This window comes from Pleurodeles waltl, chromosome 5, assembly GCF_031143425.1.
Source record: "Pleurodeles waltl isolate 20211129_DDA chromosome 5, aPleWal1.hap1.20221129, whole genome shotgun sequence".
NCBI lineage: Eukaryota > Metazoa > Chordata > Amphibia > Caudata > Salamandridae > Pleurodeles > Pleurodeles waltl.
The window spans coordinates 1607729606-1607801694 of record NC_090444.1 but is presented as its reverse complement, the minus strand read 5'-3'; the positions used below and the strand labels follow the sequence as shown (position 1 = coordinate 1607801694).

The following is a 72089-nucleotide window of genomic DNA, read 5'->3' as shown; positions in this document are numbered from 1 at the left end:
TTCCACTGGTGGCCTTTCCGGACCCGCAGGAATACTGTCTCTTCTGGTGCTCTGGAACATCAGGTCTGCCGGAGCACAGTTGGTGGAACTGTTTGGGGTCTGCCTGTATGCCCTTAAGGATCTATGTAGGCAGCACTCCACATCTTCTCCCTGATCAAAGCCAATCCGCAAGAGTCAGTTGAGGGTCCTCATAAATAGTTTGAACCCCCCGTTGGCTAGGGACCACTGAGGGGTAATATTTCTGTGGTGGATGGCTAGCGACACCAGGTACTCTTGGAATTCATGTCCCTCGAATTGCGGACCATTGTCTAACTTTATTTCTTCAGGTAGGCCCATCAGCACATCTGTTTTATCCATAACGGTTTTTACCTTTGAAAAGGTAGTTGACTGCACTATCTGGACAATGGGGAACTTGGTGTGAGAGTTCAGGAGGACAAGTTACTCACCCATCAGAGAAACTGCCAAATCCATACTTTTCTTGGACAAGGGCTGTAATCTGGGTTCTTTCGCGAGTATGGGAGCTGGAGGTGGGTCTCCCATGGTGAAAGGACACAAGAATTGCAGCTCCCTACCCTTTCTTCCTCTTGAGCATCAGTGCCTGGAAACCACACTTTACTCCGTAATCTGGTCTTTGTTTTTACCACACTCTGGTTTCCCTCATGGCCAGATCTATCACTCTTACCCATAGACTATAGGGCATCACTATGAATGTTCCTCGTAGCAGCATACCTTCTCTGCTTTTACTTAGCTCACTATGCATTCTCTGCAAGTGTTGTCTCGCAATTTGCTCATCAGGTGTGAGTGATTTGGATCCGTCCAGGAATCTTTGTCACAGCCTTCATGCAAGAGCCTCTTTCACCAGGGTCATGCCTTCATCTCTCTTATTTGCCTCCCTGATCTACGGAAGGGAGAGTGCTTTTGGAAATGACCCATGCAGAATCATTTGCCCAAAATATTCAACTCCATCATCTTCTTCCATGAACTGGTGATCCTCTCGAATCCGGGGGTGCCTTGATAGATAATCAGCAGGACTGTTGACCCCGGTAGATACAGACCCTCAAAAGAATATGGCTGCAGTGGCATGGCCCACCTCTCAATCCTTGGGGGTGCCAAATGGGTTGATCTGGTGAACAGCGATATGAGTGGCTTGTGGTCGGTAATCACCCAGAACAGAGCTGTCCACACAGATACAGATGAAAGTGGCAACCCGCACATCTGAAGGTCAAGACTTCCCACTCAATCTGAGCACACTGGGGCTCGGTTGCTGAGAGCGCTCGGCTGGTGAATACAACTGGGACCCAGACTTTGTCCATCCATTATTGCAGAAGCACTGCTCTGAGCCCCCCTGGGCTGATGTCAACCACTACTTCCATTTTTCACTGCGGGTCAAACAAGCCATGGTGGCCTCTCCAAGGAGGGCTTCTTTGATGTCTCTGAAGACCTACAAGTGCTGCTCTTGGTTAAGGCTTGTAGTGGCTCAGATAGTGTGGCCAGATTGGGGATTTCCTTCCTGCGATATGTTGCCATCCTCAGGAAGCTCCTAATTTCTGTTGGGTTCTGCGGTACTGCCATTCCTAATGGGTACGTATTTTTAGGCCTTCACAGGAGAATATGTATCTGATAAACTCAACAGAGTTTTGATAGAAAGAAGACTTCCTTCCATTCAGGGTCAATCCACAGTCTGACAATCGTCGGACAGTGGCCCTCAGCCTCACGTGGTTTTCATCGAGGCTCTTGGAAAATATCAGGATATCATCGCTTATGTTCAGTACTTCAATTAGTCTGGAGAGGGTCTCTCTGATGGTTTTTTAGAACATCTCTGTGGCTGAAGAAATGTCAAGATTTAGCTGCCAGTACCTTCTGGGGCCTATGTGTGTGAAAAACATCATGATCTAACGGCTGGCTGGGTTGAGCTCTAATTGGTGATATCCTGCATTTAGATCTAGCTTGGAGAAACATTTTGCACCATGTAGATCTGCCATGATGGTTTTGGAGTCTCAAGTCCATACAAAGCTGGAATATCCCTGGCTGCTTCGGTTTTGGTGCAATGACTAAAGGTGATACCCATGGCGTGGGGCCTGTCACCTTCTTAATTACGCCCTTCTGTTGACCTTACTGACTCATCAATGTGAAGTCTAAGTTGCTTCCCTTTCAGCTTGCCCAGACCTGTGAACAACTAGGTGTGAGAAAGTAGTCTCTTTCTAGCATGGTTAACCCCATTTTTGGCCTGGTTTGTCAGTGTGTTTGTACTGTGTCACTGGGATCCTGATAGTCAGGACCCCAGTGCTTATAGTTTGTGCCCTACATGTCAGTCTGTTTCACTATTTTTGTCAGGATGCTTGACTGTGTCACTGGAGTCCTGCTAATCAGAGCTCCAGTGCTTATGCTCTCTCTGGTTTTAAATTTGTTCTTACATACTGGTAGCCAAGTATTCCACTCCAAATTGGTATAATGGACCGCCCTTAAAAGTCCCTAGTATATGGTACCTAGGTACCCAGGGCATTGGGGTTTTAGGAGATCCTTATGGGTTGCAGCATTTCTTTTGCCACCCATAAGGAGCTCATGCAAACAATTCTTCAGGACTGTCATTGCAGCCTGAGTGAAATAGTGTAAGCAGCATTTTCACTGCACCAGGGCACTTATACGTCACATATATGTCTAACCTTCAGACCCTGAAGGCTAGGTGCATAGTATCTGTGTGTGAGGGCACCCCTTCACTAGCAGAGGTGCCCCCACGTAGTCCAGGCCTATTTTCCCGGACTTTGTGAGTGCGGAAACGCCATTATAAGTGTGCACTATATATAGGTCAATCCCTATATATAGCTTCACAGTGGTAACTCCGAATATGGCCTTGTAAGGTGTCTAACAACCAGGAATTGTACACCAATACTGATTTCAGTATTGGCTGTACAATTCCATGACTCTGGGGTTCCACCATGACCCCCCAGTACTGCCATTCCAGCCTTTTGAAGTTTTCACTGCAGCCCCAGCTGCTGCCACCTCACAGACGGGCTTCTGTCCTCCTGGGGGTTCAGCAGCTCAATCCCAGGAAGGCAGAACAATACATTTCCTTTAGGAGAGGGGTGTTACACCCTCTCCCTTTGGAAATAGGTGTTACAGGCATGGGAGGAGTATCCTCCCAGAGGCTCTGGAAGTGCTTTGAAGGGCACTGATGGTGCCCTCCTTGCAGAATCCAGTCTACACTGATTCAGGGACCCCAATCCCTGCTCTGGCCTGAATCTGGACAAAGGAAAGGGGAGTGACCACTCCCCTGTCTGTCACCACCCCAGTGGTGGTGCCCAGAGTTCCTCCAGAGTGTCCCTGGGTTTTGCCATCTTGGATTCCAAGGTGGTGGGGCACTCTGGGACCATATGAGTGGCCAGTGCCAGCAGGTGACGTCAGAGACCCCTCCTGATAGGCCCATACCTGGTTAGGTGACCAATCCCCCTCTGAGGGCTATTAAGGGTCTCTCCTGTGGGTGTTTCCTCAGATTCAGATTGCAAGACTCCAGCAGGACTCTTCTGCATCCTTTACTTCACCTTCTACCATTGGATCAACTGCAGAACTGCTCCAAGAACTCTACACATTGCTACAAAGTATCCAAGATGACTTCTGCAACTCTGTAACTCCAGCTCCTGCCAGCAACTGCAACAGTTTCCAGGTTGTGCATCCACAGAGGACTGCCTGTCTTCAGCCTGCACCAGAAGAATTGAAGGAATCTCCTGTGGAGTGATGGAGTCACTTCCCTGCTTCAGCAGGCACCCCTCTGCAGCGACGACCGGTACTCTGGGTCCCCTCTCCTGAGAACGACCGTAGATCCTGGAACGCAGGTGGTAGACTAAAGTGACCCTGACTGTCCAAAGGTCCAGCTGTCTAAATTTGGTGGGGGTAAGAGCTTGCCTCCCCATGCCAGACATTACCCCTGTGCAGTGCATGTTTTGCAGCTCTTGGGGCTGCTGTGCGCTCTTCCAAGAATTGCTTTATGCACAGCCTAGCCCAGGTCCCCAGCACCGTATCCTGCAATGCTCAGCTCCCTGAGTTGTTCTCCGGCGGCATGGGATCTCTTTGTGTAGTGCTGCAATGGCTACCATTTGCAACTCCTTCGTCCCTGTGTTGTGAGACTCCTGTGGGTGCTGCCTGGTCTTCTGAGGGCTCTCAGAGTTGCTGCTGAGAGCCCTCTCTGTCTCCCCCTCCTGGGTAGAGGCCACCAGGTCCCTCCTGGTCCCGGGCAGTGCAATTTTTTGCCAACCGCATATTTTGCGTGAGCCAAGGCTTGTTGGCAGAACCCAGCAACGCAAATCAGACTGCATTCATCCATTCGGCGTGGGACATCTTCTGCACCAACCAGGAACCCGTACCTGTCTTCTTTGGTGCAATACTGACTTTGGCCCTCATTATGATATTGGCACTAAGTCCCGCTTACCGCCATGCCAACTGCCGCCAACATACCGCGACCGGAGCTATGGCGGAGAATCGTGGACAGGGTCAACGCCATGGGACAGCACCCCAGAACAAGAGATGACATCAGGAAGAGGTGGAACGACCTACGGGGGAAGATGCGTTCCGTGGTTGGAAGACACCAGATAGCTGTACAGAGGACTGGCAGTGGACCCCCACCTACTCCCCCACAACTAACAACATGGGAAGAGCAAGTCTTGGTAATACTGCATCCTGAGGGCCTGCCAGGAGTAGCAGGAGGACTGGACTCTGGTAAGTCAAATCTCTATTACTAGGGGGCAAAATGGTGAGCAACTGGTCAGTTTCTGACATTTCCTCAATGTACAATGCAGTGCATGTTGTGACAAAAACAGTATGTTGATGTTTAGTCCCAAAATGTGCTTATGTCTGCTGTGACACAGTTAGGTACCATGGCCTGCCCCCCCTGAAATGGCGGATGCCTGTCCTGTGTGGAGAGACAGGTGGAAATGAGATAATGACGTTGATGTTTTGCGCCGTTACGGGAGGCGGTCGACTACCGCCGTGCAACTCCTCATTGGTTATCATTCGGCCCTATGAGTTTCAGTAGCCAATGGTGATGTACGCCGGTGGTGATGGTACGAACCGCCGCGGACGTGACTGCCATTTCCTATCTGTTCACTCACTTGCTACCTGACCTTTAACAGGAGAGGACATACACTGCAAGTGTTGCTGTGATCTGTGTCTGGAAGCGACCATGGTCACTGGGGAAAGGGCCCTGCCTTCACCGCTGCGGGCTGGTGGATGGGGTCCTACCCCAGTACCAATTGCTTTATGGGCCTCCAGACCAACAGGTGAGTACACTGTGTGCACGATGCATGGGGCCCTGCCTTCACCGCTGCAGACTGGTGGATGGGGTCCTACCCCAGTACCGATTGCTTTATGGGCCTTCAGACCAACAGGTGAGTACACTGTGTGCACGATGCATGGGGCATAAATGCATGGAGTGCTGTGTGTGAAGGCCTCGTGTAAGGGAGGTGTGGTTGAGGGGTCCTCGACAGCATGCTGCATGTATGGGGGGCAATGTATGTGCGTAAGGGGATGGGAGGGATATGGTGGGCCATGAGTGTAACAGGCCGGGCAGTATGACTGCTACCATTTTCTATTTTTATTTTTCTGCAAGTCAGCGCCCATCAGAAAAAGGGTGTATGGTATGCCATCGCCAAGGACGTGCGGACCCTGGGGGTCTACGGCAGATGGAGCACCCACTGTCGCAAACAGAGGGAGGACCTGAGGCGCTGGGCAAGGAAGACAGCAGAGGCCCAGCTGGGGATGGCCTCCCAAGGAGGAAGGGGTGCCCGTCGAACCCTGACCCCCCTGATGTTCCGCCTACTGGCGGTGGCCTATCTTGAGCTGGATGAGCACTTGGGGGCATCACAGCAGCCATAAAGGGGTGAGTACAGTTTCTAATATACTACTTGCATGTGCAGGGGTGGTCTCTGGGTGGAGGATGTGCAACTGTTGGTGCCCCTAGGCCAGGCCGGACATTGCAGGGTAGGTTCCATGTTGGGCAGGGACTAATGTACTCCACCCCCAAACAAGCTAGTGGGCATCCACTACTAGGAAGCGATCTGTGGGTCTCAGGTATGCTGCAACTGGCGTTTGGTATTACTGTCCATGGCCTGGTGACTAGCATTGTAACTGGTAGTGCATCGCCTAGTGCGTAGGGCTGTCCCCTGTGTGTTGTGTACGCCAACTGTGGTGTTGTTGCTGCCATAGACCAAATGTATCCTCTGTCTCCCCACTTTTTGTTTTGTCACCCTGTCCTTCTGTGCATTAGCATCATCTGGCGGAGGAAAAGAGGCACCGACGACAGAGGGAGCTGCATCCCACAGGGTCCAGGAAGCCGAATCCACTGACGGTGAGGGCACCAGTGGGACAGAGGGTGCGGGGAGCACCACGGCGGAGACTGGAGGGGACAGTTCTGAAAGTGATACCTCCTCCGATGGAAGCTCCCTGGTGGTGGCGGACACCTCTGTGGCCACCCCAACTACAAGTACAGCCGCCACCCCGTACCAGCACTGCCCTCCCAGCAGCCCCTCAGCGAGTTTCCTGTGCCCACTCACCCAGGAGGGTGGGCATCTCCTTCGCCCCAGGCACCTCAGGCCCTGCCCCAGTTAGCCCTGCTGCCCTGAGTGAGGAGGCTATTGACTTGTGATCCATCTCTGTTGGGCAGTCAACCATTGTGAATGCCATCCAGGGGCTGGCAGGGAATTTGCAACATACAAATGCATTCCTTGAGGGCATTCACTCTGACGTGGCAGCCCAACAGAGATCATTCCAGGCTCTGGCCTCCTCCCTGATGGCAGCCATTGTCCCTGTCTCTAGCCTCTTCCCTCCAACTTCCTCTACCCAGTCCCATTCCCCTGAAACCCAACCTACCCCAAGCACACATTCAGACCAGCATGCAGCCAGGACAACACACAGGAGTGGTTCAGGCAAACACAAGCACCACACATCATCCCACAGGCACTCACACAAACACCATCCAGACATACGAACATCCACTGCCTCCACTGTGTCCCCCTCCTCCTCGTCATCCACCTCCCTCCCAGTAGTGTCTACACTCACACTTTCATGCACTACATTCTCATCCACTACCACCATCACGCCTATCAGTACACGCCCCTCACTGGCAGTCACCACCCCCACATCCATGCACACGTCCCCTGTGTCCTCTCCCACTGTGTCTGTGCCCCCTCCTCCCAAAGTACCCAAACGTAAGCACTCAGGCACCCAACAGCCATCCACCTCACAACAGCATCCAGCCCATGCACCTGCACCCAAACACACCAGACAGACACCTCCTACAACCACTCCCTCTTCCTCCACTCCCAAACCTTCACCCTCTTCCCACCCCAGTGTCCCTAAGAAGCTTTTCTTCTCCACCCTTGACCTCTTCCCTACCCCTCCCCCCGTCCTTCACTTCAGGCCAGAATGGGACGAACCCAGGCCAGCACCTCAGCCACCCAGTCCACAGCCACTGTAGTTTCGGCAGCTACTGCAGGTGTGAGATGCTCCAAGGAGACACCCATCAGCACTGGCAGTGTGCCTGCACCAGCTGCCAAGGGGAAGGGCAAGGAGGCACCACCAGCTGCCAAGTCAAGGAGGCGCCACCAGCTGCCATGGGCAAAGGGCCTGCCCCTGCAGGCAGGAGGGACAGGAGGCCTGGTGCTGTGACATGATCTGAGCCCCCACCACCAACCATGGCGCTTCAGCCGTCTGAGGCTGCGGGGGAAGGGCTGGAGCCTCCCCTACCACTGACAGCACCACCACCAGCACTGTCACCAGCACCGCCACATGCACCACCACCAGCACCACTGGCAGCAGCCCCAGTGGGCAGCCATCTAAGGCTGCAGGGGAAGGCAAGAGCCTCGACGCACCACTGGCAGCACCACCACCAATACCGCCACCAGCACCACCACCTGCACTGCCACCAGCACCACTGGCAGCAGCAGCAGCCCCATTGGGCAGCCGTCTGAGGCTGCAGGGGAAGGGCTGGAGGCTCCCGCCACCACTGGCAGCACCAACACCAGCACCAGCACTGCCACCACTGTGAAGGCATCGCCGCTGGCAGATGGACCTTAGTCCTACCTCCGTGGAGTGTTATGCATCCTGCCCACTGCAAATCTTGTGGGTATGACACACAGGTGAGAGACTGTGACCTTGCACTCCCCATTTTTGTCAGTTTGTATATGTGCAACATTGTTGATATTGTGTTGTACTTTTTTCTGCAACTTTTAAAAAACTTTAGAGGGATAATTGATGTTTCCTTAGGTTGTTTGTGGTTGGAGAATTTTTCAAAAGTATTCAGTTTTCTTTTCGGACATTGCTGATTTACTGGTAGTGGGTAAATGACAGCACTGTGTGTGGGCCCAGACACATTTTGGGTAAATAATATGTATGTGCACTCCTTTCTCTGCAAATCTGCAAAATTTGTTTGGGGAGGGTGTGCTCCAGGAAGGATAGAGCAACTACGTTCTTTGTTCTCCATGTGTCCTTCTTTGCTGGCCATGCAGTGTCAGCCCTGTTGTGCAACATCAGCCATGTTGTGTAGCCAGTGTGCGTCTATCACATCCCACAAGTGATTATATGTTCTCAAGATAGGGCTTGTGCTGTCATATTACTGTTTTAACCATCTGCGCTGTTACAGAAGTAGACATTATAATCAGTGGCTAAGACAAATGCAAGCATTACACCTATCAGTTTTGGCTTTCATAGACAAAAGAACTAGTACACAAACTTGTTAATAAACATGTTGAGAACCGCCATGGTGGCAATAATAATTTGCACTGGACACAGTTACTACATTTAAAGCATACACAAATGTTGCATAAGAGGCTTTTTTAAGTGGTGATATAAGTAAAGTAAGCATGCAGTAACTTTTGTGTGGCTACTATGGCCCTGCAATGGATTGGTTCAGTGTTGCTTGACTGAGAGCAAATACGTAAAAATCAGTTTCAGACAACTGAGAACTGCTCAGCAAAGATATTGATATTTGTGAACAAAACAGTGTGGCATTTTTGGGTTTACTAAATAAACATATGCATATCTGAGAAGTGTTTCTCTCATTCAGTGTCATGAGCCTTCCTTCTTGCAGTGAAGGGGATAAACATCCCTGGAATGTTTGAGCATCTCTTCATTAATCTTATTGTTAGCTATTGTTTATAAATTGAGCAGGGTGGAAATGACACTGTGGCCCAGATTTACTAATTTTTCACAGAAGACAGGACCAAATCTGCTACGCTGCATTGCACAAGGGGGGGAACACACAGCAGATCTATATCTAGTATATGACGGCCTAATACTGGTGTTCAAAGAAGGCTGCCTTGCATGACAAACATCCTCAGATCACAGTGCAGGTATGAGTGAGTGCTGTCTGGCATAGGAACTGTACTGGGGGGTTAAACTTCTGGTATTAATTGTTATACATAGATGTTTGACCTGGCCCTTTTTGCAGGGTCATCCCCAATCCTTTTACCTCCTGCCTCCTATTTCTTCTGACCAGTTTTTGATAGCTTTAGAACTCTGAGCACTTTACCACTGCTAACCAGTGCTAAAGTGCGTATGCTCTCTGTATAAATTGTATTGTTGATTGGTTTATCCACGATTGGCATATTTGATTTACTAGTAAGTCCATAGTACAGTGCACTAGAGGTGCCCAGGGCCTGTAAATCAAATGCTACTAGTGGGCCTGCAGCACTGGTTGTGCCACCCACACGAGTAGCCCTGTAAACATGGCTCAGATCTGCCACTGCAGTGGCTGTGTGTGCAGATTTAAACTGCCAATTCGACTTGGCAAGTGTACCCACTTGCCAGGCCTAAACCTTCCCTTTTCTTTCATGTTAGACACCCCTAAGGTAGGCCCTAGGTAGACCCATGGGCAGGGTGCAGTGTATGTTTAAGGTAGGACATATACTAATGTGTTTTATAAGTGCCCACAGTGAAATACTGCCAAATTCATTTTTCACTGTTGCAAGGCCTATCCCTCTCATAGGTTAACATGTGGACTGCCTTTAAATATGATTAAAACGTAAATTCCCTTTCAGAGCGGATAGACATGTGGAATTTGGGGTCTCTAAATTCGCAATTTAAAAATACATCTTTTAGTAAAGTCGGTTTTAATATTGTGTGTTTGAAAATGACACTTTTAGAAAGTGGGGATCTTGCTTAAACCATTCGGTGACTCTGTCGGTTTGTGGATTCCCTGTCTGGGTCAGTTTGACAGTTGGGCTGTTTGCACCTATCTCTACACAGTGACATAAAGGGAGCTGGGGTGTAGCCTACATGTCCTGGTGAGCCATCTGTGTTAGGAGGGTGGGGAGGAGTGGTCACTCACACCTGAAAGGGCTGTGCATGCCCTCACACAATGCAGTCTCCAACCCCCTGATGTGTGTCTGGGGCCTGGCCTGGGCAAGGCAGGTTTCACAAACAAGAGAGACTTTCATTTGAAGTAAGCCTACTTCGAAAGGTCAAAATAGGTATAAGAAGGCCACCCAAAACCGCAGACTTTAGATCACTTCTGGAAATCAAGAGGAACCTCTGGCTGGAGAAGAGCTGTAGAGATGAGGAGAAGTGCTGCCCTGCCTGTGACTGTGCTTTTTGGATCTATCCTGCAGTTGCTGCGTCTGCCTGGTGAAAGGGGACAAAGACTGGACTTTGTTGTGCATTCCTGCTTGTGAAGAAATCTTCAAGGGCTTGTCCTGAGCTTCCCTCCTGTTGCTGAAGTCTCAGGGCCATTAAAGACTTCCCCTGCCAGCACCTGGACTCTCTGCTGAGACTCCTGCCTTGCCATATGGTGCCCTATCCAGTTCCTGGGCCCTTGAAAGGTGAAGCTGGCAGACCAAGATTGAAAATCCACGCACAGACCGCCGTGCAGGTAAATTTCTGACACAACCTCCGAAGCGCAGTTGAAAAAACGTTGCGCCGCTGGCTTTGAGACTGAAATCGACGATCCGCCTGCAGCGGAAGATCGACGGACGCGGCTGGAGAAACTACGCTCCACACCGCTAACGGAGGCTGGTAACATCGCAACCCACACAGCGTGGTTTTGCTGGTACCGTGCAGCATGATTTTCGATGCAAACCTTGCTGGGCATGGAAAAACAACGCAATGCCTGCACAGACCCGAGTGCTTGCCCGGATCAATGCATCGCTCTCCTGCGGAGAGAAAAAATGACACACGCCAACCCGACCGGAGAAGGTGAAACGACGCATGGTCTTGCTTGCAGGTGAGAAATCGTCACATTGCAAGCCTTTTCCGTTATTTTGACGATACCCAGGTACTTTTCAACGCTAACATTGTTTTTACTGTTTACAAAAGGATTTAAGGCTCTTTTGCTTTTAAAATTAATAACTTTGCTTGTGCATGTTGGATTTTTGTTGTTTTGGTCTTGTTTTGTTTAGATGAATTTTCCTATTTTTCTAAACCTGTGTTGTGTAATTTTATAGTGTTTTAACTGAAATTAGTGTGTGTGTTGGTGCAAATACTTCACACCTAGACTCTAAAGTTAAGCCTGCCTGTTCGTGCCAAACTACCAAGGGGGTCAGCAGGGTTAGCTGAGAGTGATTCTCCTTTACCCTGACTAGAGTGAGGGTCCTTGCTTGGACAGGGGGTAACCTGACTGCCAACTAAAGACCCAATTTCTAACATTGGTGATCAGCGGTATGGGATTGGACTTGTATTTGTACTTGACATATAGTGATTAAGTGTACACTACTGTTTTCAATGCAGACCACTACGTGACCACATACTACTTGTCTTGTGATATTTGCTTTTTGTCTTGTGGACTTCTTTTTGTTCTACTTCCATGTTTTTGCTGATCCCTGGATTGACTTTTCTTTGAACTTCATTTGGAACTTGCTTTCTGCCTTTGGAACTTTGCACTTGTTTGCCATCATGTCTCAACCTGGAGTTGCACCAGCTAGAGCTGTTTTTGAATTAGGGAAACTGGAAAGGTACTCAGTTGCTCAACTGAAACAGTTCTGTAAAGATCTTGCCTATCCCGTTAAGAGCTCCACCAGGAAGGGTGACTTGACTTGTGTATGTTGGATTTTTGTAGTTTTGGTCATGTTTTGTTTAGGTAAATATTTCCTATTTTTCTAAACCTGTGTTGTGTCATTTTGTAGTGTTTTCACTGAGTTACTATGTGTGTTGGTACAAATACTTCACATCTAGACTCTCAAGTTAAACCTGCCTGCTCGTGCCAAGCTACCAAGGGCGTAAGCGGGGGTTAGCTGAGGGTGATTCTCCTTTACCCTGACTAGAGTGTGGGTCCTTGCTTGGACACGGTGTAACCTGACTGCCAACCAAAGACCCCATTTCTGACAATAGATACATTCAGAAGGTTCTCACACACTGCAAAAGTGCTTTGCACTGCAGTACATATGCAATGTATTGTTTTCCCCATGTTTATGCTTCCTTCAGGTAAGGGTTTTTGTGTTGATCTGCCCCAGCAATGTCTCTTTGACACACAGTGTTTTTTTCTCTGTGAAAATCAAACCTTTCCATCACAAAACACCTGTTACATCATGCACCATTTTGCACTGCTTTGGCCACACTAGCACCAGAACAAAGCTTTACTAAATCTGGCAATATGAGCTCTGAGTGAGTAGATCATTTGTTCATTGTGTACCTCTTTTGTCAATTAGCCTACTTTAATAAAAAGCCATGTTATCAGGCGCCACCTCCACGTAGAGTTCCTGAAATAAATGAGCACAACCACATTATATTATTTGAGTCTTAATTGGAATACTTTGTGCCCCTCATATCTGTTATGTTTAGGTTCTTTGTCAAAGGCACCATGAAGTTATGTTATGTTGTTTTGCCTTATCTTATTACTGGACCTGGCCCTTTATGCATGGTCACTCCCGAACATTTTTGCATTTACCCATCCTGTTTTGCTGAATTCCTTTTTGTTGGCTTTAGAACTTTGTGCACTTTACCTCTGCTAACCAGTGCTAAAGTGCTTGTGCTCTTCCCTTCTAGGATGGTAAAATAGGCTTACAGCCAATTGGCATGTTTAATTTACTTGTAAGTTGGTACTACATGTACCAGGGGCTTGTAATTTAAATGCTATTGGTAGGCCTGGGTCACTTATTGTGTCACCCACTAAAGTAGCCTTTTGAAACATGTCTCAGGCCTGCCATCACAGCCTGTGTGTGCACTTTTAACCTGCCTTATCGACCATATAAAATAGTCTTCTTGCCAGAACTAAAGTCCCGTTTTAATACATATGTCAAACCTAAGGTAGGCACTGGACAGCCCAAAGGGCAGGGTGCATTGTAATTAAAAAGTTTAAGTTTTACAAGTCAACAAATTTGTTTTTCACAACTGGGAGGCCTACCCCCCTGTAGGATAGCATTGGGTTACCTTATTAAATTAAGTGTTAATGTTTGATTGGGAGCAGGTAGGAAAGCCATGTTTGGTATCTAAGGAATTCTAATTTAAAATTCTCTTTAATGGTAAAGTCAGATTTTAGGCCACAAAGTTGCCATTTTCTTATCTTAACCATTTGGTGCTTTTAGCCTGTATCCTGGGTCATATGACTAGGTAGAGTTGGCAGTTGGACTTTGTATATTCCTCCTAGACACTGTCAAAATAGAGGGTCTGGGTGGTCCATTCTGACTTAAGTGGGTGGGGGGCTGTAATCTACTACCCTTACACTTCAAAGGCAATGGTTCAGCACACTCTAAAAAAAACTTCAAGGTATCCTATTATACCCACAGGCAGACTGGGACAACAGCAGATAGGCAGGAAATAACAGCCACCTCATTAGGAGGAAACTCTATAAGCGTATCCTGTTTCAAAGTGGGAAACGTTGTATAAAAAAGGGAACTCTCTGACCTACTCCTCAGTATACTCCTGGAGCTCTTGGCACTACAGAAGAAGGATGCTCTCCTGCCCTGCTGCTTGAGGTCTGTCCTGTTTGCTGATAAGGAAGACTGAACCTGCACCCTTCATCCCAGGCTGAACTGACTCCAAGGGTCAGCTGACTGATCTCCTGTTTTGAGCTAGAGGGACACAAAAAGCTCCAGAGGTCCATCTGCAACTGCCCAGCTGACCTGCCGCAACTGGACCTGCCTGGATTTGTAACTGGACCTCCCTGAGCCCTGCTGGCCTCTGAAAGAGTGAGTTCCTGATCCTAAAGAGATTCCTCCCAGAACCTAGACCCTTGATGTTTCAACAACTGAGCTCCTCCTTGAAAGAAAGTTGAAATCTAGGAGTTTTGGGCTTTTCGCGACCACGAACGAGCCAGTTTGCACCACGTTCCTGCCAAGCACCAACATGAAGTTATGGTGGACCCAACTCCTCCACCACAAACGTAACTCTTAGCGCTGGAGTTATAAGATATCTTTTTCAGTGGTACTAACCTGGTCCCTGTATCTGGCCCATGCTCCATCATGGTGACCTGAATTTGTGACTTTCACCTAGTCGTGCACTACCAGATAACCACAAGTAGCACTTTGTACTTTTAGGAGCTGTACTTACATGAAAAGTTTTAAATTGCATATCTCTGGTTCTACTGACTAGATTTTTTCATTCTGGTGTCAAACCATTTATTACATTTTGCTTTATTTTTCTGTTTTTGTGGTGAATGTTTCTTGTCTTGTGTTTTCACTTTATTACGTTTGAGTATTGCATACATACTTTACACATTGCCTCTAAGTTAAGCCTGACTGTTTTTGTGTCAAGCTACCAGAGGTTTAAGCAAAAGGTTATTTTAGTGACTTTAGTGGTTCATCCTGACGGGGACTGTGACTGTTGCTTGAGATGGGTCCACACCCCCCCACCCAAAAACCCAATTTCTCACACTTATGTTATGTGTATTTGTATAGTGCACAACTCGCTTGGGAGTGTATCCTGGTGCTGATGCTAAACTCATATTGGCTATATTTGTATGTTCATGCCAAATTCTCAAAGCAATTCTTCCAGCCCAATTCTCAAGCTTTATTTTTTCAAGTGATGCATACTTTAGATGATATTACTGGTCTATCAGTAATCTCTTTAGTGGCGCAATTCTATTGCCTCAATTGTGCACGCGTTGCTTTTTCCATTGCAGCTACATTACTAGCCCTCAAGTATTTTTGTTGTCCATGAGGTTTATTGAGTAGATGGTGCAGAGTCATTAGACATGCATTTCTTCTGCAATTCTCCAGATTGTTTCTATACACGTCTGAATATTGGCCAAGATGTGGTTCATAAGTGTTTGGTTAGTCCATCGGTCTGGCTTTGCTGAGCCGGGACTGGGACTGTTGCTGATAATTTTTGGACTGATATCAATGTGAATGTTGAAATCATCTGACAGATATCAGGGTAAAGTGGGGTCAAACATGTATGAGGTAGAACATCAGGGATAGCAAAAAAAAACAGTACATTTGGAATATTTCTTGTTTGCTGAGATGAACCATGCAAATGGCTTTTCAAGGGACGTTGTTATGGTTGCCAAACGTTTACTAGAGAATGGGCTTGCTTGACCGAGAAAATTGTGCATGTTCTGTCCACTCACTGTCTTTTCCTATCTTCTTCAGTCTGTTCAAGGAAGTAAGATGGCATCAAAATTCCCAGTCCATAATACTCTTTTCACAAATACCTACTTCTCATGCCAGATATAGCCAAACCAACATATTAACGTTGTTGGGCCCCTATGGTGATCAGATTACACAATCCCCTCATACGTTCTTGAAATGTAAATATAACTATTTTGAATCAGAATGGAAGAAACATCATGCTGCATTCTCACCTTTGACCAAAGACCTACTCATGTTAAATTTGGCCTTAAAGACTTTCATTTCCTTGTAGGCCAGGTGTGATTTTGATACATGCAACTCCTGCTTCCATTTTTTGGATATGATCTGCCACTGTCAGCCTATAGAATAAACTGAGCTGACAGTAGTCATGCTCAGGAGATGGCTGTGCATGTGGTGTGTCCCTGTTGACCACAGTGCCTACTTCTGGATTGTATTCTATGCCTCAGTCAGTCATCAGCCCTCAGCCCACAAATGTGATTTTAGTATACGTTGAAGCCAAAAATCAGAAAAATGCCCACAAACTCACTAATCAAGGCATTAGTGTACCCTCTCTGAAGTCATGCAGGGACCTTTCTCCTCCTAACTGGGAGTGAAAACTAACATAGTCGCCCAACTTCATTCCTCCAACTTCAAACATTTCACACTGCCCCAGAGACAGAGGAACTGAGGAGAGCAAGAAATAAATGTCCTCTGATTCCAACGTTCTGGCAGATACACACTGAATCTCAAATATTTTGAAACACTTGTCTTAGTCACAGCTGTGGGAAAGTAGGTTAAGACTTGAGGTGGATGGTAGTCACACTTCTTGTTAGGGCCGGTAACGTTTTCAGTAATTTAAACCTGAGCTCAACCCTGGGTAGCTATGTTACAGAGCAGACAGGTTTAAATTAAAACAATGTGTATAAAGCATTTAGAAGTACCAAAACAATGAAAAGTTTGAAAGCACAACACAATAAAAAACACTTTTAATGAACAAAATTACACCAAGACTACAATAATCCATCAATGGGAACCAGCAATATGGATGTTCAAAGGTTTAAATAAAAATTGCATCAAAAAGCACAACATGCCAACAAATGGCAGCTGCATTACTAGCCCTCAAGTTTTTGTTCCGTGAGGTTTATTGAGTTCATGGTCCACAGCCATCAGACATGCATTTCTTCTGCAATTCTCCAGATTGTTTCTACACATGTCTAAATATTCGCCAAGATGTGACTCATAAATGTTTGGTTGGTCCATCGGTCTGGCTTTGCTGAGCTGGGACTGGGACTGTTGCTGAGACTCTTTGGACTGTTATCAATGAGAACAATGACATCATCTAATAAATACCAGGGTCAGGCAACTGATTGTGTTTGAATGGGACAAGGGTATGATTTAAGGCAAACCACGATGGAACGTGGGTTGAATTCACAAATCTAATTGGTCCCGTAGGACAGTTACCTTCACATTTATATAATTTCTAAGAAGAAAGAGTCCTCAGAGAAGCAAGGCAGCAGGCTAAGATGATGGGTTGATGAAGGACTTGGGTCTCGGTGAAGCCGTCGACGAAGACTTGCAAAGCTCCAAGTGGGGAAAACCTAGAGTTCACACACAAGAAGTTGTCAGCAACAACTAAATGCTGTTCGACGTCGGTCTCATGGGTTTCTACCTTGGACTAACTTTTCTGAAAAGTTGATTTCCTCAGCTGGGCAAGGCTGTAGTCCAGGAGTGTTCAATGTCATCAGGTGCCAGTTGGTGTCAGGGCCCCTCAATCGGATTTGCTGCTGCAGAGAAAAACTTAACGAGGCTGCAACAAAGTCAGGCCTACTGGTGATGCACTCTCTACGCATCAGCTAGCAGGTTGGTCCTAGTCTTGTGATGGTTCTTGAGGAAACAAGTTAGCTAAAAGTTTCTGTGTCCCAAGTTTTCAGGTTTAGGCAGGAGAAGTACACTCTGACACCAGACAAGGGTTCCAGGACTTCAGGAATAGCACTTTAGAATCAGAACTCACTTCAATGCGCACCATCCTCTGGGCCCAGGCAAGGCCCTTTTGAAACCAGTCAGCTGGGATCTTCCAGGAAAGTGGACTTCTTGCAGGTCTTGTGTCCTTGTAGCTCAAAAGACAATAAACCCATGAAGTTCACTTCTTTGTGCTGGGTACTAGTGGGAGCAGGTCAAGCCCTTAAGGGTCTTCTCCCATGTCTCAACAGCAAGTGCAGTCCAGTAGTGTTCTGAAGAGTGTGCCCAGGGTGTCACATTTATGCCTGGCACTAGCTGGAATGTGAGAGTTACTCCTGGATATTCCCTAACCAATAGGGAAAAAATTCCTAGGAGTAACACTACCTACATTTGCAGCAGTTCATGTGTGCCCTACTGCAAACAATCCCACAGTGCCCCTTTCTACCTAAAACCAAGGTAGCAGAACATTTCTTCCCCTGTGCAGTGCTCCTGTACCCAACCTAGAGGTTTGGCAGGGAAATGAGCAACCCTTCATCTGTGGCCACTCAACCCCAGTCCTGGGGCAGCTCCTTGCCCGCTGGGATTGGTGCCTGGCTGGCTAGCAGGAGAAAAGAAGGGGCAGGTCCAGGTGTTAGGTACATCTGCCTTTGACAGGGTAGACCTCTTTGAAGATAATAAAGTTCCTGGGCACTGTCCATATACACATCCTGTCAGAGAAGCTGAACACCTCCCCACACTTAGGCCCTTTGTCTATGCTCTGGAACAAGTTCACACCACATCAAGGACCTATTCAGCTCCTGGTTCTCAGTGGAGACCATGCAAATGGGCTTCTACAGGCCTTAGGCAGGTTAAGGGTGACTTTTTAACAGTACATTTTGTGAAATATTTATAAGACATCCAATGTTACCACTGGATTGAGATTGTAATAGACATTTTAAACATATTTTCTGGTTTCTAGGCTGAAATAGCTTTACTAAATTTAATAATGTACCCCAATGCTTTCCTATGTAACAGCTGACCCAGCTACAGTGAAAATTGTGTTTGGGGAATTGTCACTATAAGGATATGTTTTACATTAATCTTTTACATGCCCTGACTTTAAATATCATTCACCCTGCCTTATTGAACGTTAAAGACCTACTTCGGAGTGACTTAATAATATTTAGAAGGGGGTTAGGCCTGTCAAAAGGGTTTTTTTCACAGGCTTATTTAGCTGTTTAAATCTGCACAGTCTGGTTACTGATGTCATGCCTCCAGTCATATTTTGCACTGTTAATCTAGTGGTGGCACAATAAGTGCTGTTGTCCATTAATTACTGTGTACTGTATACTAGGTAAGTTAAATATGCCAGCTAGGAGTCTAGCCAATTTCAACATGTTTTAGGGGTAATGGCACATACACTAAGGCATGCTTAACAGAGTTCCAGTGCACCGAGTGAAACAGCCAGCAGCATCAGTCCAAAAAATGGAGATGATCATGAAAAGAGGCATTTTCTTACACCATATCTAGAATTTTTCTACAGGGACTAGTTTGATGACAACCTGGCGTTAACAGTAATATCAATTCCTTAGCAAAAAGAGTGCTGATTATATTTTTATAGCACAATTTTGGGATTGAATGGCAATTGAAATGTATCTGATAAATGTGCCAAACTGTGACAGAGAAAATCGGGCAGGATGAAATGAAGATGTGTGCTACATGATGTCTCTGTTTGAAGATTGTTCAAGTGGGAAGCTTGGTGTCACCAAATTCTGGAATAATATTTGGGCAATTGCAGCATGGCTATGAAAATTATATTCACCAGTGGATTATGGTAATTCTTTGTAGTTGTCTTCCATAGTCTCCAGAGACAGAACCCAGAGAGTCCGCCTCCCTCCCTTCCGCTCCAAAGCCACCAAAATCATCTGCGGCGTACCCCAGGGCTCATCCCTCAGCCCAACATTATTCAACATCTACATGGCACCCCTCGCTCAAGTAGCCCGCCAATACAACCTCAACATCATCTCCTACGCCGACGACACCCAGCTCATCCTCTCCTTCACCAAGGACCCGCACACCGCCAAGTCCAACCTCCACGAGGGAATGCAGGCCGTTGCCGAATGGATGAGAAACAGCTGCCTGAAACTGAACTCGGACAAGACGGAGGTCCTCATCGTCACACCCAACCCCTCCGCCTGGGACGACTCCTGGTTGCCAACATCTCTAGGAACCCCACCAACACCGACCGACCACGCACGCAATCTAGGCTTCATCCTCGACTCCTCCCTCTCCATGTCAAAACAGGTCAACGCAGTCTCCTCCTCCTGCTACAACACTCTCCGCATGCTCCGCAGGATCTACAAGTGGATCCCAACAGACACAAGAAAAACAGTGACACAGGCCCTCGTCAGCAGCAGGCTAGACTACGGCAACGCACTCTACACAGGCATCCCGACAAAACACCTGCGGCGCCTCCAACGCATCCAAAACGCCTCCGCCCGACTGATCCTCAACGTACCCCGCCACAACCACATCACACCCCACCTGAGAGACATCCACTGGCTCCCCGTTGACAAAAGATGATTACTCCACTTGCTATGCAGCATGGGGGCTGAGGGAGGTGTGTTAAAGTGAATTGAGGAATTCTCTTAACTTTCGGTTTACAGTTGCATTTTAGAGTTACATGCTCTGGTACTTAGTAAATATTTTAGTCTACATTACCCCCATTCCAATTTTCCCTCCCAAAACATGAACCTGAAGCCTCTAGCATAGTAAGTGGGTAGATTACTTTTTATTACTTTCACATAATCTACAAATGTTTCATTCTTTAGATTCATATTGTTTGTTGTCTGGGCATGGCCTACCACTGCATCCTCCATGATTTGTCCTATCATGTATCATGCAACTATTGCTCTTAGAGGTGAGTCATCATGATTCATAATCTGAATAAAGCCTCTGCAAATTTAGACTTAGCTCATTTGAGAGTCTTCAGTTCATATATCATGCATCAGCACAAATACCTAAGAGTGTACATTTTATGTTGAAAATATGGTAATAGTAAATATCACTTGGGACTTCCACTGAGAAGCTGATGTTTAGAATCCACAACCAAATTAAAATGCAGTTCTACTAAAGGCAGACTGAAAAATAAGCCAGGCAAACATACATCACATTTTTTTGGTATACTCTTTATTGTGTTTCACATATACAATGGTAACTGCCATATTAATCCAAGTATTCCTAGAATGTGCAATCAAAAGTTCCAATGACTATAAAAAAAGTCCCCAAATCCCTTCCACCCTCCCCTTCTGCTCTCGTATCCATTCTTTTCTCCAGGATATTATGCACTCAACAAGCCCTGTAGTCAGGCAATCTGTTCCATAAAGCTCCCTTAAGTGTTTTGGTCTTCCCTGTAGTTAGTGTTATAATAGTGCCTCGTTTCACACCCAACAGGCCTCTACTTGGTAAACCAACACCTCTGGGCCCACTCACATCCACTATATTCATCCTTGGGATACAGTAGGAGTACATATAAGCCGTGATTTATTCACTGACGGTGCTTTAAAGTCACACCAAGACTATACACAAATGCATGGATTACCAGGATCCCTCCTTCTCTTACATGCTGGAATATTACTCTATGTTTGCAAAACATGGGTGGTGCGAGAGAAATGAAGCACAAACACATTCACTGGTACAGGTGATATATGAGATGGGAACAGGCAGACACCTGGTCAAGTGGCTGTGTAAGGGCATGCGAGTACACTCATATATACAGCTGGCAACCCTTAGGACTCACTGGGAGGTGGACATAGCTCAGGCCTTGAATGACAGGAAATGGTGTTTCATGCTTGAATACCTCAGCAAAATATCACGCAACCCCCTCGTTAAATGTATACAGTTCTCTTTATTATATAGGGCAAATTATGTGTGACAAATATTACGTATATTATTTCCTGCAGCATCCTCAGACTGTCCCAGATGCCCTAACGGTCCGCTGATCTCATACATATGCTGTGGTCCTGCCCTTCTCTACGAACCTACTGGGCAGGCGTTCATACCGCCCTGGCGGATCTGGTGGGAGCTCTGCACTGACACACACTAGAACGCTGCATATTGGACCTCTATATTCGCCGCAAGTCCTCTAAGACCCTCTCTCGCTTTGTGAATCCGCTTCACTCTTCGCCAAGAGACACAAAACGAGACAGTGGAAATTTCCGGTGGCCCCCACTGTAGACAGTTGGCATAAAGAGGAGGATCCCTGGGGATAAAAAAAATGTCTAGCTTACGGGTCAAGAATTTTCAATTCTATTAAGGACACGGAGGCGAGGATTATGCTATCTCTTTCTTTACTGTCTTAAATAGCAGCCAATCAAATACAAGTAAACAAAAAACTATACATCCCATGATGCCTCACATAATGTCACATGGCCCAATCACCAAGCATGACCTCTGTCCATAAGACTCTTGACCCTTGACGTCACTTCCTCTTTCTTTGGTCAAATCAGATACAGTTCAAATTGAAACAAAACTTCTTAGATCAGACTAGAAATTCAGGAGTCAGGAACGTCCACTCCCGCCGGATAACAAGAACTTGAAGAATCCAACTCGAAGGGAAGAACAGTCCCAGGAAGTAACTTATGCACAACACTTTTCATGAAGTCGAGAGAATTCAGGAGTTCTTCTGATCAGAACCTATAAATAATAAAACAGGTAGATAATATCCAAAATAAATTGAATACATTCAATAAAATTTATATCCATATAAATGACCTTAAATAGCGTGGGTAAAACAATAAATCATCAATTCTAACAGTTAATTTTTTACTCAAAAGCAATTGTTCCTAAGGGTGGGATAATCCTTGCCTCCGTGTCCTTAATAGAATTGAAAATTCTTGATGCGTAAGCTAGAATTTTTTTTTTTATTCTATGTCAGGACCGGAGGCTCCGATTATGCTAGTTTAAAGCTGCTCCATTACTACAGATGCTACATCTGACACAGGTTTATGATAAAATTTACAAAAGTTATTTTCTGAAGACCAATCCGCAGCCTTCATAATGTCTTCCAAGCGGAAACCCAGAGCATATGATTTAGAGGCCATGGCTCCTCTATCAGAATGAGCTCCAAAATAATTGGTATCTATACCCGCTTCATTCATTAACCATCTCATCCATCTAGTTATAGTAGCTGAAGTAACTGGTTTAAAAGGCTTTTGTAAAGAAATTAACAACTGACCTTTAACATCATGTCTAAACTCTTCTGTAACAGCTTCATATTCCTTTAAACATTGAACTACACATAACTTAGAATTGACAGGATACACTGGATATGATACTGACCTGTAATTCGTTTTAGTCCTTGTCACCGTAAAGGTAACCCCCTCTGGGGAATATACTCTACCAGCTAAGTCTAGTGCCCTGAAATCTGACACTCTCTTACAAGAGATGAGACATAAAAGCATGGTCAATTTAGCCAAAAGCTGTTGCAGGCCAAGAATCTAAGAATTTTAGAATAACATTTACATCCCATAACACTGAATATTTTGCTTGAGGAGGTTTAGAGAGACGTATACCCCTCAGCAATTTACAAATAAAAAGGGTGTTCTCCTACGGGTTTACCTTAAAAAAGTAAATGCCCCGCTGAAATGGCTGATCTAAAATTATTGATTGTCCAATATGCTAAACCTGAACTTGCTAATTCCGCTAGGAAGTTAATGATCAAAGCAATATGTGCTTCCACCGGATTGGCACCTTTTCCATCACACCCACTATTCCATCTGCGCCAGGCTGATTCATATCTTTTATGGGTACTACTGGCCCAGGCCTGTTTGATGTAATCCGCTGCTTGTTGCAAAATACCTGGGGTACTCCATCTTGACCTGAAATCAACCAAGCTAACAGAGTCAACTTCCCTGACGAGATCATTGGATGTTAAAGGCCCTCCTGATTCAGAACAAGATTCCGACGAGGAGGGATGAGAAGAGGAGAGGCACAAGCTAAATGCAGAGCTATAGGGAACCAAGGTTGTGCTCTCCAGAAGGGTGTCACCAGAACAATCTCTGTCTCCTGTCTCCGAACCTGAGACAACACCCTGGCAATCATCAGAAATGGTGGAAAGGAATAACCCCGAAACTGAGACCAGTCCTGGAGAAATGCATCCGTCTTCATCGCACAGGAATCTGTGCGACAACTATAAAATTTTGGAATCTGAAAGTTGAGGCGAGAAGCAAACAGATCTACATCGCAACTGCCCCATTCCTTGATTATCTGAGAGAAAATCATTGGATCCAATTTCCAGTCACTGGAATCTGTCAGATATCTGGAATTCCAGTCCGCTATAATGTTCTGGTCTCCCGGCAGATATTCCGCTATAACCTCTAGGCGCTGTGTCAAAAATCCTTGGCAATCTCTGCCAAGATTCTGGATTTCGTCCCCCCCAGTTTGTTGACATACCTCACTGCTGAAACATTGTCCATCCGCAATAGTATGCAACAATCTGTCTTCTGAGGGGAAAGAGTCTTTATGGCAAAGGAACCCGCAAGAAGTTCCAGGCAATTGATATGTAAAGTTTGTTCCCATTCCGACCATCTGCCTCCTGTCACTAGAGAGTTGCAACGGGCTCCCCAACCCCAACGCCTGGCATCAGATTCGATCACCACCTCTGGGTGAGATCCGAAGATCGCCCTGCCGTTCTAGGCTTCCATTTGATGAAGCCACCATTGAATCTCTGATCTTACCTCAACAGTCAATGGGATCTGTTCCGAGTAACTCAGACCCTGTTGCAGGTGTCTGATTTTGAGTCTCTTTAGAGCCCGGTAATGTAAAGGGGCTGGAAAGATCACCTGAATAGATGAGGCTAGCAATCCCACTACCCTGGCTATGTTCCTTAAAGAAACTGTCGGGCTGGTCAGAATCAACCTCAATTCCCTCTTGATGTTGCAAATTTTTTGCGAGGGAAGAAGAAGCTGACATAGGATTGAATCTATCTGAAAACCGAGGAATTCTATCACCTGAGTCGGTTTCAACAATGACTTCTGCACATTGATAAGGAAACTTAAATCTTGCAGAAGACTGATGGTCCAGTTCAAATGAGACAGAAGGCCCTGGGAGACTGAGCCATCAGTAAAATATCGTCCAGGTATATGATCAGTCGGACTCCCTTGGCTCTTAGCCATTCCATCACAGGTCTCAGTAGCTTCATGAAGCACCAAGGGGCTGATGACAGACCGAACGGGAGAGCAAGAAACTCTAGACACTGGCCTTTCTACTGGAATTGGAGAAATCTCCTGTGAGGAGGAAAAATTGGAATCGACAGATAAGCATCTTTTAGTTCCAGAAGGACCATCCAATCTCCTTCTAACAGAATATCTCTCAACATGTGAATGCCCTTCATCTTGAAATGCCTGTACAGAATCCAATGATTGAAATCCTTTAAGTTCAAGACTAATCGGTGTCCTCCCCCTTTTTTGTCTACTACAAAAATAGGGCTGAGAAAACCGTAAGGGTGAGGGAGGAAAACTGTACGGCACCTTTTTCTAATAAGGTCTGTACCTCTTTGTCCATAAAAACTTGATTTGCTAGGGAAAACACATCTGAAGAGGGGGATTGTGTTGTTTGGTCGTACTGATAAATTCTAGGTGAAAACCCATCACCGTTTGGAGAATCCATGGATCTCTGGTGATCTCTCTCCAATTTCTTAAAAATAATGCCACTCTGCCCCCAAGTGTGACCTGAGAGAAATGAATAATGCTCACCTGCGAAACTTGTGTCCTGCATGGCTCCTTGTTGCCCTCTGCGAGGACCTCTGCGGAAGCGAGAGCGCCCACCTCTGGGACGAGTGGGGTAGAAGGTGGAGTCCTGTTCACCATACCAACCTCCTCTACCCCTGGGGTAATCGTTCTGAGGACTATTGAATGTTCCTCGGCCGGGCATGCGTCCTCCGTAACGACCGGCCCTAACAAAAAGGCCCCATCTAAAAACTTTTTGGAGAGACATCTGGGCTTTGTCTAGTGATGAAAAGGTGGAACAGAACTTGGCTAGATCCTTAATAAAAGAAGACCCAAAAAGAAGTCCCTCGGCCGAAGGACCCGCTTCAGAAGATGCTTGATCTGACAGCTTAGGATCGATGCGCATCAGGATAGATTTCCTGCGCTCGGAAGATATGGCGCAATTAGTGGTTCCTAGTTGACAAACGGCCCAACCGATAAGGACATCTGTGTCTACCGGAGATCCTGATTCTTTAGCCAGGTAAGCCATCTCAAGAATCTTAGTCAATGGACCAGAGAGGTCCAAAAGCTTGTCCTGGCAACTACGCCATGATCTATCTAAACCTTCTTAGGATCTTTAGCAAATTTCTTCATACATGTAACCATAGTGGGGTCTATTTCAGGGGTCTCAGAGACTTTACCCTCTAAATCTGGTCTGGGGCACTCAGCTCTTAATCGAGACCGGACCTCTTTATCGAAACTTTTCCTAATGTTAGACTGCACATATTGGGCCACCTCAGGAGGGGGAACCCAATTGGAAGCTCTGGGGTGCATAATTTCTGTGGGGTCAAAGTCTAAAACCTGACAAGACGGCAAACTCTTCTTTGCTTTCTTACTGGGAACTGGAGGTTCTGAGTCGTCCGAAGCCTCGGAAGATGAATCTTTATCAGAGGAGGAAGGGGAAAAGGAAATATCCTTCTTTGAATTATAGTTATGTTCTCCACTATGCTTCTTGTGCAGTTTATCAAAGGCGTTGGCGTAAAGTCCACTAATATCTGTGGTGGCCTCTTCCAAATTTTTTGCTTTTGCCTTTTTTCCTTCGGGCTGAGGTTGTTGACCTTGTACCCAACCTTTGGAGCGAGCATAGTCAAAAAGCTGTCCTGAAAAGGGTCCCAAGGCTCGCACTAGAGCATCATTCATGGATTGCTGGACCCTAATATCAAGGGCTTCCACTAAATTAACTTCTAATTGGTTCCCCAATTCTTCTGTGTAATATTCAGCCTCTTGATTATCTCACTAAGCCATGTTATAAAGTAGCAAGGGAAATATATATTCAATAACATAATGTTAAAGTAGATGACAATATCTGTCTTAAATCTTTTAATATCGTTTTAATATCCTTTTAAATGAAAAGGGGGAGTGCAAAAACCCCAACTCAGGCAAATTAATATAGGCATACCATAAAACGTGGAGGGAGCTGCCTGATGGCACTCTAGGCAGAAGCCTGATACAGATTTTACAACCCACGTTTTGTTAAAACAAACGGGGCATCTGGGAGCACTTATCAGATTAAATTCTCGTGTGCCCTTGCACACGCGCGTAGCAACTCGATGAGCCGATCACTCGAAAGTGAAACTGAGGATCGGCTCGGAGACTATGTGCGCTCGCGCACGAATGCCAACAATAAAGAAAAGACTGCGTGGAGCACACGCAGTAAAGCTCCCGCTCCACTAAAAATCGGGCAAAAAAGAAACATCGGAAAATACCAATAAAATCAACAGCGCGAGATGCGCTTGCATAAACATATAAAGCGCGCTAGATCGCGACGCTGCACAAACATAAAACAGACATAAAATCACATTTAAATCATGTACAATCAAGTATAAGTAAAGTTCGAGGCACTTATCTGCTGCAAAGCAGCAAAGAAAGAGGAAGTGACGTTGAGGGTCAAGAGTCTTATGGACAGAGGTCATGCTTGGTGATTGGGCCATGTGACATTATGTGAGGCATCATGGGATGTATAGTTTTTTGTTTACTTGTATTTGAGAGGCTGCTATATAAGACAGTAAAGAAAGAGATAGCATAATCGGAGCCTCTGGTCCTGACATAGAATTGGCTGAAAGAGATGCATTTCGGAGAGAATACTGTGGCTGGGTAAAAGACGTATCTCTTTGCAATAGGAAGCCCTACATGATTTGTTTAATTCAAAAACCGCTGAAATGTTACACAGAGAGACAATGAAGCAGTCCTTCCCGGACCTGACACCTCGGACGCCTATTTTTTTTTAATCCATTCTCATCCTAGACTGGATCTTCCCCCACTAATTCTTCTCCTTTTATTTTACACTGGGAGCAGCATAGTTGGGCTAGGGAGGCGAGGGGAGTCAAGATTGTCCTATGGACTGTTAATCAATACATTTATCTGGTTTATCTTTATCGCTAAATATTATAGTGATGTAACAAGAACACTGCAATAATTGAATAATTTGCCTTCCAAATGGAAGCTCACAATACTGAATGAATATTGTTTATTTGGCTATGCTGCTCCATTTCACGATTTTCACTTGTATGTCTCCAAAAAGCAAAAAACCCAATATAACGTATTAAAAAATAATAGTCTCCTGTTTCGTACCTCTCTTATGCATCTGAGTCCCCTCTGGTGCATGCCCCACATCCGGCGGTACCATTACGCCCAAGTTTTGTATTGGGCCCTCCCCTTCAGTGCTAACCCAGTTGGCTGACCCAGCACTCTTGCTTGTTTCGTCTCTCACACTGGTGTACGAGGGTTCCCTTAAGGCAGGCAGCATGGCTGCACATTACAAATGGTTGCAGATATTTATACAAAATATTTCGGCCTTGAATCATAAAGTTTTTTTCCTATGAGAAAGTGTGCCACACAACTGAAAATGTAAGAGTAAATCAAAACTGAATCTAGCATTATGAATGGGGCTCTGTGCACCTTAGGTTAGACACAAGTAAAAGTGAACACTGGGGAACGTAGACAAATGTTTTTCTGACCACAGGTGTTAACTATGGTTGTAAAATGGAGAAACCTGATTCACAGATCATTACTTGCTGTATTTTCTTATTGTAAAGTCTACTTAAATGAATGGAAATATACCATGTTGGTGGCATTTTATCAATTAAGTGTAGAAAAAGGGTAACAAATAGGTCCCAGCGTTCCACAATACCACACACCTTATGCTCCTTTTGTTCACTGACCTGTCAACTTCAGTCAAAGATGTTACCAATCAACAACTGCAACTCTGGCTACCTCACCCCTTTCGGCAGAATTGATATATATTCTAAGTTTCCACATAGGCATTACTGGAGTCCTCTCTCGCCCTCGTGCATGGTACGCCATTCTGTTTCCATTCAACACACAATAAACAAATACTTTCCAAGCTGACTCACTAGGCAGAGTTGCTAAAACCCAGTGAGTTACATGAGAACATCTTGGGGACGGACCCAGTGGCAAGAATTTGTTAATTAAATATGGCCACTACGACGCATGGGTCAGGTATCTTAAATATGGTTGAATATTTCAAAAGAGCCAGTTGTCTCTTGGGATCTATCACCTTTCACTGAGCAACTTCGCCCATTACATCAACAAAGGCAACATTCATTTGTCATGCAAAAAACAAACCTGCCTGGGGTTTACGTGGCTCAATAAGGAAACGTTTCTGCTCCCATCACGTGATGTTTTCCAAGTTGAGAATAAAGAGGCTCTTAAGAATAAATGCATCCGCCGCTTTCACTGTATTTATAAACGTCAGTCATGAATTTGCACTTCCGGTAGTCAGGAAGGAAGTATCTCTGACAATTAGGACCCTAAAAGACATTCCAGAACAATATCATTATAGATTCCTCTGTTTTGGTGTGCGAGCTGGCGTTTGATCATTTAGTTCTCTCAGGGAGGACTGAGAATGGCATAGCCAGCTTACCAATTGCAGTGTTATGCCACAAAGGTGGTGCTTTGAGAAGAATCTCAGCAAGACCTGGAAGCATGGCTATAGTATCAACAGCTAATGTCTTATTGCAAAGGCAATCGGTGTAGCAACATTCATTGCTGGGTTCGGGGACATAGAAGAGCAGATATGTTTGCTACTAAAGAAAAATGTTTTTTTCAAGTGGGCCTTGGCCTACCTAGAGTTGCTCCCACTCTGCCAATGAAATGAATAGCTTGACTTGAAGAACATCTGGGATGCTGAACCATCTATTTCTTGGGTTGTGCACGAAGAATGTCACATCAAATCACTTTTCATGAAGTCTCATTATAAAATTCTGTCACTTGTAAAGATAATTAAAAAAGAAACACTGAATTACATCGTTGTCATTTCTGTACATTGCTATCTACTCTGTCCAGCATTCGCAAGTGACCTCAGGCACTATATAGTATCGTATCTTACGTGTGCAGGGACTACGGAATTATAGAACAACCCTGAAGCTCTTGTAGTCAGCGACCACCTGTTTAGTACTAGGGGCGTGAGCAATTCGTATAATTTCAATTGTATTGTTATGCAAAATTACAAGAAAATTATGCGAAAGTAAGTAAAAAATGTGAATCCTCTATTTTAGTGGAAAATGCAGCCTTACATCAGTTTTTGAGGTGAGAATGTATTTAAACAAGAGGCACTTGTGTTTTGTTATTCAGTTGCATTTATAGTAAATGTTTGCCATGAATTATCGCAAATTACACTATTCTCAGGAAATGTTTACCTCCGACAGTGTATAATTATTAGAAGTGGTGTAAAGGTGTTGACGTTTAGGCCCATATTCTTGCTTCTTTTCTTCCGAAAGACCTTTTAAGGAGTCTCGAAGTGTAAAAGGGAGTTAAAACACTTCAAATTAATTAACAGTGTAACCCATTTGGTCACACATTAAATCATGGATACAGAAGATAAAGTTCAAAAGTTTATTATAAATTAAGGCCAGACTTATGTAAATGAATCCCAAAAAACATGCTATACAACTACAAAATCACCAAAGGTGAAGTAAAGCGTTGAATGAAGGTTAAATTATACAAGCATATAAGAATTTTGGTTGCAGCAATACAAAAGCTAATGAAAAATAAATGATGATCAGTATACAAATTGCAGTCCTCTTGTCTAATCATTGGAGAACCTAGTTAATCTAAGTACCCTAAAATAATCTAAATGGAAATCCTAGTTAAGTTTCAGGGAAATATAGGAAAGTGTCAGCATAACAGAAACCTCTGTAGAAGTTCTGATATTGAGAGGTGTTGTGTAGCATAAAGCTACACAAATGGATAGAGAGTAGGAGGTCAATAACTCTGCAAGTCTTAGGGGGACCCTGCTCTTGTCAGAGGCTAAAGAGAATCTTCCTTTGTCTAAGTGAATACCAATTAAACCTATAGAACCTTTGAGAAGCCTACGTCATCCATACAAGGTGTTTTCCATCTTCTTTGCACAGTTGAAGTTGGCAACTCCCATCAAGTCCTTATACCAAAAGTCAAACATCAGGACAACCTTGAGAGTCTCTAAGAGCTTGGTACACAAACAGTAGACTTTTCTTCTCAGTTTCTTAACACTCCTTGTCCTTGCTAAAGTATCCTCCCATACTTCACTTATCTCAAATATGCAATATGACTTTCATTAATTGTAGACTCGTACGAATGCACCTGCGAATAAAGAATATTGCAATGTAAGCAAATGTGCATTCAAAATGCCTGTTTATAAGTTCATCTTACAATTATAAACAAAACAAAAGTTATGAATGAGAGTTGATTATATGCAGTTACACCATAACACTATGCTCAGAATGCACAAGTATAAATGTGCACATGTATTAAAACACAACTTGTTAGATCACACATACACACACACAAATGATTACTTTTCTACTGTGCAGCACCTTCAGTAATGCAATCTAAATGTTACACTTTACATTAGTAATGTTAAATCACACAATATATGTATTTTCGATTACATGATTATGTCGCTCCTATAACACATGATGGTACAACCAAAGTTATGCGTTCTTAATCCCCCGCTGATGACAAATTAAGTCATCATGATAAATTCCTTCAGTGAGACCGACTAGAACCTTGTACTTTATCCGTTTCTACCTAGACTCCTCTAGAGGCTTCATGTTATCATAATATTTACACTCTATTCTCCTCCAGCTCAACATCAGCTCTGTTTCTCTTCTTTGCTGTTCAAATCCTCCGATAGATTCTTAAGCCACCAACTATAACTATTACAAAAATGGCAATAGCCAACAATGGCTTCAGAACAAACCAACAACTTCACTTCCCAAGTTTCTAAACCACCTGCCTGGATCAGCAAATCTGTTTCCAATAGCCTCCTATGCACTTGTTGCTTCCAACTCCTTCAAATCCTTTGCCAAACCAGAAATGTTCTGAATGTATTGCTCCAAATTCCTATTTTTGTCTGGGATGTAAATACAGCATTTCTAAACTTTGAACATTTGGCAGACTCTGCCTCTTTTGCAAGAAGAAGGTCTAACGTAAGTCTGTTCTGCAAAACCATAGATCTTATTGCTACCATCTCTGTATACACAAGCAACCAGGAATTTGCTGTACTAGTTGCCAATTTATCCTTTATTGTAGACAGCTTTCTAGTCTTCAAATCATTCGGAATCACACTTACAGATGGAATCAATGCACCAAAAATATCTCCAAGCACTTCTCCAGCACTAACACCTCTTCTAGTATAGGCTTCGTTTCCCATACAGGATTATTGAAATGTTGCGCATGGTAAATATTCAGGAAGAATATGCTGAAATAGAACGTACCACGCCATCCCCTAGGGAATTTAAAGTGAGCATACTGTGAATAATAAAGTATACTCCACGAATCACAGGATCTTTCCCATCTAAAAATAATTAATTATTTCCTTTAACATCAAAGGTGTGTTCACATTCACTCTTCCCTATAAATAACAGGTCCAAATAACTCTGATAAATGTGCATGCCTAACTTTCTCTTTTGCTGCCAATCTAGAGCTAACGCTGGTTGGTTTTCCTTCACTTGATGTTCAATTTCTTCTCTATTCCATCTGTGTTGTTTCTTATGGTCTTCCTCAGATTTAGACTTTAAATCGCTCCTACTGTCTTCCACTAGATTCAGAAATTTCTTCTCTGCATCGGTCATTGAACAAGTCAAATTATGTCTGTGTGCATATGCAGTGTCTAGTGGCTTAAGAGATAAGAATACTTGCCTGATATTTCTGCACCTTTAAAGTAAGGATTCTTATTCAAATGTTTGAACATAGGAACCTCTGAAAGAACTAAATTATAATTCAAAAAATAATATTGGTAAGTATCTAGTCTCTAAAATTTGTTCAATAAAAAGCAGCAAGAAACTCCATAGGTCAAAGGAATGTTAAGGTAAGTGATGCTTTCTGAAAAGAAAGCAGATAATTGCGTATAGACATAACAATCCCTTGCGTCAATAGCATCAATGTACTCATAAAGCAGTCTAAAATATACATTTGCAGAATAATCTCCTCTAGAATCAACTATGTTTAAAGCCTTATCATCTAATCTATATAAGCCACTATCTCTAGGACTCAGCCTTTGTGTAGGAAAACCAGACAATAAATTATTTGCCACAGCACCTAATATGTATTTGCACCTACACGTTTGATTGGTTTCCATGCCTTTCCCAAAATCAGATCATTATGGTAGAATGTAGCAGCAGCCATCAAGTTTCACCTGTGCAAAGCAGCAAAACAAAGTCCAAGAGATGAATAGCAACAGATTTATTTACAAGGTCTTCTTGAGCTTTCCTTAGCCCTACTACTTTTCTTCTAAAGGACAATCCTCTCCTCTTCCGCAGATGCAAGCCTCAGTACACTTCTTAATACCCCAACAAAGTCAATGCAAAGTCTCTAAATCAGACACAATACAAAGTCACTCATAATCACATCCAGAATTAAATGTCTCAATGTATCCAACAGCACAGAAAACTCAAAATGGAATTCAAGCACAATATTCAGTTCAAGGAGTTTCAGTTGGATCTGCAGCGTAATCCCCAAACTCTGATAGGGCACACTCTACTTATTTTAGACCTTCTCAATGCAAATCCTTGATAATCACTTTCACTTAGATCAGAGTTCTCAGTGTCCTCTCGGGTTGTCTGAAGCACAGGCACCTTGGGAAAGTTTGGTTTCTCTCTTTCTTGTCTTCTGGGCCAACGGTCTCCAGTCTCCACTTGCTTCCTCACAGCACAGGGTCCTTTGTCAGGGTCTGAATTTGAATTTTACTGGTCATCACGAGACTCTTTCGCCTCAGCTTCAGCTATGGATCTCTTCAGACCTCCCTTTGAATGAGCACGTGCTGTGTCAGGCTCTGTTTGATCCCCAACAGCTTCACTAATTTGTTCCCGTTGTCACTCTGTCAACACTGGTACTTCAGGAACAGGTGTTGTCACATCAAAGGGACACTCAACTCTGCAAGTAAGGTAAGCATGTATGCAGCTAGGGAGACCTCCACACTTAACAGCTGTCACTGTCACTAAGATGACTTGGAGTGGCCCACAAGAACGAAGCTCCAAACATGTCTTTCTTACATGTTTCAACATCAGGACCCAGTCATTGGGACTGAGGCAATGGCACTGTTCTTGATGCAGAGGGGCTGCGGCTGCTCCAACCTGATGAGACACAGACTGTAGCACATTAACGATCTCTTTGCAGTATTCAAGGATCATATAATCTGTAATGTTCACAAGCACATTTACAGGTATAGCGGGCAGTCTCATAGCTCTGACCATGAAGATCTCATGGGTGGACAGTTCTGTCTTCTGATTAGGTACACTGCAAAGACTCATCAACATAGGTGGCAAGGCATCAGGCCATTTCAAAGATGTTGAAGCACACACTTTCACCAGTCTGGATTTCAATGCACAATTAACCTGTTGGACAAGACCTGAAGCCTCAGGTCTATACCTTCGATGTAGTCTCTATTCCACCTGCAGTGCTGCGTACAACAATCTCAGGACCTCATTATTAAAATGAGTTCCTCAATCTGATTCCAGAGAAGTCAGAAAAATAAACCTGGGTATCAGTTATCCTAACAACAGTTTTACTACAGAGAGACTGTCATTTTTTCTGATCCGGTAAGCTTTAATTCAACGCAAGAAGATGCATACAGTCAACAGGACATATCTCAACCCTTTCCACACAGACATCTCAATAAAGTCTGTTAGACCTGACAGCCGTAGGGTGGTCACCCCTAACTTTTTGCCTGCCTCCCTCCACTTTTTGGACTCTGTTTTTGCTGGCTTTTAGACTCTGCGTACTTTACCACTGCTAACCAGTGCTAAAGTGCTTATGCTCTCTCCCTTTAAACATGGTAACATTGGATCATACCCATTTAATTTACCTATATATGTCCCTAGTAAGGTGCACTGTATGTGCCCAGGGCCTGTAGATTAAATGCTACTAGTGGGCCTGCAGCACTGGTTGTGCCACCCACTTTAGTAGCCCCTTTACTTTGTCTCAGGCCTGCCATTGCAAGGCCTGTGTGTGCAGTTTTACTGTCACTTCGACTTGGCATTTAAAAGTACTTGCCAAGCCTAATACTCCCATTATTCTACATATAAGTCACCCCTAATGTGTGCCCTAGGTAACCCCTAGAGCAGGGTGCTGTGTGGGTAAAAGGCAGGACATGTACCTATGTAGTTTACATGTCCTGGTAGTGTAAAACCCCTAAATTCGTTTTTACACTACTGTGAGGCCTGCTCCCTTCATAGGCTAACATTGGGGGTGCCCTCATACATTACTGAAGTGGTAGCTGCTGATCTGAAAGGAGTAGGAAGGTCATATTTAGTATGGCCAGAATGGTAATACAAAATCCTGCTGACTGGTGAAGTTGGATTTAATATTACTATTCTAGAAATGCCACTTTTAGAAAGTGAGCATTTCTTTGCACTTAAATCTTTCTGTGCCTTACAATCTACGTCTGTCTAGGTTTAGTTGACAGCTATTGTGCATTCACTCAGACACACCCCAAACACAGGGTACTCAGCCTCACTTGCATACATCTGCATTTTGAATGGGTCTTCCTGGGCTGGGAGGGGGGAGGGCCTGCTCTGACACAAAGGACTGCCACACCCCCTACTGGGACCATGGCAGACAGGATTGAACTGAAAGGGGACCTGGTGCACTTCTAAGCCACTCTTTGAAGTCTCCCCCACTTCAAAGGCACATTTGGGTATAAAACAGGGCCTCTGCCCTACCACCTCAGACACTTGCTGGAGAAGAAACCTGAACCAGAACCTGCATTCTGCCAAGAAGAACTGCCTGGCTGCTCAAAGGACTCACCTGACTGCTTTCTACAGAGGATTGCTGCCTTGCTGTTGGCCTGCTGCCTTGCTGAACTCTTTCCTTGCTGCAGAAGTGCTCTCCAAGGGCTTGGATAGAGCTTGCCTCCTGTTCCCTGAAGTCTCAGGACCAAAAAGACTTCTTTCTTTCAACTGGACTCCTTGTGCGGCGAAAAATTTGACACACAGCTTGATCCGCAGTGAAAAATTCACCGCACGCCGATCCGGAAAGACGCCGCTCGACCCCGCAAGGAAAAGATCAACATGACGCCTGCGGTGCGACCGGAACTTCGACGCACGGCCCGCCTGGACAATGCCGCCCGACTACCAGAGAGGAAATCGATGCAGCGCCTGCCGTGAGGAAGAAAATTCCACGCACAGCCCACCGTAACGACACGCAGCCGGACAACAAGCCCAGGATTCCACGCACAGACCCCGGGGCGTCTGAAAACCCCGCGACCCACAGAGGAGACCTGTCCGTGCACCGGAAATCGACACACGTCTTCCCCGCATGAAAAATAACGACGCAAGTCCGTGTGTGAAGGGGCGAAACCGTCGCACACACCATTTTTCCACGCATCTCCTCCTCTGGGGCCCTTTGCGGAGATTTTTCACTCCAAACCAGGTACTTTGTGCTTGAAAGAGACTTTATTTGCTTTTTAAAGACTTAAGGCACTTCATATCACTTTTCAGTGATATCTCTAAAATTTCTTACTGCATCTTTGATCGTTTTGACCTGCAAATACCCAGATAAATATTATATATTTTTCTAAATACTGTGTGGTGTATTTTTGTGGTGCTATATTGTGTTATTGTATGATTTATTGCACAAATACTTTACACATTGCCTTCTAAGTTAAGCCTGACTGCTCAGTGCCAAGCTACCAGAGGGTGGGCACAGGATAATTTGGATTGTGTGTGACTTACCCTGACTAGAGTGAGGGTCCTTGCTTGGACAGGGGGTAACCTGACTGCCAACCAAAGACCCCATTTCTAACAAAGTCCAACGGCATCCTGTTAAAAGGGTCCTCCTGATCTTCCTATGTGACTTAGGGCCAGATTTATCAAAGCTTTTTGGATTCGCAAACAGTGCGAATGCCCTTTTGCGAATGCAAAAAGCCCTTTCAAAATGTATCAAAGGCATCCTGAATGCATTTTAAGGAATCGCTAAAATAGCGATTCCTTAAAATTGCGACCATGTTTAGAGAGTCGCAAATTGCGACTCTCTAAATAAGAAATCGCAAATAAGGAATCCTTATTTGCGCTTTCTAAAGCACATGTATGAAGCAATTCCTTAATGCGAATTGGGCATTAAGGAATCGCTATTACCACCAAGTTGAACTTGGTAGTAACCATGTGCAAATTTTAAAAATGCATTTAAAATGCACTTTTAAAATTTACATGTAAAGCACACATGCCCTTTTGACATGTGTGCACCTTACAATGTTGTTAAAAAATGTTTTGGGGTGCAGCAGAGGGGGCCTTAGGCCCCCAGCACCCTGAACTTTGCATTTCCCAAAATTGCGAATTCCAGTTCGGAATTCGCAATTTGGGACATGCAAAATATTCGCAAATATGGGGCGACAGGCTCATAGATGCGAATGGGGGCCGGTATCGCAATTTGAGATTTGGTAATAGCATTTGCGATTTTTAAGAAATCGCTATTACCGAATCACAAATATGATACATTGCATTTTGCAAATCAGAAATAGCGATTTCTTAAAAATTTCTATTTCCGATTTGCAAAAGGCTTTTTTCATACATCTGGCCCTTAGTGTTACTGCAGTTCTCTTTCCAACATTGTTCTGTTGGCACCATACACATCTGTTACACAACACTTCAGCCATCACCCTGAATGTGGGATTAAACCAATCGCAGCATGGCATTCTTACCAACATGACCTGGACCATGAAAATGGTTAGCCATTGTAGGCAACTAGTTATATTTCACAATACAGGTCTTCCATTCATTGAAACCCAAATGCCATCATCCCTTCTCTTGACACAATCTGCTCTGACCCAACTCTGCTGTTCAACCTCTGACACTTCTTTCTGAAGCCTCTTTACCTCTTCCCGTGTGTCCGCAGTTGGTAACAAAAGGTTGTAGTAGGTCTCATCCATTCCCTCATTTGTATACTCTCCATTAACTGTACAGACATTGTGAGCAAAGTACTTTGCAACCTCATCAGCTTAATTGATGCCCAATGCTACATGAGCATTTCCACTATGGTGTGCAGGGCACTTGACCACTGCAACCTGTTCAGGCAACTGTAATGCCTCAAGGAGATATCTCACTTGTTCACCATTCCCGATTGGGGATCCGTATGATTTCATAAACCAAAGCCGTATTGACTATCAGTAAAAATTGTCACTGGCAGCTGGTCTGAAATAGGGGCCCTAATCTGTGGGCTGTTGTGACTACATACACCTGATAGTGGTGATAGCAAAGGCCCTTACAAAGTCAGCATTCATAGATAACTTTTACCGGGCCTTGTGGTAAGCTTTCTGCTACCTTGGCTGCCTGTATTTCACATGCGCCTGCCGCCAGCACTCTCTGACGACTTTACCAACACTGTCTTAGCCCGCAGCCTGCTCATTACAGGCCTTCATAGAAAGGACGACGGAGCCCCCCACCGCCACTCCCCGGGTCTTGCGCATCTAATGCCTGATGTTTCTCCGCCAGTAAATGGAGTATTCAGGCCCATATTTATACTTTTTGACGCAAAACTGCGCCAACGCAGTTTTGCGTCAAAAAAATTAGCGCTGGCTAACGCCATTCTGAAGCGCCATGCGGGCGCCGTATTTATTGAATGACGTTAGCCGGCGTTAGCCGGCGGCGCCATCTGGTGTGCGTTAAAAAAACGACGTACACCAGGCAGCGCCGGCGTAGGGGGATATGGGGCTTGGGCGTCAAGAAATGGGGCAAGTCAGGTTGAGGCAATTTTTTCACCTCAACCCGATTTGCGCCATTTTTTTTTCACTCCCAACCCCCATAGAAATGACTCCTGTCTTAGCAAAGACAGGAGTCATGCCCCCTTGCCCAATGGCCATGCCCAGGGGACTTCTGTCCCCTGGGCATGGTCATTGGGCATAGTGGCATGTAGGGGGGCACAAATCAGGCCCCCCTATGCCACAAAAAAAATATAAAAAAAACACTTACCTGAACTTACCTTAATGTCCCTGGGATGGGTCCCTCCATCCTTGGGTGTCCTCCTGGGGTGGGCATGGGTGACAGGGGGTGTCCCTGGGGGTATGGGGGGGCACCTCTGGGCTCCTTCAGAGCCCACAGGTCCCTTAACGCCTGCCTTTTGCAGGCGCTAAAAAACGGCGCAAAAGCGGCCGTACGTCATTTTTTTGGACCCGCCCACTCCCGGGCGTGATTTTTGCCCGGGAGTATAAATCCCACGCACATGCCTCGGAGTCGATTTTTTCGACGGGAACGCCTACCTTGCATATAATTAACGCAAAGTAGGTGTCCACGCTAAAAAATGACGCTAACTCCATGGACTTTGGCGCTAGACGCGTCTAACGCCAAAGTATAAATATGGAGTTAGTTTTGCGTCGAAATTGCGTAAAAAAAACGACGCAATTTCGGCGCAAACGGAGTATAAATATGCCCCTCAGTGTCTGCAGGCATGGTATGAGTGTGTCTTAAAACTTCAGGTGTGTTTGTGCATGGGTGTGCGGTTTCTGGCTGTCGACGTCTACATTCGGCAAGAAGCACTTTCCCAACTCTTCTAAGGCATGTGAAGTGTGAATTGACTATAACGTTTTTCAGAAATCAGTGTATTTAATACACGATTTCCTAGTTTGAATTGGCTCGTTGATTACACCTGTACGTTTTACTTTAACTTTGCAACAACCTTTCTAATCATATTTTGAATTATGTATTACAATAGATTTGTCTGGAGGCTCAGTGAACCAATCCATTTACCTGGTATCAGTTTTGAATCCTGGTAGGTCTACTCCTCCTTTCGTCCTCCAGGATCCATAAAATAAGTATTGTTAAAATAGGTAACGAAACCTCATGCTATTTTTGAATAGTATGAAGAAACTCTTCTGTGATGAGCTTGCATTCTGCAAACACGCCTGATATGTGATTTTTTTTTTTACAGTTGATAATTTGTCAATATGTGGTACTTATGACTGTCTTATTGACTTTGGAATTTAAATATTTGTGTAGCGACATGTGTCAGTAGTGCTTGTGGATGGATGACAGTGCAGGTGTCACAAAAGACACAAATAAATGGACATACAAAAATATGGTGACTCTTAAAACTCTGAGACAGTTACATGGGAGTGTGTAATTATTCACAGGCTCATTAGAGGGGCTGTTGGTAAATGTTTGAAAGTTTCTCGTCTAAAATTTATCAGCAATTAACACCATTTAGCATGCAAACATTCCTGGGGTGAAATTAGTATGATTTAACATTGCAAGGGCAGCTCTTGTGACTACCTTGCACTCATAAGTCAGAAAACATGCTGTCTCAGCAGATTTTAGGACATGGGGACCTCTCTGCAAATCGGACAGAAACGAACAGGCAGGGACAAGGCTTTAGCAAGATGAGAAGGGTGCTGCTGTTGGCATAACCTTAATTAGGGCTCTCAGTTTTACGGTATCTATTGTTTTTAAGTTTCCGTCTGTATTTAACCATAGTCATTTTTTTAGTCATCTTATCAGTATTTTTCTGTATTTGTTTTGTGTTTTGTGTATAAATGAAACAGTAACACATATATTTCCACGTTTATTTAACAAACAAATGTGCAATCATATGTTGATGCCTGTCCAGTTTTAGCACAGTTGGTGGCCAAATGTAATAAATAAGAAACACATATGAATAACTTTGCAGCTACTGAAGGAAATAGTATTTATTAGGGGGACATACATGTATGCATCAGAAATATTCAGCAGGAACCATAAAACCTGAGAAGGGTTTTATGGACTCTTCAATAACAGGTCACGTGTGCGCAACATAAGACAGGGCTTCAAAGAACTTGTATTGTGTTTGATGGTGGTTACCTCCTTGCAGCTTGAAATTATGAATTACACCCTCAAGTATGGTCATAAATGGGTTTAGAATACAAGTTCATCCAATACTTGAGCTGTCTGTGCAGAACTATTTTGTGCACAGCTGTTTTCTATTGCTTGGTGACCTAATGCACTGAAAAAAATACACTCTCTAAAAAGGGGCCTACTTACCATTCATTGGCCTCATTATCACTGTTTTATTTCTTCTTTTTGATACCTTGCAATTCGGCGCTGTGTTTGCTGTTGTCACTTCTGGGGTGGGCAGACAAAACTAGATGTTGCCAAGTGGCGTACCTTTTAAGCATGAAACTATGATGCCTAGCACGGTGCAAGTATAATTGCAAAAAATCCTTTTTATAGCATGCTTCTCTGGAAATGGACCAAGGCCAACATGCGTGTTAACAATTACATGTTTAATCATGATGTGCATGTTTCTCTTTCTAGACATCACTTTTTATGTTTAAACAAAACGTTACTTTGGTTTTGCTCACAGAGGTCTGTAGCGAGATACGTTGTCAGTCCATCTATTGTGACGTGGCGTCGGTCCATCTGTCGTGAGGAGGCGGTGGTCCATCTGTCGTGAGGCGGCGGTCCATTGATCATAAGTCAGTCCATTGATCGTGAGGAGGAAATCTGATTCCTGGCCCTTGTCACTTATTGCACAGTAACAAACCTGCTGGAGAGAGTGAACACAGGTAATTCCAGACAGCATGGGAAGAAGAGTACTTGTTTGTTGAATGACCAAAAGAGAAAGCCATCTGTGTGCGTTGCAAAAAGTAAGTAAATGCTCTTAATAGGTATAACCTGGATCGGCACTACAAAACTCGACACATATGATATACTGAGATCTTCCAATTGCACTCAAAACTCCGTTTGTCGAAAGTGGCAGCATTAAGGCAGTCACTTCCTTCCAAGCAGCTCTTCTTTTGCCAGATGAAGGAATCTGAAGCTGTTACAGAGGCATCACTCAAAATACGCTACTTGCTTGTGAAACATAAAAAGCCATTCACCGAAGCAGAGCTTGTGAAGAAATGATTCCTTCAGCAGATGAAATTTTGTTTGAAAACTATTGCAACAAAGCCAGCATTTTAAAAGAAATCAGCACATTACAGCTATCAGATTCCATGTGTGCACGCAGAATAGAGGCAATGGGTGAAAACGTCAAGGAGCAGGTGATCAAAGCAGTCCTAGAGTCACCATTCTTCAACATTGCCATTAATGATATAAGTGATTTGGCCCAGTTATTAGTCTGGGTGAGGTATTTGGACAAATCACTTCATCCGAAAGAAGAGCTCCTCTGCCTTCTACCACTACAAGGCCACACAAGAGAAGATATACTGGACAGCATCTGCAACTGCTTTGAAACACAACACATACCATTAGACACTTTTGTCAGCATCACAACAGATGGGGCTCCTGCCATGGTAGGCCATAACAGGGGCTTTGTATCTGCTTAAAAAGAAACTCACTGGACGGACTGTGATAGGCTACCACTGCATTATTCACCAAGACGTTTTGTGTGCAAAATTAAAGCACAGAGAACTGAACATTGTTCATTTTATTCGTGCCAAAGCACTTAATCATAGACTTTTTAAAGCTATGCTGCTGGTTTACAAAGCTGAATATACGGACCTGTTGATGCACACTGAAGTGCGATGGCTAACCAAAGGGAAAGTTCTAGAGTGGTTTGTTGCTTTGCTCCATAAAACTGAACACTTTGTAAAAAGTAGCGGTCAATCATTCCCAGACCTAAAGGATCTACCTGCACACTTCAATGCTCTCAATTTTATGCTGCAAGGCAAACAACAGCTTGTGTGCTCTATGAAGAATGTCATTTACTCATTTTAAAGTAAGCCTGTGCAATTCAAAGAACAACTGGATGTTGCTTATCCCACTACCCAAAACTGTTGGCTGTGACTCAGAGGTTTCCAAATGCACAAGAAATGCTCCCAACGCTAAATGTTAGTTCATGTCTTGAGGAAATTTCTGGGGAGATCTAAAGGTGATTTTCTCAATTCATAGCCCATACCCCTCCGTTCGGACTGGTTGAAAACTCCTGGATGGTGGGTGCACGAAATGTCGATGCTGTTGAACTTATTGGCATGAAAAGAATGCAAGCACAAATGGAGATGATAGGCATGGAGCACAATTCAGCTCTCAAAACATCTTTTTAGGGCCATCACCAGAGGAATTCCGGAATATTGTGCCTTCTGACAAATGTCCTGTTCTTTGTACAGTGGCCCAGAAAGTAATTTGTATGTTTGGGTCAACATATGTTTGCGAAAGTTTGTTTTCCACAATGGAACTGTTGGAGAGTAAACTCAGAAATAAACTTACAGACTTACAACTTTATCAGCTCTTAAGGATTGCTGTTTCAGACATAGTACCAGATTACAGGACACTAATAGGAGACATGAAGTTTAAAATAATTCCTTTGCATATCTTTCTTTGACAACCTATTTTTTGGACTCAGGTAAACCTGTGCCTCATTAAGCCTGTGCTGAATAACCGGTTAACAAGGATTACCATGCAATCCATTTTAAGATTGCTATTATCTGATAATAAGACTGTATTAGCAAAATGTCCTCCTTGTAGTTTTTTAGTTATATCTGGCTTCGAAATACAGCACTGTCTAGTAATGTTTTGAAAAGGGGTGATTTTGTTTACACCAGTAGTCCTGCCCCGACTACCCCCCAACTCCCCTCGCCCCTACTGGTAGGCCCATCGGTGCAGCCCTCGGCCACAAACCAGACTGTAATTTGGGCCCCTGAGAAAACGTTTGTGAGTACCCATGACCTAGCACTTACTGACCTGCAACACTATTGTCTCCATCTTTTGGTGTGTTTCCAGGTAATAGTGAACAAAAAGTATGTTCTGTTACCATCACCTACCTGCATGTGTTTGCTGACAACATATGTAATGATCATGCTGAATGCCCTCATAAATGCCTTTCCATTTCTTCTCCTATTGTGGTCACATTACAAGTTTGTCAACACCTACTTACGTCCACATCAAACAAACATACATCTGCACGTATGAGTGTTTAAAAGTGCCTCCTCTATGTCTTGTTCTACTGTACATTTTGTGCTAACTCATCTATTCCTAATATTACACACACAATGTGGGAACATGCATGTGGTATAGTATTCAAAATGCAGCCCTACTGCCAATTTATTATATTTTTGAATGTTTGACCCTGTAGCATTTGTTAAAAAATGAATAAATAAATAATGCACGAGTAAGTCATAACTATCGCATTTTCCATTTTGACGCATTTGACTTTGTCGGCACGTTGTGCAATAGCATGCCCACATCATGTGTAACCAGAAATGATTGTCATAGAAGTGCAAAAACGACCATTCCTGTTCAAGCCACTAAAAAGAGAACAACATCAACATCTATTCCGCTTCTCTTTTGCAAATGATGAAGTGAAGTATGGCTATAGTACTGCAAAGAGGTTTCCAACTTCATTGTTGAGAAGTGAGGGTCATGTATGTCACGCCTGAGCAAGTAAGAAAGGAACTGTGACGTATGTGATGGAGGCAGCGTTGTTCACATTTACAAGGTTATCACTTGACTCTCTCTATGGAAGATCAGTCATTCCTTGATTTCAGGATCTGCATCCTCACCTGCTGGCGCAGTGGGTCATGGGGACTTGTTGATAATAACCCCTCATTCCAGATGTCTCAGCACATGAATAGGTCCTCCAGGGGTGCTGATCGGGCAGCAGCCTGTGTACTGTCAGGCTATGGTGACCTAGTTGAGATTTGCGCACCCTCACCGTATGACGCACCCAAAACCTACCCTGGGCAGAGCAGCTGCAAAAAACCTCCAGTCGCTGCGGTGGCGACCTAGTTGAGATTTGCGCACCCTCACCGTATGACGCACCCAAAACCTACCCTGGGCAGAGCAGCTGCAAAAAACCTCCAGTCGCTGCGGAGGCGCAAATTCGTATGAAGAACTAACTCTGACTGCTGTGTGCAGCTCGCTTGGGCCACATGTAGCAAACTCACCTGAATCAGCTGCTACCGCTCCAGAGCCCGTGGAAGAGGCCCGATCAGGAACTCCGTCGCTTCGGGCGCAATGCACCAGTTTTGGGGTCATGCACCGTGTTGGTAAAAGCTGTATCTTTTTACAACTTAATGGATGCAGAGTCAAATTGGCCCTTATCTAATAAAGTGTTCTATCCCTGTCCATAGGAACCTAGCTGAGATAATCTTTAACTACTTATTACAGCTAAAAATACTGTATTCTGTGAACCAGAAACAAAACCTTCGGCACCTGAAACATATAAATGAAAATATATGCTACAAGCATATAAACCGAATATTTATATGTTTTTATTCACCAGCTCTGATTAGGAACGTTGTAGGACTGAATGGAATGCTTAGACCCAGAGATATTATTATCTGAGCATGGTGAGTATGGTAGGAGCATAAAAAGGTAAGCAGTTATGCATATTGTTTTGAAATGAGATTACTAGGTTTTGCAAAGTCATTGGGAGAAGACAAAATGACAGCCATGGTGAAAGCCACTCTGAGAAAGTCAAACTTCATTTTTCAAAAGGGATGTTTTTGGGAGGGTATTTGGAATAGTCAAATATTATTTTTGTAGTCTCAGCACCAGTATGAAACATTTATACGTTTCAGGGTTTATTTAGCGTTGCTGACATTCCAATCAATTCAGAAGGCTTGGTGTAATATGTTATGTATTTCTATTTATATTTTAAACGCTTGTTATGTTAGATGTTCTTCCACGTTCTGAATCATTTACCTAGAAGACATTGTTTTCATAGCAACTGTACTTAAACTCTGCTGTTATTGTGTGAAAGTGTTACTTTTATTGCCTGCCGTCTGTGTCATTGCCAGAAATGGGGAAATGTAGTTTTTGTTTTACTTGTTGCTGGCAAGTAGAAGATTTGTTTTTATTATAATTGTCATCAGTTGTATTCTGTGTCCTATTATCTAAACAGCTATAGTTTTAGTTTTCTCTTGGCTTGATATCATTCTCACAGATTTTTTAGGTAGCATTTACAAATTTCTTAGTTTGTTGCCTTTTGTCCAGTGGTGCAACTGGTGTTTTATGTAAATATAGCACGCCTGTGTTTTAGATTTATCAAATTTTCCTGCGATGGCTTCCTATCAAAATGTCGTCCAACCTCCGTCCTTTTTACCAAAAAATGGGAAGCCAGAGTTGAAGTGGTCAGAGTGGTTAAGAATATTTGAGAACTACCTTGTAGCCATTGATGCCCATGTGTTCTCTCCTGCAAGGAAAATGGCCCTGTTATTTAATCACTTGGGGGTAGCAGGGCAACGTGTCTTTGACAATTTGCCACCCGTTCCTCCTCCCCTTTCCGATGGTATGTTGTGGAATGAGTATGAAGAGGGAAAAGCTAGAATGATGAAGCAGTATGCGGATGAGTCCAGCGTTTTATTAGAGAGGTTTAACTTTGCCATGTGCAAGCAGGCTGCTGATGAGTCAGTAGAGGAGTATGTGGCTACATTGCGTGTTCTTGCAGCCAAATGTGATTTTGGTGCCAATGTTGATCTTTACATCAGAGATCAATTTGTTTTCTTCTGTTTTAAAAAAAAAATACAAGAACGCCTTCTGGCGTGCCGAAACCCGACCTTAATAGAGACCATAGATATTGCAAAAAGTATTGAAAGGTCCATTGTATCTTCCAAAGCTCTATCTAGTTTGAATTATCAAGTGGGTGTTAGCTCGCTGGTAGAGGAAGATACTGTCTGCACCGTTTCTGACAAATCCCAGAGAAGTAAGAGAAATTTCGGTCAAAATATGAGCATGCCTGCCTGTTTTAGATGTGGGTCTTATAATCATTTAGGGAATTGCTCTTCCTGTCCTGCTCTGAACAAAAGATGTCTGAAGTGTAGAAAAATTGGCCATTTCCAAAAAGTATGCAGAATGGGTAAATTTAAATCTAACCCCAGTACCAATACATCCAAAATGCGTGTCAGTAATGTTTACACTACAGCATCAGAGAATGACATTTCCGAATGCATGAACAGACTCTCCGATTGTGTTGACTGTTGGTACACACAAGGATCAAAGTTTTGACGAAGGGATAATCAAAGGACCCCTTTGTGAAGCCAGTATAGGTGAGAAGCAATTAATGATCATAGCAGACTCTGGGGCACCTGTGACCATCATTGCTGACAGGACTTATTATGCATTATGGCAAGATCCTCCTGAGTTGCAGTGTCCGGATATTAATCCAAAGGCTTTTGGTGATCAGGATATAGACTTATTGGGGTATTTTTGTGTCAAATTTGTCTATTTTAGGGAGATTAATACATACTAAAATCTATGTAGCCGTCAATGGTAGAGATATTGTTGGTTGGAGGGATTTAGCTAAGCTTGGTATTATTCTATGCCCGGGTCATTGTACACCTATTATGTTAGCTAATTTACAGACGAGCTCCACTTCTGTTTTGTCGGTGGTATCTTCTGGGTCAGTTTTCAGTGATCTTAAACTGAAATTTTCTAAGGTATTTCAAGACAAAGAGGGAAACGTAAATGGATTTGAACATAGTATTAAGTTAAAAAAAGAAGCTCTACCTGTGGTTCACAAAGTCAGGCCAGTACCCTTAAGTATTAGAGAACAGTTGAAAGAGCTTTTGGACAAATTATTGTTTGAAGGCATAATTACTCCCACAGATTCTTCTGAATGGGATTCACCTATTGTTCTCACAAAGAAAAGATCAGGGGACTTGAGATTATGTGTTGATTTGAGGTCACTCAACAAAAACATATTAGTAGATTGTCATCCCCTGCCCCACATACAGGAGCTCATAGCTAGTATAGGGAAATCAAAGTATTTTTCTACCATTGACCTACATTCAGCATATCATCAGATACCCTTAAGTCATGAATCTCAAGCTCTCACTACTTTTATCACTCCTTTTGGGGCGTATAAATATTGCAGACTTCCTTTTGGCCTGGCTTCCGCAGCCTCCGTTTTCCAAAAAAATGATGGATTCTTTGTTCAGTGGGATGAATAATGTGGTAGCTTTCCAGGATGATATTTTAGTTCACAGTGTCACATCAGAAGAGCATGTTGTTCTTTTAATCAAAGTTTTCGACATTCTGCAATCTCATGGTATGACTGTCAAAGCGGATAAGTGCAGGATTCTAGCTGAACAAGTAGAATATCTTGGCCACACCATCTCAGCGGAAGGAATAAGACCTAAACTTTGTAATCTAGAAGCTATTAAAAATGCTCTTCCACCCTATGATAAAGATGCCTTACGCTCTTTCCTGGGTCTCTGCGAATACTATGCCCGTTTTGTGTCCGGGTATGCTTTGATTGTACAACCATTGAGGTCTTTACTCAAGAAAGGACAGAAATTTGTCTGGGATACCAAGGTATACTACTTTTCAAAAAATCAAAGATTTAGTGTTATCAGCACCATCACTTAAACCTTTTATATCGGGTGGTGAGTCTTTTATAACAGTAGACGCCAGTCTAAAAGGTTTAGGAGCTGTTTTTGGGCAGATTGTCAATGGTAGGGAGAATACTGTTGCGTTTGCTTCTCGATCTCTTTCTGATGCAGAAAAAAACTATAGTACCATAGAAAGGGAAGCCCTTGCTTGTGCGTGGTCTGTTGAAAAGTTTAAAACGTATATATGGGGCAGGAAATGTGACGTATTCACTGATCACAAACCGTTGGTTTATTTACTTAGTGGTAATGGCTTGGGAAAGGCTTCTGCCCGCTTAGTGTGTATCCAATCCAAATTACAGGAATACAACTTAACTGTCAAGTACATCCAAGATGGCTTGCATATTCGGGCTGATTTTCTATCTCGCATGCCACTAGAGAATTCTGGTAATGAGCTGGATTGTCAGGAGGATGAGTGTGTAGTTGGTTTAATAGAGGCTGTTTCAGCGTGTGCCGGAAATGTCACTATTGATGAATGGAAGGCAGCCATGCTTTCAGACAAAACATTGTCTTGTGTAGCTTATTTCATCAAATGTGGTTGGCCCGCAGAGAAAACACTTGATAAAGTCATGAGGTCTTTTAAACAAGTGTCAGGGGAATTGTCATACAATAATGAGGTTTGCATGAGGGGAAACCTATTCATTCCACCTTTTGATCTACGCCATAAAATTATCAAAATTGCTCATGCAGGTCACCTAGGAGTTTCCGCCACACTTAAAAAATTGAAAATGTCTTATTGGTGGCCTGGTTTATATGATCAAGTTGAACATTTTATTGATAATTGTGAACATTGTGTTGTATCAGACAAACATTGGAGGAGTACTACCAAACCGTTGCATCCCGTTCCTTTTCCAAAGAAAGCGTGGGATAGCTTAGCCATTGATTTTTCTGGTCCTTTCCATATTTTACCTAGAGAAATGAAGTTTCTCATTGTACTTATTGACTACTATTCAAAGTGGATATATTACTCTTTTGTTGAGTCAGCTGACTTTGAATCTGTTATGAAGTTCCTGGAGAAACTCTTCCATGTTGAAGGCACTCCTACTACTATTGTTTCTGACAATGGGGTGCATTTTTCATCTCATAAAATTGAAGTTTTTTTCAAGAAATTTGGTGTTAGACACTCACAAGTGGCACTCTATAGTCCCTCATCTAATGGTTTGGTAGAGAGGGCCAACCGCATCTTAAAAGAAGGTATACAAACAGCTATTGCCATGAACATTGATGTTGCTCATTTCCTCCAGGAAAAAATCTGGGCATACAATACCACCCCTCATTCTACTACGGAACTTACTCCTTTTTAACTTCTCAGAGGGAGAGAAGCTACTACCAATTTGACTCCCTCATGGCTCTTACAGAACAGGAAGCATAAGGAAGGAAATGATTGTTTGATAGACTTGGATAAATTAAGATCTACGGTTGCAAAGAAACAGTTGGTACAGAAAGAAAATTATGACTTCAGGCACAATGTTAAAGATATTAATATAGCTGCTCAGGACTTTGTTCAAATCAGAAAACCTTATAAAACATTGAAAGGGGAATCCAAGTTCTCTTTACCTGTCAAAGTCATCAAGGTTAACAAATATTCTCTTTTGTTATAAGGGAAGGGATGGAGGAATAAGAACAGCGTTGTTCCAGTATCTAAACAACAAACTGAAATATTTAGTAAAGTTTACTTTGAGCCAGATTCAGGCATTCCTTCATGTGCTAATAGCTCGAATTCATCAGACTTTCTTATCAATGGAAATTGCGTGCGGGTTGACCCGATGCCATCTATTTGGAACAGACCTTTCCAGATACTTTGACAAGTACTGTCATACAAACCGACAATGCTATAACTCAAGAGACTGATGTAGAGTTTAGCACAAGGGAATGTGGAGAAAAAGAACAAAATACAAAGCACAAACCTACCATCAAAATGCCTTCTAGATTTGATGAGTTCATAATGAATTGACTTCTTTTTTGTCATTTAGTTATGAGAGGGAGGTGATGTAATATGTTATGTATTTCTATTTATATTTTAAACGCTTGTTATGTTAGATGTTCTTCGCATTCACCGTTCTGCCTCACGCGCAAGGTCTCACGTGCAATGTTTCCTTTTGATTTTGTGTTCTTCTCCAGGCAGCTCTGCTTGACAATCCGTGTTCGAGGTTCCGAGCTTGACAGTTGGCGTCGGACCCTCGGATCGGATGGTCGTGCCTCTGCTGTCGTGGGTCCTACTTCTCTGAGAATAAACTTGTTTTCTTAAAAGAACATTTCCTGATTTACTGGCGTCTTCCTCACCCTCCTACATTCGGGCCAATGCTAAAAGAACACTGAACCACATAAATAATGCATAGAAAGGTGAGCTCTCTTTCTTTTCTCTCTCTGCTGCACATAAAAGGGCTCTGATGCACAGCAGGATCTTGTGCACCCAACAAAACTGCTACATGTACCAGAACCATTTCATCCCAGGTGCCAGGACAAGCTGAAGGAAAATACAGCAGAACTCCCTCTCCAGAGCAGACAGGGCTTGAGTGGATGGTTGATAATTTAAAAAGTACATTTGGAGCAAATGTCTAAATAGGCCTAGTGTCCATTTGCATTCTGGTGCTATTGAGAATACCACTCATAACTCTTTTTTTCGGTTTCTCAGTGCCAATTCCGATACTTTCACTTGAAAGCCATTGAGTTTTGCAGAGTAATCGGCCATCTCTTGGAGCTGTGACAGTTATTCCTTTGGATTGACTCTTTATGGTCACCTTTTTGGGAAAAAACACTGCCTTCAGTAGTTCAGTCTAAAATAAATTGATGAATAACTCATGCAATTAACTAATCAAAACTATTGTCATCCTGCCCAATGTAATTAGACTACAAATACACTACTTGCATTCTATGGAAATGGGGTAAATTCTGCAGCTATGTTTGGAGATCATTTGGGTAGCCAAAAATCGAGATTTGTTATTTAAACTTTAACACTCTAATAGCAATCTCTTTATCAGCTAACCTTAATGATTTACTGATTTCTTTAATTTATTCTTTCGATTACACCTTCATTTTATAAATGACCCATTTACTCATGTTTTCCCCCCAGGGCACAGTAAAGCAAAACGTGTTTGCTGTATTTGGGAAATCGTTGTTAAGGCACTTGTAATATACAACATTATGATTAGCAATCATGGGATAAGTGTTAGAAATGGGGTCTTTGGTTGGCAGTCAGGTTATCCCCTGTCCAAGCAAGGACCCTCACTCTAGTCAGGGTAAGTCACACCCAGTCCAAATTATCCTCTGTCCACCCTCTGGTAGCTTGGCACTGAGCCGTCAGCCTTAACCTAGAAGGCAATGTGTAAAGTATTTGTGCAATATATCATGCAATAACACAGTAGAACACCACAAAAATCCCCCACACAGTATTTAGAAAAATATATAATATTTATCTGATAAGATGTAGGTCAAAACGATTACAATGCAAAAAGTATATTTTGGAAAATCACTGTAAAAATGATATAAAGGGGGTCATTACAACATTGGCGGTAAAAGCCGCTTACCGCCGTGCAGAAGACCGCCACTACACCGCCACGGCCGCGGAATTCCGCCACAGCTATTATGACACACATCTTGGAATCCGTCGAAATTCAGACACCCACACAACTCCGCCACACCAAAGGTCAGTGTTAAACTGGCGAAAACAATTCCTCCACCTCCACGCCAACAGAAACACGCCCATGCTATTACGACCCATGAATCCACGCGGCGGTCTTTCAACCGCAGTATTCCATTGGCGGTACACACGGCCGCGCTCAAAATACACACACAGCTCCAAAACACCGTCACATTGGACAATTCAAAATACACACACCTGATACACATACAAACACCACTCCCACACACCCAACACAATATAAAACACACACCCACATCACACATAAACCCCTACGACCAAAAATAAGCCACGAAGGACAGACAGACAGCACTGACTAGACAATCCCACCACACAGAGGCACACAACACCATCACCCACACAACATCCACGCACAAAACACCACACACCACTACACATCACCACACTCATCAACACATACACCACCCCACACATCACACACACCACCCCATGGCACGCCAAAGACACCCCGGCTTTTCCGAGTAGGAGCTTAGGGGCATGGTGGAGGAAATCGTACGGGTAGAGCCACAGCTATTTGGATCACAGGTGCAGCACACATCCATAGCCAGCAAGATGGAGCTATGGTGCAGAATAGTCGACAGGGTCAACGCTGTGGGACAGCACCCAAGAAATCGGGAGGACATCAGGAAGAGGTGGACTGACCTACGGGGGAAGGTGCATTCAACGGTCTCCAGGCACAACATCGCGGTTCAGCGGACTGGCGGCAGACCCCCACCTCCTACCCCACAACTAACAACATGGGAGGAGCAGGTCTTGACCATCATGCATCCTGAGGGCCTCGGAGGAGTCGGTGGAGGAATGGACACTGGTAAGTCAAATCTTAACTATCATATCCCCCACCCTACGTGCATGCTATCACACACCCCCACCCTCACCCCCTCACCTATCACTCAAACTCCTCACTAATGTACTCATAACACAAACCACACATCCCAACACCAAGCCCTGCATGACACAACTAAGCATGGACACCCAGGACTAAAGCATGCTCACTGCACATACCCAGAACAACCCCCTAACCATCATCACACAAGTCCCCACACAGGAATGCTTGCACTGGGGTACACACACACCCACCCATTGCACACCATCACACACACACATGCAATAATCATGCTCTTATGCCCCTGCAGGATCACGAAGGACCGTCACCACACCGGAGGGTCCAGACATCTCCACTCCACCCACAGAAGAGGCCCACATTGACGATAGCAGCTCTGCCCTACTGGAGCCTGATGACCAGCCCGGACCATCATGGGCCTCGGGACAGTCGGTTCCCCTTGCACAGACACAGCCCAACACTGACCGTCCACCCTCTGGTAACACCAGTACAGCACCCACCCAGCAGGCCCAAACCTCCGTACCCAGGACAAGTCAATCAGCTGTGTGTCCACCACTACAGGGAACCCAGGATAACCCACCACCCCAACAACGACAAGGACCTTGGGGCAGTGGTAGTGGGCACACGGTCCAGGGGACAGAGGCACAGGAACACAGGGGAACTGGGAGGGCTGCGGTGCAACAGGGGGCGGACAGGCCAAGGGAACCCACTATCCACGAAGCCCTCTCCTCCATCAGGGGAGCATACCACCACTCCCAGGAGACAATGGCGACGGTCCTGGTCATGTTTCAGGAGACCCAGCGCCTGCAGGAGGAACAGTATTTGGGGTTCAGGGAGGAGCTCAGGACCATCAGCTCCACCTTGGGCACCATCGTAGGGGTGCTGAAGGACATACAAAAGACCATGAGGGACACCGTGGCACTCCAAGGGGCCCCTGACACTAGCCAGGACGATGAACTGCCCACCACCTCCGCTGGTGCTAGTGGACAGGATGCCCTGCCACAGGACCACCACACCAGCACCCCATCCCCTGCAGACGGACAACCACCACGCAAGCGGGCCCTGAGATCCAGGAACAGGACAGAGCAAGATGGCAAGACCCCGCCAGGAAATGAGACCACCCTGATTGTCCTCCCATTGTCCCACTTTGTTACCCTGTCCATACTTAAACTGCCCCAGCTCCACTTCCTATGCCCATATGGGCAGTGCACCTGTGTGACCAATAGACTGGACTCTGCCATGGACATTCCTCCACCATCACCCCTGACCATTTTATAACCCCCTCCACTATTTTGCATGTAAATAAACACCCTTAAATCAAAAAACAATCTGGAGTCAGTCTATGATTTGGTAAAATGTATTATCAATGACAGTGTCAAAATGCGTTTTTAGTTGTAAAGGCAACATACCAATGTCACACATCACAAGTCCTTGAAGGATGCATGCAGATGACACACGTTGGTAACCACACCTGTGAAACCGTAATGGAAAGGAACAACTCAGTCACCAAATAATCCCATTAAATTACACAGGATAGAGGAAGACGTGTGACAGTGAATGTAATGGTTAAAATGAAAATGTTCTCACCTGTGTGTCAGTGAAAATATTGCTGTATGACTGACTCCCTGTTGTCTATGTCTTCGTTCTCAGCTTCCTCCTCATCACTGTCCACAGGCTCCACAGCTGCCACTACACCGTCATCTGGACCATCCTCCTGCAGAAAAGGCACCAGGCGTCGCAAAGCAAGATTGTGAAGCATCGAGCAGGCGATGATGATCTGGCACACCTTCTTCGGTGAGTAGAATAGGGAACCACCTGTCATATGGAGGCACCTGAACCTGGCCTTCAGGAGGCCGAAGGTGCGTTCGATCACCCTCCTAGTCCGCCCATGAGCCTCATTGTAGCGTTCCTCTGCCCTGGGATTCCTCACTGGGGTCAATAGCCATGACAGGTTGGGGTAACCAGAGTCCCCTAATAGCCACACACGGTGCCTCTGGAGTAGACCCATCATATCAGGGATGCTGCTATTCCTCAGGATGTAGGCGTCATGCACTGAGCCAGGTAACATAGCATTAAACCTGGGAGATGTACTGGTCTGCCAAACATACCATCTGTACATTCATAGAATGATAACTCTTCCTGTTCCTGTACACCTGTTCACTCCTGTGGGGGGGGGGACCAGAGCTACATGGGTGCCATCAATAACACCTATGATGTTGGGGATATGTCCAAGGGCATAGAAGTCACCTTTCACTGTAGCCAAATCTTCCACCTCAGGGAAAATTATGTATCTCCTTACAGCAGGGCAGACAACACTCTGGACAGCACGTTGGATAACATAGGCTGGGACATCCCTGATGCCATGGCCACTGTTGTCTGAAAAGACCCACTTGCAAGGAAATGGAGCACTGAATCAGGGGGGATTCCAGTGGGATGGCGGATTGGTGACAACAGGTCTGGCTCCAACTGGGTACATAGTTCCTGGATAGTGGCACGGTCAAACCAGTAGGTGACGATTAAATGTCGCTCCTCCATTGTCAACAGGTCCACCAGCGGTCGGTACACCGGAGGATTCCGCCATCTTCTCAAATGTCCCAAATGACGGTGCCTAGGAAGGACAACAGCAACGATCTAGTCAATTTTTTTCCAGGTATGTACCCACAGTTACACAGAAGACGACACCAAACACAAAACCCTTCCTGTATGTGTTGAGTGTAGGCCTAGCTATGTGTGACGCAGTTGCAAATGAAGTCATGTGGGCCCCTGAAATGGCGGCTGCCTGACCTCTAAATTGGGACAATGGGATTGTGGGGTAACTGCGCTGGCGTTGTACACCGTCGCGGTAGGAGGTCGTAGACCACGGCGCAATGCTGCATTGGTTAACATTAGACCCTATGGGTCCCAGGAGCCAATGAACAAGTGCGCCGGCGGTGATGATACGCACCGCCGCGGACGTCACCGCCGCGGACATCACCGCCATTTTTCAACTGTTCAATCACTAGATACCTGATCTTCGACAGGAGAGGACCTACACTGCAAGTGCTGCTGTGACCTCGGTCTGGAAGCGACGAAGGCTGCTGCGTCTGGGGAAAGGGCCCCTGCCTTCACTGCTCAGGATTTGGAGAAACTGGTAGACGGGGTCCTCCCCCAGTACACGCTACTCCAGACCAACAGGTTAGTACACAGATAGCACGTTATATGGGCTAGGCCTGGGTGGAGAGGGCTGGTTGTAAAAGGGAAGGGGGCAGAGTTCAGGGAACATGAATGCATGTGAATGAATGTGCCACATGGCTAGGGTAGGGAGGGGGGCCACTCACATCGACGGTGCAGTTGTCAATGACTTCGCTTCTTCCCTTGTGCATGTCATGTAGGTCAGCGCCCACCAGAAGAAGGATATTTGGCGTGCCATCGCCAAGGACGTCCGGACCCTGGGGGTCCACCAGAGACGGGGCACCCACTGCCGTAAGAGATGGGAGGACATTCGCCGCTGGAGCAAGAAGACGGCGGAGGCTCAGCTGGGGATGGCCCCCCAATGTGGGAGGGGTGCCCTTCGCCCCATGACCCCCCTGACGTTCAGGATCCTGGCGGTGGCCTACCCTGAGTTGGATGGGCGCTTGAAGGCATCACAGCAGACACAAGGGGGTGAGTACACTCTCATTCTGCTGACTTTGCACGCAGTGGAGGTGTCTGGGTGGGGGAGGTGGGCTGTGGGTTTGCCTAGGCCAGGGCGAGTTCCGTAGGCAAGGCCCCTCCGTAAGACAGGCCATGTGGCACCCCACCCCACCTCTGTAGAGTGCCAAGTACACCTAGTCATGCCCCTGTGGCATCCATGTGTGCAGATGTCCACCACAGCCATGTATGCCAGATCCCAGAAATTGCATCTGCAGAGGCCAGGAGCACGTAGTGCATGGGGCTGCTGTGTCTGTATTGTCCGCCAACGGTAGCGGTATGCCATGCACTCAACCTGTCTTTCTTCTGTTCCCCCCCCTTTTTGTGCTCTTCCTGTTCTTGTGTGCATCAGCATCATCAGGCGGAGGTACAGTGGCACCGGAGCACGAGGGAGCTGCATCCCACATGGCCATGGAGAGCCACACCACGACTATGAATGCACCAGTGGGACGGAGGGCGAGGGGAGCTTCACGTCGGCCACCGGATCACCAACCAGCGACACAGACTTGTCCGCTGATGGGAGCTCATTTGTGGTGGCGGCACCATCTGCGCGCCCCACTTCTACAGGTACAGCCGCCACCTCCCCTACCAGCACTGCCCTCCCAGCAGCCCCTCAGCGTTTGCCCCGTGGCCGCTCACCCAGGAGTGTGGGCATCACCATCGCCCCAGGCACCTCAAGCCCTGCCCCAGTCACCCCTGCTGCGCTCAGTGAGGAGGCCATTGACCTCCTCAGGTCACTCACTGTTGGGCAGTCTACCATTGTGAATGCCATCCAGGGTGTAGAAAGGGAGTTGCAACACGGTAATGCATTCCTGGAGGGCTATCATTCTGGTCAGGCTGTCCTTCAGCGAACCCTGCAATCTCTGGCCTCAGCACTGATGGCAGCCATTGTCCCTGTGTCTAGCCTCCCCCCTCCAACCTCTTCCACCCAGACCCAATCCCCTGTACCCCAGCCCATCCCAAGCACACCTACAGACCAGCATGCACACACGTCAACACACAAGGGAAGCTCAGGCAAACATAGGCACCACACAACCCACAGGCACACACACAAGCATCACCCACATGAAGACACAGCAACATCCACTGCCTCCACTGTGTCCCCCTCCTCGTCGTCTCCCTCATCCCTCCCAGTGTCGTCTACACTCTCACCTGCATGCACTACATCTACAGGCACCAGGAGTCGCACCAGAACACCCAGCACCACACTCCGCTCACTTTACACGTCCCCTGTGTCCTCTCCCAGTGTGTCTGTGATGCCCCCTCCCAAAGTACACAAACGCGGGCACCCACACACCCAACATCCATCCACCTCACAACAGCCTCCAGTACCTGCACCTGCACCCAAAACACCTAAAGTGACGCCTCCTACAACCACCTCCTCTTCCTCCACTCCCCCCCCCTCCTATTCATCAGTCCCGTCGTAGCGCCTCAGCCAAAAAGCCTCCAATACCAGTGGTGCCTGTTCAAGGTGTGTGGAGTGCACCGGCCACCAGGGCAGGCAGTATGATCCGGAGCCAAGGCACTGGCAGCTCACCCTCTGTAAAAGCTCTGAAATTGGAAAGTGGCCGACGGGACCCTGTGAAGACTCCTGGAGGCAAAACAACTCACAGGGGTCCCAAGGGGATTGCAGAGTCAGCTGTGACTCCTCCAAAGGTGGGGAAGGGCCAGAGGAAGTCTACACAGCCTGCTGTGAGCATCACGGCAGAGAAGGGCGCCATCCTTCCCGGCAGTCGGGACGCCACTACCAGCACCGTCGTCACTGGTCAGGAGACCACCGCCAGAGTCAGTGCCCAGGAGTGCCCAAGTATCGTCACTGGTCAGGAGACCTCCGCCACCGCCAGAGTCAGTGCCCAGGAGGGCCCAAGTATCGTCACTGTTCAGGAGACCACCGCCGGAGTCAGTGCCCAGGAGGGCCCAAGTATCGTCACTGGTCAGGAGACCACCGCCAGAGTCAGTGCCCAGGAGGGCTCAAGTATCGGCACTGGTCAGGAGACCACCGCCACCGCCAGAGTCAGTGCCCAGGAGGGCCCAAGTATCGTCACTGGTCAGGAGACCACAGACACGGCCGGAGTCAGTGCCCAGGAGGGCCCCGGCTGCCACAGCCCCGCTGGGCAATGAGGGAACGTCATGCCACACACCAATGCCCAGTCCAGAACCGCAATGGCAAAGCACCGCTGAACAGTCCAGAGACCGCCATGGCAAAGCACCGCTGAACAGTCCAGAGACCGCCATGGCAAAGCACAGCTGAACAGTCCAGAGACCACCATGGCAAAGCACCACTGAACAGTCCAGAGACCACCATGGCAATGCACCGCTGAACAGTCCAGAGACCGCCATGGCAACGCACCGCTGAACAGTCCAGAACCGCCATGGCAAAGCACCGCTGAACAGTCCAGAACCGCCATGGCAAAGCACCGCTGAACAGTCCAGAGACCGCCATGGCAAAGCACCGCTGAACAGTCCAGAGACCGCCATGCCAAAGCACCGCTGAACAGTCCAGAGACCGCCATGGCAAAGCACCACTGAACAGTCCAGAGACCGCCATGGCAAAGCACCACTGAACAGTCCAGAACCGCCATGGCAAAGCACTGCTGAACAGTCCAGAGACCGCCATGGCAAAGCACCGCTGAACAGTCCAGAGACCGCCATGGCAAAGCACAGCTGAACAGTCCCGAACCACCATGGCAAAGCACAGCTGAACAGGGCATGCACCGGGGAAGAATGAAGAGGCCGCCACATCAAGCATCGTTATCCCATGTGCAGCTGAGACAGTGACGGGACAGGAACTTTCACGGGGAGACTAATCCAGTCTGTGCACCATCCCCCCTCCAGAACCAGTGGAGACATGCATCCACTCCGTTTGTCCTTAACAGGATGAAGCACTCTGGGCACCAGTCCCCCTTCAGAACCAGTGGAGACATGCATCCACTCAGTCTGTTCTTAACAGGATGAAGCACTCTGGGCACCAGTCCCCCTCCAGAACCAGTGGAGACTGTTATCCACTTGAGAGACTGTGGCTTTGAACTCCCCAGGATATGGCAGTGGGCAAGCCACCCACTGTAGAGACTTGAGAGACTGTGGCTTTGCACTCCCCAGGATTGAACAGTGGGCAAGCAACCCACTGTAGAGACTTGAGAGACTGTGGCTTTGCACTCCCCAGGATACATCAATGGGCATGGAGCCCCGTCGTGGATCAGGCTTTGCAGTCATCCGGCTGAGGTGCCCCCCTTTCCCTTCCCCCTGAGGTGCCTGTAGTATTTCTATCTGATGCCCCTGCAGTGTTCTCTCCGTTTGTGGACATGTATCTTTTGTGGGCCTCGCCCATGCATTTTTGGACTAGTGGTGCACGGACATTGATATGTGCATATCTGCACTACTTCTCGTAATGTATATACTTATGAATGCTTTTATAATATATCTGTATATTTTAGAGACATGTATTTTGATACATTACAATGTTTGAACTGATTTCATTTTGTCTTTGCATTCTTCCGGGGGGGTTGTGGGTTGTTACTGTGATTTTTGTGAATGCATTGGTGTGTGTGTTGTAATATGCGATGGTGGGGGTGGGGGTGTTGCGTGTGTGTGTCCCTAACTTTTGCCTCACCCCTCCCCTATGTCGTAGGTGCAGTACTCCCCGTTGTCTTCGCCGGCGCCGGCGTTGCTCTTCGTAGATGAGTAGGAATACAAGGGCCGGTAGGATTTGTAATTCCGGCTCCATGGAGTCCTCCTTCCTCGTGGGATGTGTTCAGGTGAGCGTTTTCACATTGCAGTAACTGTTTCCGCCGTGTTTTTATCCACGGTGAATCCGCCCCGGAAAAGGAGGTGGCGGATTGGTAGGTTGTGATACTATGGGCGGTACATTGTCTTCTGCCTGTCTGTTGGCGGTGACCGCCGCGCTGCTTGTCTGTACCGCCGTGGCGGGCGGTGTGTTAAATTGGCTGTCTTTGTTGGCGGTTTCCGACAGGGTCATGATTCCCTTTTTTTCTCCGCCGGCCTGTTTGCGGTATTACCGCAGCTTTAACACCGTCCGCCAGGGTTGTAATGACCACCAAAGGGTCTTTAGTCTCTTAAAAGCAACAATTGTCTCTTGCCAGCACAAAGTACCTGGTTTTCGTTCAAAATCTCCGCAAGAAACCACATAGGAGGAGGTGCGTGGAAAACAGGGAGGTATGCATCGATTTCCCAGGCTGATGTGTCGTTTATTTTCCACGCAGGGAAGGCTTTGCGTCAATTTCCACATCGATCTTCTCCTTGTGAAGTCGGGCTGCGTCGTTCCAGTTCAGTGTGCAGCACATTTTTCACCGAAATGCAGGCTGTGTGTTGTTTTCTGCTGGCTGTGAGTCGATTTTCGCCACACAGGGAGTTCTTCTTGCAGGAATGAAGTCTTATTGGCCCTGAGACTTCAGGGAACAGGAGGCAAGCTCTATCCAAGCCCGTGGAGAGCACTTCTCAGCACAGCCAGAGAGCAGCAAGGCAGCAGGGCAACAGAAAGGCAGTAGTCCTTCACAGAAAGCAGTCAGGTGAGTCATTTGGGTCGCCAGGCAGTTCTTGGCAGGTTGCAGGTTCTGGTTCAGGTTCTCTTCTCCAGGAAGGGTCTGTGACAAGAGTGTCTTGTCAAGAAGTGTCTAAGTTGGTAGAGTCAGAGACCCTGCTTGAATACCCAAATGTGCCTTTGAAGTGGGGAAGACTTCAAAGAGTGGCTTAAAAGTGCACAAGGTCCTCTTTCAGTTCTATCCTGTCTGCCAAGGTGAGGGATGTGGTAGTCCTTTGTGTGAGGGCAGGCTACTGTCCTTTGACATGTAAGTGTCAGGGCCTCCACCCTCCCAGTCCAGGAAGACCCATTCAATATGCAGATGTGTGCAAATGTGACTGAGCATCCTGTGTTTGAGGTTTGTCAGAGTGAATGCACAAGGGAGCTGTCAACTAAACCAAGCCAGACATGGATTTTGAGGCACAGAAGTATTTAAGTATAGAGAAATGCTCACTTTCTAAACACAGCATTTCTAAAATAGTAATATAAAATCCAACTTCACCATTAAGCAGGATTTTGTATCACCATTCTGGCCATACTAAATATGACCTGGTACTCCTTTCAGATCAGGATCTAACACTCAAACAGTATATGAGGGTAGTAGAAATTTTGGTCGTGCACCACGAAAAAGTAATTGAATCCACTTAGTCGATATTATAACAAAAAAGACTTCTCTTTATTAAGGTGTCCTTGAGCGTAGAAACAAAACAGCCAACATGTTTCGTCCTTATATAGGACTTCTTCAGGGCTGAGAACATGATAAAAAACAAACAAATATAATTTAAATATATACACAGACATACCTTAATAATACATACAAAACATACAAAGAGACATGAATCAAAATGTTTCAAATACAATGTGTTAAGGATCTCACCAACAGCCTAAATACATAAGAGGGCAAGAGACAACAAACACATAAAACAAAAAAAAATGAATAAAAAAGGAGACAATTGTCACCTTAGGTTGAAAGGCTTAACAAAGTACAGCACTTTTCTTTATATTATATAATAATAATAAAAAAAGGAGAAACCAACACTATCTAACATGAACAGTAGAATTAAACAGAAAGACCCACACCTAAACGTAAGAATGACATGTGTGGATAGTAATATCAATAATGAGAAAGCCACTACCAGAAAAATTGACTAAAGCTTATTTTTTAGTACAGGACTTGCCCATGACAAATAATTCTACATATTAAATATCCAATAATGAAACAAGAAGGAATATATATGATCAGAAAGTTCATACCTTATGAAATCAATGTCACTTATTTACTCCACAACTTATTGGTAATTCTTACGAACAAAAGTGTCGGTAACCAGTCGACACCCAAGGGGTAAGTTAAACCTAAAGCAGTAAAAAAGAAATAACTTGAAAAGAAATAATAGAAAAAGGTAATAAAAGAACAAAGAATATCCATAAATAAAGCATAAAAGGAATTAAAGAAAAAAACATATAGAAATAGACCTCAATATGTAAATGAAAAGTAAGACAATACTAATTCCGTTTAGTCAAAACCAATAAACATCTGTCCAAAACATGAGTTAATGACAAGCTGTCTCCGTTGCTATTCGGTAGTAAACTGATTCCAAGAATAGCCCATTGTTTTGCAGCAAGTAAACAGACCACCTACTATTAGAAGTCACTGATGTTATCACCAGAAAGAGAGAAGGCAAATCCTGTTATAAACTTACCTCAAAGTGCGAGGCGGTAAGAAGGTAAACCGATGGTCACCCACGCTGCCGGTACAGAGCGCGGTCAATTAAAACCAAGTGTACCGGCTTTCAGGTATTTATAGAAAGCCAGGCCCCCAATTTGCCAATAACGCTCCCGTGAACGCGTTGCCATCGCAACAAATCGGCCGTAGTAGTGCCGATTCGAAATAGAAACGGGAAAGGAGAAAGACACGGCCATCTTGGATGAGGTTGAAAACAACCAAGAAAGGCAGAAAGGTGGCGGCCATCTTAGAATAACCAAAAATAATGAATATTTAAAGGAAAACAGAATGTAAAAAAACAGAATAACAACAAAGACAAAAAGGAAAAAGAAAAAGAAAAAGGAGAAAAGACCAGAAGTAAGAATAATCAGAAAAGAGCCAAAATATTAAGCAAAAGGGAAAATACATAATACAACCCATAATTAACAAAAACACAGAAGACAATCATACTGGGCCACCAAAAGTAAGACTCAATAAACAAGAACTAAGTATCACAAATACTATGCTTGATGAGAAATCAATAAAAAATGATCAGAAATATCAACAAAAAAAAGGGGGGGAGGGGAGAGAACATATCTAAAAAGATTTATTGTATCTAAAGGAAATAATGAAGTTCACCATCTGAGTTATGACCCATATCAACAGCACGTAGGGCCAATTCTCTGTCTCCTTCTCTGCGGTTGACAGGTGCCTGATCCACCCCATGGAACCAAATTTCACTATCATTAGGATGTTGTTCCAAAATGTGGAGCGCCAGGGGATATTTGGTATCCTTGTTTTTGATTGCTCTAATATGTTCCTGTATACGAAGTTTGAGGGGCCTGATAGTACTCCCCACATAGATTTTGTCACAACCACACCCCAAAATGTATACCACATATTTAGTTTTACAGTTAATGAAGTGTCTGATTTCATTTCTTTTAGTGGTGTTATAACTGAAATTTTTGATCTTATCAACTCCAAAGTTGCACATGTTACATTCATGACAAGTGAAAAAGCCTTTTGGGCCTATGGGTAGCCATGTCTGTACCTTGTACCTGTATATGAGGGTAGCCCTAATGCTATCTTATGAAAGGAGCAGGCCTCAGAGCAGTGCAAAAATGAATTTAGGAGTTTTACACTACTAGGACATATAGAACACACATGCTTATGTCCTGCCTTTTACCTACATAGCACCCTGCCCAATGAGCTACCTAGTGCCTAATTTAGGGGTGGCACATATATAGAAAAGGGGAGTTTAAGGCTTGGAAAGTACTTTTAAATACAAAGTCGAAGTGGCAGTGAAACTGCACACACAGGCACTGCAGAAGCAGGCCTGAGACATGGTTAGGGGGCTACTTACGTGGGTAGCACAACCAGTGCTGCAGCCCACTAGTAGCATTTAATGTACAGGCCCTGGGCACATGTAGTGCACTTGACTAGGGACTTACAATTAAATTAAATAAGCCAATTGGGTATGAGCCAAAGTCACCATGTTTCAAGGAGAGAACATATGCACTTTAGCACTGATTAGCAGTGGTAAATTGTGCAGAGCCCTAAAGCCAGCAAAAATGAGGCCAGAAAAAGAGAAGGAGGAAGGCAAAAAGTTTGGGGGTGACCCTGCAGAAGGGCCATTTCCAACAATAAGGATTTGTGGGAATCACAGAAAATGTAATTGATAAGCCAATACTAATAAACTAAAGCTGGAAATGCCATTGACTGGGACACGTTTATGTGGATACATTATACTAAGCTCAAGTATAAAATTTAGGTTTTGATAAGCAGCACAGGCCACAAAGTGCTTGTTGGCTGTAATATGGAAAATAAATGTTGATACTTTGCATGCAAATTTGATTCCCATCAAAGATTAATAAAGTTCTAAATAAGATAAGTGACTATAGATGCTTCATCTATACTACCACTGTGATTTTGATGTGTCTACAAACATTCATTTAGGTACACCGGTGACTAGATGGTGCAGTGAATATGTAGCTGACATTCACAGAAACAAAAAAGCACAAGGCTGGAGTAGATGGATCAAAATCTGGCTTAATATATGTTCATACAGACGCTGCATATCAAGCGAGACATAGCTTCTGACAGAGACGAAAAACTAACCCCAGCAGTTGTGCCACGGAGTTTGTTTTCCAGGGCTATCTCAGTGTATGTGGATAGGCCTCTTACTATGTTGGTAGATACAGGAACTACAATGTAACATGTATTATTGGTGGATGTTATCCAGAGAAACAATACACTATGAGATGAGGTGATTTGGAGGGCACAGAGCTTAATGCAACCCATATCCTGTACTATGGTTATATGAGTGCAATATGCAGTGGTGATGAGGAGACAATGGGTATGGCTATCGGTCAAGGGACCTGCCTGAGTATGTTATGTCAGTTGACAGTGCTGCCTACTGGAGTGAAAACACTACTGCTGCTGCTTCTGCTAGTTCAGTGGTTCCCAATTTGCGGTCCGGGGACCCCTGGGGGTTCGCGAAGCCTCCTCAGGGGATCTGTGACTGCTTAGAAAATTAAATAATATTAAAAGATTTAGGTCCTCATTAAAACCCTGGCGGATGGTTGTAAAATGTAGAAATGTACTGCCAAGGCGGCCATCACTAGCCCGCCCGCGGGATTATGACCCCTCTTACCACCATGGTTTTCGTGGCTTCCTTACCACCATCAAAACCATGGCGATAGGCACTATTAGTGACAGGGAATTCCTTCCCTGCCACTGATAAGGGTCTTCCCCGCCCCCTCACCTGGTTCGCCCCCTACCCCTCTCCCACTCCAGATCCCCCCAACATACATGCACCTTCACGCACCATTGAACACATGCATATCCACACTCATACCCACATTCATCCACACATGCATACATCCATTCACACACACACATCCACACCCACTTACATACATACATGTACACACGCAATCACACAACACAACATACATGCACTCACACATCAATACATGCACACTCGCATCCACGCACACACAAACATACACACACACACACAACACCCCCAACCCCCCTGTTGAAGCACCCGACTTACCTGATTTCAGGGGGTCCTCCGGCAGGAGACAGTATGGGGCGCTACTGCCAGCAGCAGCGTTTGCCAGCAGAACACCGTCAGGTTGTATCATGGGTCATGATACGGTCTGCGGCGGTCTACTGGCGTGGTGCTGCTGCTGGCAGCAGCGCCACCTTACCGCCATCCACCGGCATAGCCTCAGTCGGAATTCCGCCATCCTTCTGGCTGAATTCTGGCTACGGTCATAATTTGGCGGACAGCTGGTAGCCACGGCAACGGTATTTTGACGGCCATCACTACGGCGGTAGGTGGTTTTTACCACCAATGTTATAATGAGGGCCTTAGTCCCCGGCTTTCAGTAATGACTCAATGGGGGGTCCCTGGATTCCAATAATGATTCAGTGGGGGTCCCCGGGTTCCAGTAATGATAAAGTGGGTGTCCATAGAAATCAAAATGTTGGGAACCACTGTGCTAGTTGTTGGCTGAAGAGGTACAGAATTATTTGTGTTGTGTAGAAAATGCATACTGGACATACCACACTGGTCAACAAAGGAAAAGTGGCCTATGTGATGAGTATACGGGTGCTGAATTAATAGGAAGTGATGATATTGAACATTTGAGAGAACTTAATATGTAAGACATTGTTGTGCTATATGGCCATTAAACTCCATACCAATATGATGTGTTGCTTTGATCTTACTGACAAATTATTGACATGAACATCAACTCTCAATCATGACACAACTCATAGTTGTTGGCCCAAACATGTGGATATCAATAAAATCTCGCTTTTCACTGATCATAGCGGGGGGGTTAAATGATGTTAACTATGGTGCCTCTCCTCATTCACCCCTGTCCCTGAGGAACGATAATCAGATGTAGTCGCTAAAACAAAAACTTCAACTGCATCTATGAATCCTTTTTTATTTTATTTATAAAGTGCACACGTCATCCCCAAAGGCTCATCCCAGCGCTAGAACCAATGTAAAGAAATTCTGCTGTTAGATGCTCCTAAACTGAAAACAGCCAGGTTTTGAGGTGCTTATGGAATACAAAGAGGTCCTGTATAAGACACATTTCCAAGGGAAGGGAAATCTAGTGAAGTGCAGCCAGATGGCCAAAAGAGCGGCCTCTCAACCTGGCTTTCCTAACTCATGTGCTGCAATTCAAATCTTGCTGGGAAGAGTGCGGCACTCTACTGGGTTTGTAGAAGTCCTTTTGCTACTCAATATAGGTGGCTTTGACTGGTGGAGTGACGTATGCACATAACAGAGTAATTTACACTGGCTCTTTTCTGCATTGGAAGCCAGTGTAGTCGATTGAGGCAGACTAATACTGAGCTATTTTTGCGGCTATTACAGATTAGTCTAGCTGCTTCATTCTGTATGAGCTGCAGGCAGCCAAATAGACTATCTGCCAACCCTATATATAAGGCGCTGCCATAGTCCAATCTGGTCAGAATAAGAGCCTGGGTACCTGTCCTACGCAGGCTAAGGGGATCCATCTGATTAACTTTCTCAACATGCGTAAGAGGCCAAAACACCTTCTTCAAACTTTGTCTGCTCCTCCTAACAGCAGAACATCAGTTTTTTTTGCGTTCAATTTCAAACAATGTGAACACATCCAACAAGCCATGTCAGAGAGACAGCCAAAAAGATTCTCACGAGGTTGAAGCTGACTTTAATCAATGGAGATAAGCTGGGTATCATCCACATAAGAAAATGTTTCGAAGCCCCAGGACTTGACAATATTCACCAAGGGGAGACATAGACATTGAAGAGAGACAGGCTTATGGATGACCCTATGGTACTCTACAGTTGGCCTACAAGGGGTTGATTTAAGGAGAGCCAAATAAACCGGATGATATTTTTTGGACAAGAACACTACAAACCATTGTAGGGTGGACGAATACAAGCCTGCTTCATTAAGCCTGTGAACAAGCTGAAAGTGTGAGACAGTATAAAAGGCAGCAGACAGATCTAATAAGATCAGGGCAACAGCCTTGCCCTGATCTGCCTCCGATCGAATTCTGTCCAATAGTGCCAGCAAGGTAGACTCCATACAGTTGTTGGCTCTGAAGCCTGTTTGGGACATGTCCAGAATGTTGTTGGCTTTCAAAAACTGCAATAGCTGGGCAATGACAAGCCTTTCCAACACTTTCGTCATATAGGGCAAAAGAGAGAGAGGACAGTAGTTGGAAAGATTGTCAGCTTCCGTTCCAGCCTTCTTTAATAGAGGCAATACAAGACAAGAGCAGATTTCCAACATGATGGGAAATCTGCATTTTCAATGGAGGACTTAAACAGCCAGGTAATGTAGGGGCTTAAAACAGGAGCTACCCTGGAGAAAATCAAATGAGGACAAGGGTCTGATGCTGAACCAGATTTCACTCCCTTCATGGTTTATTCCACCATTTATTGTGTGAGTTCCTAAAATTCACACCAGTAGATGGAAGTACTGTGGTGAGGGTTGGCTTATTCCAGGAAAAACTCTGCCAGGGAAGGTTGGGTCTCAAAAGTAGAGTAGATCTTATTGATATTCTCATGAAAACATTCTGCCAGGCCTTCACGCCTCTGGGCTGAGACTGAAACATTTTGACTCAAAGCTGAGATAGTTCCTTGACTATCTGAAAAAGCCCCATAGAAGAGCTGCTATTTTCCTCTAATCTCCTCACAAAATAGGGTTCTTTTATGATAAGATTTTAATGTGGCTTTAAAAGGTGTATGATAGAAGAGAATCTCAACGACCTCCTCAATTTTAAAAGGGGTGGATCTATCTAAAGCCTCGACTAATGCAGTTTCTAAGGCCCTAGCATTCAAATCAATTAAAAGATCTGCGTTTAGTATAGATGCACAGAAATTATCAGCAAACGACTCTGAGTTGTCTCTCCTCCATGGCCTAGACCTCACTGGAGGGGTATCATGATTAACAAGAGGCTTGTTACGCACCTTAAATCTGAAGTTTAGTGAAAAGTGGTCAGATCAGCACACAGGGTCCATAGAAAGAAAAGAAATAGAACAAAGGTTTTCAGAACGATAGGTCCAGGTATGGCCTGCTCTATGGGTGGCACCCTTCATCTACTGAGTTAGTTGTAACATTCACCATTTGTTCTTCAAATTTAAACTATGCAGGTCATCCTCCTTAACAAAGTGAAAATTAAATCATGTATCAATAAGAAATGTTCGTACTTGAGGGCCAAATGGGACAGTACAGTAGATAAGGTGGCGACCATTATGGCATTATGGTTTAGAGTACTATAAATAACCGCTCCTCCCACAATAATCGAGGTCTTCCTGGACAGCTGAAATGGCAGCATCTCACAAGTCGCTTATGGGGGATTTCCTTATTTCCATGACTCATAACAGTCTCTAAATATAATTGTCACCCCGCCCCCCTAACTGCCTTCTCGGTTACACATCAGAATCTTATAAGAGTTTTCTACTGTAAGGCTTAGCTCCTCCATGTAGTGGTCGTTAAGCCATGTTTCAGTAATAAACATTAGATTAAGAATGGAGCTGTGGATAATGTCCCAGATTTCCAGGCAATGCTTAGGCAGGGACCTCGCATTGATATAACCACAGCTGATGTGAAGGTCGACTCTCACAGCCCTAAGTTCTCCCTCTCCCTTTGCAGCTCTTGAATAAGTGAGGGCTAGCGAGTGCTGTAGCACCCTTCCCATAGTAAGGATATATAGTCTCATGAAAGTTCATACATCCCTGCTTGCAATTCGCACAGGAAAATGGGCCAAAGGTAGATTCAGGCAACCCTTTAACACAGCTATGCGAATTGTAGAGAGCCACCCGGGCTCCCCTTTCTGTTTATATGACGTTCCGCGCGTCCGGCTGGAATGCGGAATCGAGTTGGTTTAATAAACTCGGGGCTGCGCTGACGCAGTTCCCCTTGAGACTGCAGCCCTAAGTGTGCGTGTCCTCATTTCGTCTGCTACACGTTGTGGGGCCCTGCAACTTTACAATGGCGATGAGCGGGTTTTCGATACTCCTGCGTCACAACTGAGCTGCCCTCCGACCTCGGAAAAGACATACCCGACCGGCACCTCCTGTGCGCAGTGAAAAGGATAAACCAAGGAGCGTGTGCCTAGAAAGGCACTTGGCTGTGTAGAAGAGGCGCGCTGCGCCCGGCGGTAAGAGGTATGCCCTGCCCCCCCGGGTATGAGTTTCCCGGCCTGAGCCAGGCGCCTCGTCGTTCCCTGCCGTGGCCAGAGAGAGAGAGAGTGAAAAAACAAACAAACAACAAATAACAAACAACAAACAACTACAAAGGAGCCTCACCTCCGGCAGCCGTCTAAAAATAGCATCTTTGCCGGGAGGCCCAGAATCAACACGGGGAGGCTGTGCGCGATTAAGGATGCACGTGCGTGCCTAGAGACCGGCCACACAACGCTCAGGCTGTGTTCCGTGGGGAACACAGCACAAGAGCCAGAGGGACAGGAGCCCCGAATAAGAGACAGACAAGGGCAGAAAGCCCTGACAGATATTGGAAAAGAAGGGAAAAAAAAACATGAAGACACAAAAATAAAAAAAATAAAAAAGGTGGCCTAAACAAAAAATAAAAAAAAGGGAAATCATGAGAAGGGACTTGCGACGCAACAACAAAGCGCCTACAGACTGTGAGACATCATGAGTGCCCCACCGCAAGAGAACTCCCAGCTGCCTGTGCAAGCAGGCGCCAGTACTCACTCCTCAGTCACTGCGCTGCCCCCGTTTAGCCAACTAATTGACCTGGCCACAGCTTCGCCAAGATGGCGCCTATGGTTAAACCGATTAGAAAACTACTTCTGCGCCACTAGAGAGACAGACGGGGCCGTGCGCAGATCACTCATGCTACTCATGGGGGGGTGATGAGCTGCAAGAACTGTTCGATGCACTCCCAAACACAGGTGATAAGTCAGACTTCAACGCAGCAGTAGAAGCCCTGAATAAACACTTTGACCCACAGCTGAACTCAGACTTTGAACGCTTCAAACTCCGTCAGGCTCAGCAGACGGACGTTGAGTCGATGGACATGTTCTATATGCAGCTAAGGAAGCTAGCAAGCTCGTGTGTGTGCCTTCAACAGGAAGAGATTAGAGCGCAGATTATTCAAGGGTGCCGATCAAATGCACTAAGGAAGCTGTAAGGAAATGGCTCCCTGTTGCAATTACCCCCCCCACTTTTTGCCTGATACTGATGCTGACTTGACTGAGAAGTGTGCTGGGACCCTGCTAACCAGGACCCAGCACCAGTGTTCTTTCACCTAAAATGTACCATTGTCTCCACAATTGGCACAACCCTGGCACCCAGGTAAGTCCCTTGTAACTGGTACCCCTGGTACCAAGGGCCCTGATGCCAGGGAAGGTCTCTAAGGGCTGCAGAATGTCTTATGCCACCCTAGGGACCCCTCACTCAGCACAGACACACTGCTTGCCAGCTTGTGTGTGCTGGTGGGGAGAAAATGACTAAGTCGACATGGCACTCCCCTCAGGGTGCCATGCCAACCTCACACTGCCTGTGGCATAGGTAAGTCACCCCTCTAGCAGGCCTTACAGCCCTAAGGCAGGGTGCGCTATACCACAGGTGAGGGTATAGGTGCATGAGCACTATGCCCCTACAGTGTCTAAGCAAAACCTTAGACATTGTAAGTGCAGGGTGGCCATAAGAGTATATGGTCTGGGAGTCTGTCAAAAACGAACTCCACAGCTCCATAATGGCCAAACTGAATACTGGGAAATTTGGTATCAAACTTCTCAGAATAATAAACCCACACTGATGCAAGTGTTGGATTTATTAAAAAATGCACACAGAGGGCATCTTAGAAATGCCCCCTGTATTTTACCCAATTGTTCAGTGCAGGACTGACTGGTCTGTGCCAGCCTGCTGCTGAGAGACGAGTTTCTGACCCCATGTGGTGAGAGCCTTTGTGCTCTCTGAGGACAGAAACAAAGCCTGCTCTGGGTGGAGGTGCTTCACACCTCCCCCCTGCAGGAACTGTAACACCTAGCAGTGAGCCTCAAAGGCTCAGGCTTTGTGTTACAATGCCCCAGGGCACTCCAGCTAGTGGAGATGCCTGCCCCCTGGACACAGCCCACCACTTTTGGCGGCAAGTCCAGGAGAGATAATGAGAAAAACAAGGAGTAGTCACCCACCAGTCAGGACAGCCCCTAAGGTGTCCTGAGCTGAGGTGACCCCTGCCTTTAGAAATCCTCCATCTTGATTTTGGAGGATTGCCCCAATAGGAATAGGGATGTGCCCCCCTCCCCTCAGGGAGGAGGCACAAAGAGGGTGTAGCCACCCTCAAGAACAGTAGCCATTGGCTACTGCACTCCCAGACCTAAACACACCCCTAAATTCAGTATTTAGGGGCTCCCCAGAACCTAGGAAATCAGATTCCTGCAACCTAAGACGAAGAAAGACTGCTGACCTGAAGCCCTGCAGAGAAGACGGAGACACCAACTGATTTGGCCCCAGCCCTACCGGCCTGTCTCCTCACTTCGAGAAAAACTGCAACAGCAACGCACTCCTCAGGGTCCAGCGACCTCTGAAGCCTCAGAGGAGTACCCTGCATCTAAAAGGACCAAGAACTCCTGAGGACAGCGGCCCTGTTCCAAAAGAAACCAAAACTTGCAACGAAGAAACAACTTTAAAAGGACTCCACGTTTCCCGCCGGAAGCGTGAGACTTTCCACTCTGCACCCGACGCCCCCGGCTCGACCTGCGGAGGAACAACA

At 45.3% G+C, this 72089-nt stretch overlaps 1 long non-coding RNA gene across 1 annotated transcript; it reads right to left on the bottom strand.

The window, feature by feature from the left end:
* Positions 1-29814: 29814 nt before the first annotated feature.
* On the bottom strand, positions 29815-62797 carry LOC138297416 (uncharacterized). The gene is made up of 4 exons (XR_011204091.1): positions 62327-62797; positions 61881-61979; positions 40953-41137; positions 29815-30769 (listed from the first exon to the last, which is right to left on the bottom strand). It is a non-coding gene; the product is annotated as an uncharacterized lncRNA (long non-coding RNA).
* Between the last annotated feature and the right edge of the window lie 9292 nt (positions 62798-72089).